The sequence below is a fragment of the Xiphophorus maculatus genome, chromosome 17 (assembly GCF_002775205.1).
Source record: "Xiphophorus maculatus strain JP 163 A chromosome 17, X_maculatus-5.0-male, whole genome shotgun sequence".
NCBI classification, from domain to species: domain Eukaryota; kingdom Metazoa; phylum Chordata; class Actinopteri; order Cyprinodontiformes; family Poeciliidae; genus Xiphophorus; species Xiphophorus maculatus.
The window spans coordinates 19,532,475-19,601,666 of record NC_036459.1 but is presented as its reverse complement, the minus strand read 5'-3'; the positions used below and the strand labels follow the sequence as shown (position 1 = coordinate 19,601,666).

The 69,192-nt window shown below is 39.6% G+C and overlaps 6 protein-coding genes across 13 annotated transcripts in view; 2 read left to right on the top strand and 4 right to left on the bottom strand.

Moving 5' to 3' along the window:
* Positions 1 to 10,347, bottom strand: part of LOC102217643 (caprin-2-like) — a 17,242-nt gene extending 6,895 nt beyond the window's left edge. For 2 of the 3 annotated variants that reach the window (XM_014475281.2, XM_023349754.1), the window contains exons 1-16: positions 10,260 to 10,347; positions 9,568 to 9,818; positions 9,423 to 9,485; positions 9,248 to 9,334; positions 6,549 to 6,787; positions 5,888 to 5,970; positions 3,626 to 3,736; positions 3,051 to 3,085; positions 2,734 to 2,964; positions 2,566 to 2,607; positions 2,355 to 2,483; positions 1,493 to 1,577; positions 841 to 890; positions 599 to 706; positions 427 to 516; positions 207 to 338 (exon numbers count right to left, since the gene is read on the bottom strand). In XM_014475281.2, coding sequence (XP_014330767.1) covers positions 207 to 338; positions 427 to 516; positions 599 to 706; positions 841 to 890; positions 1,493 to 1,577; positions 2,355 to 2,483; positions 2,566 to 2,607; positions 2,734 to 2,964; positions 3,051 to 3,085; positions 3,626 to 3,736; positions 5,888 to 5,970; positions 6,549 to 6,787; positions 9,248 to 9,334; positions 9,423 to 9,485; positions 9,568 to 9,807 — 1,725 coding nt within the window. In that variant the 5' untranslated portion in view covers positions 9,808 to 9,818; positions 10,260 to 10,347. The remainder of the gene's footprint in view (positions 1 to 206; positions 339 to 426; positions 517 to 598; positions 707 to 840; positions 891 to 1,492; positions 1,578 to 2,354; positions 2,484 to 2,565; positions 2,608 to 2,733; positions 2,965 to 3,050; positions 3,086 to 3,625; positions 3,737 to 5,887; positions 5,971 to 6,548; positions 6,788 to 9,247; positions 9,335 to 9,422; positions 9,486 to 9,567; positions 9,819 to 10,259) is intronic. The other variant, XM_023349755.1, reaches the window with a different exon arrangement.
* Positions 10,348 to 15,461: 5,114 nt separating this feature from the next.
* Positions 15,462 to 19,018, top strand: LOC111611793. The gene is made up of 9 exons (XM_023349892.1): positions 15,462 to 15,702; positions 15,832 to 15,885; positions 16,136 to 16,186; positions 16,375 to 16,419; positions 16,507 to 16,535; positions 17,378 to 17,392; positions 17,492 to 17,902; positions 18,031 to 18,237; positions 18,653 to 19,018. Exons 1-9 carry the CDS (start codon positions 15,615 to 15,617, stop codon positions 18,917 to 18,919), a joined length of 1,167 nt encoding a protein of 388 aa, XP_023205660.1. The 5' UTR covers positions 15,462 to 15,614; the 3' UTR covers positions 18,920 to 19,018.
* Positions 19,019 to 20,220: 1,202 nt separating this feature from the next.
* Positions 20,221 to 21,911, bottom strand: LOC111611845 (O-acetyl-ADP-ribose deacetylase 1-like). The gene is made up of 4 exons (XM_023350431.1): positions 21,479 to 21,911; positions 21,287 to 21,345; positions 21,086 to 21,198; positions 20,221 to 20,979 (listed from the first exon to the last, which is right to left on the bottom strand). Exons 1-4 carry the CDS (start codon positions 21,669 to 21,671, stop codon positions 20,841 to 20,843), a joined length of 504 nt encoding a protein of 167 aa, XP_023206199.1. The 5' UTR covers positions 21,672 to 21,911; the 3' UTR covers positions 20,221 to 20,840.
* Positions 21,912 to 33,386: 11,475 nt separating this feature from the next.
* Positions 33,387 to 39,092, top strand: LOC111611803. 2 transcript variants are annotated; one of them, XM_023349918.1, is made up of 5 exons: positions 33,387 to 34,203; positions 34,649 to 35,668; positions 35,788 to 35,943; positions 36,593 to 36,685; positions 37,381 to 39,092. In XM_023349918.1, exons 2-5 carry the CDS (start codon positions 35,324 to 35,326, stop codon positions 37,543 to 37,545), a joined length of 759 nt encoding a protein of 252 aa, XP_023205686.1. In that variant the 5' UTR covers positions 33,387 to 34,203; positions 34,649 to 35,323; the 3' UTR covers positions 37,546 to 39,092. The 2 variants fall into 2 exon arrangements, with proteins under 2 accessions (XP_023205686.1, XP_023205685.1); XM_023349917.1 differs by having other exon boundaries at positions 33,387 to 34,420.
* A 3,116-nt stretch (positions 39,093 to 42,208) lies between these two features.
* On the bottom strand, positions 42,209 to 49,915 carry LOC111611870. Of its 2 annotated transcripts, XM_023350598.1 has the most exons (4): positions 48,673 to 49,915; positions 46,823 to 46,922; positions 45,663 to 46,589; positions 42,209 to 44,656 (listed from the first exon to the last, which is right to left on the bottom strand). In XM_023350598.1, the coding sequence occupies exons 3-4, from the start codon at positions 46,015 to 46,017 to the stop codon at positions 42,492 to 42,494; spliced, it is 2,520 nt and encodes an 839-aa protein (XP_023206366.1). In that variant the 5' UTR covers positions 46,018 to 46,589; positions 46,823 to 46,922; positions 48,673 to 49,915; the 3' UTR covers positions 42,209 to 42,491. The 2 variants fall into 2 exon arrangements, with proteins under 2 accessions (XP_023206366.1, XP_023206367.1); XM_023350599.1 differs by lacking the exon at positions 46,823 to 46,922.
* Positions 49,916 to 52,218: 2,303 nt separating this feature from the next.
* On the bottom strand, positions 52,219 to 69,128 carry ttll12 (tubulin tyrosine ligase like 12). 4 transcript variants are annotated; one of them, XM_005814499.2, is made up of 14 exons: positions 68,911 to 69,128; positions 68,646 to 68,800; positions 67,065 to 67,263; positions 66,802 to 66,961; positions 63,390 to 63,523; positions 61,624 to 61,700; positions 61,381 to 61,497; positions 59,528 to 59,722; positions 59,261 to 59,372; positions 57,794 to 57,945; positions 57,620 to 57,701; positions 57,133 to 57,201; positions 54,534 to 54,672; positions 52,219 to 52,491 (listed from the first exon to the last, which is right to left on the bottom strand). In XM_005814499.2, exons 1-14 carry the CDS (start codon positions 69,049 to 69,051, stop codon positions 52,340 to 52,342), a joined length of 1,884 nt encoding a protein of 627 aa, XP_005814556.1. In that variant the 5' UTR covers positions 69,052 to 69,128; the 3' UTR covers positions 52,219 to 52,339. The 4 variants fall into 4 exon arrangements, with proteins under 4 accessions (XP_005814556.1, XP_023206369.1, XP_023206368.1 ...); XM_023350601.1 differs by lacking the exon at positions 68,911 to 69,128 and adding an exon at positions 67,830 to 67,895 and having other exon boundaries at positions 67,065 to 67,285; positions 68,646 to 68,735; XM_023350600.1 differs by lacking the exons at positions 68,646 to 68,800; positions 68,911 to 69,128 and adding exons at positions 67,373 to 67,447; positions 67,830 to 67,895 and having other exon boundaries at positions 67,065 to 67,285.
* Positions 69,129 to 69,192: the final 64 nt, after the last annotated feature.

The following is a 69,192-nucleotide window of genomic DNA, read 5'->3' as shown; positions in this document are numbered from 1 at the left end:
ACCTGTCCAGGGTGTACCCCGCCTCTCGCCCGGGAACGTAGCTGGAGATAGGCACCAGCAACCCTCCCGACCCCATTAGGGACAAAGGGTGAACAGAAAATGGATGGATGGATGGTCCCAGAGTGGGGAAATTTGGGTACAGCAGAATCAGGGTATGTACGTTTATATATGACAGAGGTTAGTGGATTAAGTTGTGAAAAACTTACAGAGTGAAACTGAGATGTAGTGAGAGCTCGCCTCATGGGAGGTGTAGAGAAAGAGTCTGCCTGAGGTGGAGTGGAGGTGTTGGATCTCAGTCCGTTACAGGGAGACTGCTTCCCTGACTCGGTTCCTGGAGTCTGAGAAAGATTAAACGTGTTGGTCATTTATTAATAAATAATGCTTTAGAGTAATTTTCTGTCAACTTGACCAAGAAGTCTACTTTACACAGTTCTCTTCCTGGTCTGCAATGGTAGCCTCCCCGTGGAAAAGTGGTGGTGAGGAATACCCTTTTCTGTCAACCAGCTTTATTGACACCTACAACCAGATGACAACATAAGCAGAGTAAAAGAAGAAAATTCTGAGCCAGTTTGGTGTAAATAGCAGTATTGGAACTTACTTGGGAGTGGTTGTTTGAGGATGGCTCCAGGCCTCCAGTCTCCACGTTTGAATCAACAACTGTCACACTGGCTTTGCGATCCATCAGCCTGGGAGGTAATGGGGTAGACTGAATGTGGAAAAACAAGAAATTCAAATTATTCTATAACAAATGGATAATTACAGAAAAACAGGGCACAAACTAGAGTGCCCTATTAGAGTGACCAACACTGTAATAGTACAAATAAGAAAATACAATCTTACATGCATTGTTTTGGCCAGGATATCAGAAGGGCTTCTCAGGCATCCCTGGGCTGGTTGTTGAAAAAAAATGGAAGAACAGAATAGGTTAAAATAATAAAAAGATGTCCTCATCTCAGCCCTAGCAATCAACCCTATAGTTCCTCATCTTCAGAGGTTCTGGTCCTGCTCACTTTGAATTGCCGGTTTAAGAAAAAGAAAATACAGTGTCAAATAAGACCAATCCATCCTGATAGTGACCCACCAGATATTCAAAACAGTTGTAAAAACCACTTGCTGCTAGCCGTTTACTCAGACAAAACTTAAGATCATAAGGACTGTGGGAGGATAATAACCCAGCAGCAGGACTGTTGACTCCAGTGGAGTCAACTACCACAATACTACCATGTTTCTTCTCAAACTACCAGACAAAGACTCCATGAGAATGATACGAGGGCCTGACATCCACCCTAACAGTTCCCCTACATCATTATAAGTCTAAATATACCATTTATGCCCATGAAGAATGTATGCAAGTTTCTGACCACAACAAAATCTAAGCACAGCACATTGCTACTATGGCATTTTTAGTCATTAACCATTAATAAATGTAATTAAATCAGAGTGAAAAATGACAAAAATGACCACAAAACTGACTGGCTGTGTTTTCTGTTACCTAGAGGAGAGAGTGCTCCAGATGAGCACCTATTTAGCCTGGGAGTACAGTTGGTCTCAGAGGTCTCACCATCTAGGAGGGAGTCCTGTAAACAACAGCTGGTTTATTTACCAGTGAATGATGAGACACCAGACCAAACAAGTCAGATGACCTGAAGGCAGTTAAAGCAATCTGGGCTTCTATCACACCTCAGCAGGACCACAGGATGATGGTCTCATTGTCATGGCACATTGATGAACATGAACATTATTTTCAGAAGCTTAACATTCTTGTTTAAATTATCCTTTTTATAACCAGTATATAAAATTTGCATTTTCTAAGACACTGCATTTTGGATGCTCATTTTCAACCGAGGGTAAGAATCTATATAAAAACAGAAAGATTCACCTTTATGAAATTAATGACCAAACTTTTTCAGATTTGTTTTTTTTAGGATGTTCCAGTATATCCATCTCTTTAACAGGTGCTATGATGAAGAGGCATTCACTTCAGTTCATTTATCACTCAACCTGGTGATGCTAATATGTAGTTTTAAACTCCAATAGGTTACCAAAACTCAATCCTATAGTGATCAGTTTGATATACTCAGGTTCCAACAAAATCTTCCCTCTCTTCTGGGTAATTTTGGTAATTTCAAATATTACCAGTAAAACAATTACTGGTATTATTGTCAAACTAGAGTACTGATGCTCTTTATGTTTACATGTTCAGAGACCAGTACACTGTGTGCATGATTATAGCTTTTAAACAAGTTCCAGCAGCCTGAAACCGTTATGTCAAGATGAACATCTGCTCACCTTCATTGGGAAATAGGAAAATGAGTTATCCCTACTTACTAGATTTACACACAGTTAAAGACCACCTGCATAAAACTGAAGGAGCCATGGATCTTAGTCATGAGGTCCTCAAGGTGCTGCTTCCGCAGTACGGGGTCTTTGGGTAAGGCAGAGGGGGAGCTGAAAACTTCCACAAGTAAATTCATTTGGTTGGGCTGTAGGGAACCAGAAATACAGTCTCACAGCAGAGAAGCATGGAGAAACAGTTCTTCAGTCAGCTAGATGTTACACACTCACCAACTTGGCATTTTGCTGTCCTTTGGTTTTCTTCTCTTTTCTCTGGAGATAATTTTATAAAGTCACATAATCATTAGCAAACAACATTTTAGGTGAACTGTAGGTGTAGAATTTGAAAGAGTCATTTATTGTGCAAGTTGAATCCATTCTGGACATGTTCAAGCTCACCTGTTTGCTTTCAGTAGAGTGTTTTTTAGAGGGGACTTGGACAACCTTGGGTATGAAAGTGGCAGCCCCTTTCCATGGTTTGTTAACTGCAATTTGAGATGACAGAGGTCCATCTGGGAATTCTGAATCCCAGCTATCTGGAGGCTCCTGCTCTCTCACAGCCTGAAAGTCCTCCTTCCAGTTCTGACTGTTCAAAGTTTCCAAATCAGTCAGGTAGAGCCTGTTGAAAAGCTGAGGTAAACCCAATAGGTAAGCAGGTTTTGGAGCATAACTGCAGCCACAGAAAACTACATAGGTGAAAAGATTGAATGTTTTACCTCCTTTGAATTTTCTTTAGGCATCGATTTTAAGGCTGACAGCAGGGCACAAAAGAAAAAAAATGAAATGCCAAGAAGCAGAAAAAAAACAGAAACGTGAAAGTGCAGTATCTAAAGCAGTAGGGCCGGCATCCTGCATGTTCTAGTTCTCTAGCTGGTTTAACACACCTGGATCAAATGATGGCTCATTAGAAGTCCTGAGAAGAACATTGACATACTGAGAAAGTTGTTACTACCACCAGGGAGAGAACTAGAACATGCAGGATGCCGGCCCTCCAGACTCCTTGGTTCTGATGAACCAGCCATCAAACTAACACACCACAACTACTTTATTTTCTGGAATGGTCTTCCAGATCCTATCAGATTAAAAGTAAACCATTTTTAATCCTACAAAGCACTTTTTGTTGTAGAAATTTGCATATAAAGCAGCCAATAAAGTTTGGCAGCCTGGCAAAACAGTAAACCATCCAGCTCCATTTAGCTTTTCTTATGAAATCTAAACATACCTGCATATGGGCCTGAGTTTCTAAACATTTTGAAGTCCACTTAATGGTTTTATGCAACCATGATCTTACCACTCGGGTTGGCTGAGGTCAGAGACAACTCTGAAGCCTTGGGTGGAGGTGGGAGACAACTGAAGAAATTGTACTTTAACAGTCTGATGAGCTCATCTTTCAACAGCTTATCTGAAGTAACAACAGACAGGTTACCAAAGGCATACAAACATTTTCAAAAAGTTATTATTTCAAAACATTTAAAAGCTTCTAGTACAGTGAGCCAATGATTGATATATATATTACAGCATGGTAACTTTGGTTGAGAGTGCCACCTGTCACTCTCCACAGGGCAACAATGTTTGAAAACTACAGTTGATATGCAACGTATAACAAACTTTTACATGATTCATCCATAATGTGCACCTGCCTAATCCTTGTAGGGCAGTAGTGAGTGGACTAGTGCACATCTCCAGCTGATGCAGCTGGTGCAAGATGCAGAATAGTATTCTGGACACATCACCAGTCCACACCAGTGGACAACAACCAAACAACACTCCAGGTATTTTTTTTAATACAACAGTTCTATTACTCTAATATATTACTTTCCACCAGAAATCCTGCCATGTCTGGTGGCCAGTGCAGTTCATCAGCAGCCCACAGTGTTTTGGTTAAGTAAAGAATGTTAGGGTACAAATTCAGAGGTGCACGAGTAGGCGTCATCATTTTTAAATAATATCATGTGAAGCCAATAGACAGGTATAAACACAGTTGGTGAGCATGCCCTCACGCCTAGTTCAATGCCTTAGTTATAAACCGATCTTAATCAGTCTTTACCATCACTGTTCCTGATGTACAAAAAACCATATTTGGAAAAAAAAATCTAAGCCTGGTGGGGGGAAGTGAGGAGAAAGCTTGGTGGCCCACCAGGCTTATAATACACAGAGAGATACCCTGGATTAACATCATGACATGATGAAATGCTCAAAATCATTTACATCTCTCACTGCCTCTTTGGAAAATGCAAACTTCATGGAGTAGATCATGTTCTCTAAGAAGTTTTTCTTAAATCAGCCCACACCTTTTAGAATCTATTAAAAGTATTTTAACTTTTTTCCTAAAGGTTAAGTTTCAAAAATTGTGTTCTTTTCTGATTAAGGAGACACCAGTCAGCTCATTCCTCTCCAGACATTTATTAGATACATCTACACAGGATTAGATGGTGGGTCTTTAGACAGGTGTCAAACTCCAGTCCTCAAGGGCTGGTGTCCTGCAGTTTTTAGATGTGCCACAGGTACAAAACACTGGCTTAAAACAGACGGCTTAATTACCTCTTCCTTGTGTAGATAAGTTCTCCAGAGCCTTGCTAATGACCTACTTATTCTATTCAGGTGTGGTGCAGCAGAGGCACATCTAAAAGTTGCAGGACACCGACCCTTAAGGACTGGAGTTTGACACCCCTGGGACCCAATAGTAGAATCAAACTTCAATAAGATCACTGAGATTGTACTTTTATGTTTTGTGTCATGCAAGCTTTGCTTTAATTCCGTTTCTGTTTTTGTATTTAATCATAAGAAATCATAGTCAGACAGAGACAGTGTCATGAAACAGGAACAGCAGGCTTCCTGAAAAAGGGGGAAATAAGTTTCCAGCCTGCAGAAAGTTTTAAAGAATGAATCTAAACATTTTGCGTAATTGAAGAAGACCCAATGCAAAATACTTGCATTAATATTGTTTTAATGCTAAATTAGAGAAGGTGAATTAAACCTGGTCAAATTCCAAGAGCCCGTTGTGAAAAAGAGGAGAGCGTCTGTTAACAAGTGTGGTCAGTGAGAGTTTATTTAAACTCTGGTTGCTAATAAGTTAGTTTATGAAAAAAGAGAGATGGGACACTCGGTCGAAGGTCGTTAATCCCAGCTGACTCTCCACTCATAAATCCAGCTAAGAAGCTTCTCCCCAAATTCTGCTATGGGCTATAGCTGGATCAGGTATTAACTCTCCTACCAAGAAAAGTACCTGCAACAACAACAGGGATGTTTGTGCAGAGCAAACCTTCTCCACCAGTTGCAGCTGCACCACAGGTGAACACAACTCTGCATCATAGAAAGCTGAACACGTCAACTCCTGACCCATAAAATTTTGCAGACATGAAGTCATCATCCTTCCACAGCCCCTCCTTCTGAATTATAGAAATGATCTTCTTCAACATGGCATTATGAGTTCAAACATCAAGTATGCCATTTAAAGTCTGGTTATTCTATGAAAGCAAAACAAGTGCACCTTAAAACAAATCTCAAAAGCCTTTTCCCAGACATGACAATTATCTGTCATAGTATAACTCACATGTGGATCCAGCCACAGGTTTGTCCCTCCCATCCAGAAGGTCTATGTAGACGAGGGCAGCTTGGTCCATCTGCTCCGCCAAGCTGCAGCACAAAGCAAAGAGGAGCTATAAGATGTCAACAGGTGGCATTTCAGATAGTTTACACTTTTCTGCAAAACTAGCCTGTGGGGGAAGCTACTCTGTACTTGAAATTGTTTGAAACATGAAAGCATCCCCCAACCCCCAACAGAAAATGTTTTTCTTTCCAGCTGCAAGAACCAAGCAGCTTGAAGATTTTGTGGGGAAAATGTCCACATTCACAACTACTAAAAACAATTTTGTGACAAATACAAAGAGCTGTATTGAGAAGTCAATACTCCGTGCTGTGTAACGTAAACAGCACCCAGTTATCTAGAATACAACTGGAATAATTACTTCTGGACTCTTGGCTGTCAGGCTGAAATGAGTTATTTTGGTCAACAACAACAATAATGTTCTGTGTTGTTTTGCCGTCATGAGGGGTCAACCACAGGCCAACAAACTTTTCAACCAATAGAGTTGAAAAGTACCTGCAACAACACTAAGTTAAGAACATTATTTAATCATTTCTGCAGTATAGCTGTGGTTGCTCAAAATAGTGAGTATAGAAAATGAAAAGTCATGTGTAGAGTGGCACCTCACCTCATTCTGCCATCCCTTTTGATCCCCATCATAGCAGCAAGCTGGTTCAGGCTGTGCAGCTGGTGAGCTGGGATGTAGGGTGCATGATTGCGTCCTGCCATGATGTCTTTCCTTATGTGCTCCTGCTGTAGGCCACCAAGAAGGTGTTGAAACTGAAGCACCAGGGCCAGACGCCTCCTCTCAGTCTCCATATTTGCAATTTGTTCCTTTTTAACCACCTTCCTCTGTGCCTTCAGCAACTGCAGGCAAGATGTTCACTCATTGTCCAGGAACAACAGAGGAAAATAGCTTTTGGCTAATTCTGGTGCATTTACAGAAATGTTAATGTGCATGGTCAGTACCAAAGAAATTTAACTCTACAGAGGTATTCTTAATGTCAATACTATTCATTATATTCATCTCATTTCTCCCCAAAACTCAATAATGGTTAGTTGTTTTTTTTTACTGGGGGTGGGGACCATATTATGCATTCAGGCACATTGTGCTATAAAATCATACCATCAAGTAACTATATTACCTTCAGTAATAAAAATGCTGTATAGATCAGAAACATCTTAAAAGAAACTTGCTTTCACACCTGTATCCAATGTTTGATTTTGACCTCTGTTTCTTTAATAACCTCATAGAGACACTCCCTATTCAGTACATCATAACATTGTAGTTGTTATGACAATTCTGTTGCAACAGTGTTGTAGTTCATATTATAAGCTCAGCAGACATGCAGTTCCACCAGGTGTTTGCTAAGTGCAGCCCCCACAGGGCAGAGCTTGGCTGGGACTGCCACTCTAAGGTGGAGCTTTGGAACCAGCGGGGTTGTTCGCCCTGGACGCCAAAACAAGATAGGATTTCCTTTGCAACCATGTAAGCAATTAACTTAAAGTGTAACTAACCTGCCTCTCGCCTATTGACAGGTTGAGAGACCAATGGAGAATTTAAACTGTATAAACATATCTGTAATTTAAAGTATTCCAGTATCATTTAAAACTCAAACTTGTTTCTCTAAAGACTGACAGATTTGTTTGAGACTTAATTTTTTACAAGTGTTGTAATATTCACCTCTGTTCATGTGTTTGTCTTCAGACCTGCCTTGACAGGTGCAGCTAACAAGAAGAACATTCATTATACTTTATTGGCGCTGACTTTTATTGTCTGCCTGTAAATGTAACAACCTGTAAATATTGTTTTCTTGCAGTTTGAGTCCTAATCCTTTGTCATTGACAGCACCCCTCCCAACCCCAAAGGGATAACGGTGTAAGAAAATGGATGAATGGATGGATGTAACTAACCCACCTCTGAAAGCATAATCTAGCAAATTTTGAAAAATGTCAGCAAAGTAGGCAGGGCCAAGGCCGAATGTGGGGATGAGGTAGGAGTTAGTGAGACTGATCAGGACGAAAGAAGCACTTAGTCACCTTGTCCACTTTGTTGCTATATTTATCAATTTTTCAGACTCCTAGTGACATTTTGAAAACAACAGCTATAGATAAATCTAGAAACTCTGTTGTTGGTGACAATGCTCTGCAGCTCAGCTTCAACCTGCTCAGGAGAGCTAGCAGCGAGAACGGCCATTAGCCTCCATTAGCTTCTCCTCCTTCCTCAGTCTGACAGTCATCAGTTCAATGCCAAACCTTCACCAACAGTCAGAGCGGAGCAGATCCACTCCACTCCGTGTCCACATTGCAAATAAATCACGTACTTGTAAAGCTGAGTAAAGCTATCGACCAATGCTCGCTATTCGCCATGGCAACACTCGCTACAGCTCCTGACTCACCACAAGGCAGGCAACAGAGAGAGAGAGAGAGAGAGAGGTTGGGAGGGAGGGAGTGCTGTGATTGTACCGTACCGCTCCAACCACAGGAATATTCAACTGCCTAAGAACCGTTTGACCGAAGAGACCAGCAGTAAAACATTTTTAAGGTAAATAATGTCAAACTAAAATAATTGCACAAAAATGGCAAAATTTGCACCGAAACAAAAACAAAACCTTACACAAGCTATTTAGTTTATCAGCAAAAAAAGTTGATTTGGAGGCAAGTTTCACTTTAAAGCTGAAACATGTCATTTTTATAAAAATGTTTTTACATATTTGTTAAAACTGTCACCATGTCGTGACAGTTTGTTATGAGACAGATTATTTAAAAAGATTGTTCTTCTCCACCTCCCCAAGTCAATATTGCCATCTGAAGAAATGCAAGATTTCAACCAGAAACAACCAATCAGAACCAGGAGGAGGGTCTTAGCACTGTCAATCAACCTTGTGAAACAACTTACTGTTACAGGAAAACCACATATCCACCGTTATTGGTGGCTATGCTAACTAGCCTGAGCATTTACAATAAGACCTGCTGATGGGGGGAAAGCTGCAGCGGCAGCAGAAAACAAGGGGAGCGGTTTGGATGAGCAGTACCACACAAGACTTACTGACAGGGCTTAGTCCCACCTCCTGGCTCTGATTGGTTGTTTCTAGTTAGCCCTGAGAGGAGTCAGAGGAGCTCAATTTTCTCACAATTGATGTGTTTCAGACCATAGTGCCACAACAGTGGCAATAGCAACAAATGTCAAAAAATATTTTTTAATAAAAATGACATGCATATATTGCAATTTATGGTCGAATGTCGAAGTGTTCATTTATCAAGTTCATGAAATACAAAAGAAGTTCCCTACAGCCCTGGAACTGAGCAAACATAAAGAACACTTGCATTCTGGGTAAGACCATCCAAGGTTTTGTGCAGCTCCCGTGCAAACTCCAGGTTATGGAGCACCTCGTCATACTTCTCTACAGCAACCTACAGCACAAAACATATTTGTCTGAAGACATAGAAATAAGAACTTGCAATTTTTCAAGTACCTAATTGCTTAGCAACTTGGTCTCACCATCTGATCTTTGTTGAGCACCTCCCCCTGTCTCAGCCTCTTCTGGTAGTCCTTCAGCTTCAGCTGAGGATAAATAAGATGCATGATGAACAGTGCAGGAGACATGTTTCCTGCAGTGTTTGCTGGTACACAGCAAACACTTTACCTTCTTTTTCTCCAAGTTACGGACTTTGTGCTTCAGGCAGATGAGGCCATCTTCTATATATGTTTCATAGCCATGGTAGGCTGTGGACACCTCCAGACTGACCTGAGGGCTGTTCAGCCCCTCTGGCAGGTCCTCCACCTTCGGGCTACTAATAGTATCCAGCTGCTCCCCATGCCTGTCCTCCCCATCAGCTGAGTCCTGGGTCACAGGCAGGGTATGAGACGGAGACAGCTGCACCATGATGAGAATTCCTGGAAGAGGAGGAACAGGGTAACAGGAGGAGGAATGAGGAGCTACTGGTCTCAACCCGGGCAGGTTGAGCGCAGTCTGGGCGGCTGCCAGCGCAGTGACGGTGCATTTACAGGCGGTACAGAACCGCAGACAATAGGAGCTCAGAACCTAACAAAACACACAGAAATGCGGTAAAAACTGTCTTTTTATCCAGCTGACTCTCCTGGCGGCTGGCTCAGATTCATACCGTCAGAAAGGGGAAATTAGGTAATCGGTGAAGCAATTAAATCTCCGTTTGGGGCCAATTATGCTTGGTTGCTGTCAGCTTTCATGTGAACTTCTTGAAATATTCCACACATCAAGCGCGAGGTAAACTTTCTCCACATGCTTTGATCATAGCCCGTCACAGTTTCCGGAGGAAGCTAGGCTAATTAAGAACACAACAAAACAAACAACCGCACCTCACGCCTGTCCGCTCCGTCAGAGACGACGTTTCAACTGCACTTCCACCGGGATGTTTGGGAACACGGAGGTCATGCCGTGTCAGCCCATACCTTTATATACTCTGCTAGAGGCGGCAGCATCCACCCGGAACACATCCGGTTCAAGCACCTGATTCTCTGGAAACTTCAAATTGATTGTCCCCTTAAATGTAACACGTTCATAATGGAAAGCATATAAAAAGCCCTGCTTTTGGAAAGCAAAACTCATAATCTGAAAAGTGAAATAGAAAGCACTTTATTCCAATTCCAATTAAATGCACAAATTCCCACTACAATCGAATTAAAAACAGTGCAAATAAGAACTCTAAGCTATAAAGAGCACAAAAAGAGGATCAAAGATGGAAATTTAAAAGAGGAAGTATGTATCTCCAGGTTTACACTGAACAACAAAAACAGTTAATCTCCCACAAGCAAGTATTTTACATTGTCGTACAAGAGACAATAATATATGCTTTGAACACTTTGTCATATTTCAATCATAAAATGATTTTTCCCCCTGATAGACTAAGTATTTCATAACTGTGAAATTGAAGAGAAATCATAAATTATTTTCAAAATCTTTTTCAGAAACAGATCTAAAGAAAGTCAATGTAAGGGTGCCTTTGAGTGAATTAGAGTACAGGTAGTAAAAGTAACAATTACTGCTAACATTAAATATATGCTCAACGCTCTTGTAGTGAATATATATTTATAAGCCACTCTTTTACCCAGCCCTCTCTCTCCTGGGCAGAAGGTGGCTCTTCATCTCAAGCTCAGATCCTATACCAGAGTCCTGGGAGATTGAGGGATTTTTGCAGTATCCTAGCTATTCCTAGGACTGAAATCTTTTTTGAAATATTGCAATATTTCATCTTTGATGATAGCACTGATGCTCACCAGATCACTGCTCCTTCTGTGCGTTTAGTGTTTAGCCTGTGGATGGTGGACTTGGAGTGGAATCCAACATGTGTGGTGAGGAGCTTTCATGTTTTAACCTTAGTGGTCTGAATTTCCTCCCTTGGGCAACTTTGAACTCCATTAGAGTTGCTGATTACTGGCAAAGCATAGCTGTTGATTGCCTGGACACTGAGCTGACTTCTCAGAACTTGCTTTACTCATTATAGGTATTTAGCCGTTGCTGCCAAATACCTACTTGAATACTTGAGTAACCTTTTTACCAAATATTTAAAACTTTTTCTTTACTCTTACTTCAGTAAATTCTTGGATGGATACTGCTTACTTTTACCTGATTAAAATATGTTGAAGTAGTGCCTTTCTTAGCTTATCACATTTTTTTTTGCTCCTTCACTCACCTCTGCTGGGTAAATCATGCTTCATAGTTATGGCCATCTTAATTTTTCCTTGAGGTCAATTTTCAGTTAGTTGTGTTCCCATTCCTGAATTTTTATTTCCTTTATATTTTTTTTACTTATCATAATCTACTGTTTTTGATTCAGTAATGGTCTTGCCATAATTTGTTCAGTCCCCTCTATAAATGATTGTGCAAAAGGCCTTGGCAATATAGCTTAATTGTCTATGCATTAACTTTCTTAGTTTATTCTTGCATTTTGTTCACTGTGCATTTCTACTTACTTTTTTAGCCTAGTCCTGTAGTATTATCCTTTCTTGGTGTCCTGTTCAGTTTCTCTCACTTTGGCTGCCTCATGTTTTTATTGTATTCTTGGACACTTTGTGTGCAGGTAATAACCTGCAATACCTCATCATCCTCATGTGTTTCAACTGATCTGCCACTTAAGCTGTTGTTCCATTCTGTGTCCTGTTTTCTTGTTCCTGAGTTTAGTCCCTCTGTGTGCAAGAAGAGAGCATTGGTTCCAGGTTGAGTGTGAGCACGCATTCTCCCCTCCCCCATCAACATGCTCCAAGTAGATAGAGCACATTGATGGGGAAACACAGACAGATACGCAAAAGGTTCAGTTACGCCCTGAATGTGGGAACATAGTCTCAGTAAGTTGTGGGGTACCAAACCTCTTGCTCAGTTTTGCCATCCCAGCTTCTCCATCTTTGAGGTGATTCCTCTGGAACCTGTTGGAGGAAAAATATCCCAACTTCACAAGATGTGGCACAGAGCTCTGTGAGAGAGACTCTATAGGCACCCTTCTGTCAAAATTTAATCGGAGTTTGATGGATGAGTAATTAAAGACCCTAATTAATTGATTGCTATTAATCCCCCCCCCCCCCCCCCCCCCACCCACCCCCCCCCATCCCCCACCCATCCCCCACTCCATCTGTTACGCCATCTGTTATTCCCGCTATGTGTTTTAAAAATAGTACAAGTATGAAAAAACATTGAGTTTTAAGAATAATACAATTAAAGTATGAAAAAACAATAAGTGTTAGATAATCTAGAATAATATACAATATAGTATATTTAAATAGAATGTTGTAGTTACCTCCGGTTTTTCTCACTAAGCCATTTGGTGTTTGTGCGTGTGTGTCCGGCTCTCTCGTGCTGGGGGATTCTCTTGACCTGAGGGTCATCACAGATGGCCTGCAAGGAAACTCTATATCTCCGGAAAACAGATTTTCAAACCGTCATCGATTATCAGCTCGGAATCTGCGCGGGAAAAGGGTTCCTGCCAGCTGTCCGGCTCTCTCGTGCTGACTATGAGTTTGTGACATAATACCGGACAGGCCTCACCTGTCATCTGTGTGAGGCGTTGTTGTAGTTACCTCTGGTTTTAAACAGAAGTGTGAGGTGGGTTAAAAGCCCCTCAGGATGATGACCTCTGATCACCATACTGGTTGACTATCAGCTATCAGCTCTCAGGATCTGCAGCACTCCATCTGTGTGCCAGTGGCACATGTGACCACTTGTGAGCAAATTAAAAAACACAGTACAATTAGAGCACAAAAAATAATAAGTGATCATCAGTATCAAGATTAATACATAGATTGTCACCTTTCCTAGATAAGTTTAGATTTATCCATGCCATCTGTGTATGTGTGTATGCGTGCAAGGTGTGTGTCGGCGTGTGGGGGTGTGTGCGTCCAGGCACAATAATAAACACATACCTCTAAAGAAAACCTACAGTTTAACTGTTTTACTATATTATTTAGGGTAGCACGACTAGTCGGTGCTGACTATGAGTTTGTGATTTCCTTCATCGCTTAAATTTTAAACTCTTATAGATTTTCTTTTTCTGTAACACTTGCTAGTGTGAAACGTTTCAGTAAATGTTCCTCATTTGTACACGTACTTCTGAAGAATATGTGACAGACAGTAAACAGGCCTACTCAAATTTAACTTATATCTTTCCGCAGTTAAAGAATTTGTCCAGACTTTTCCAGAATTTGGTCCGGCATCATTGTGAATGATTTTGTTCAATCTTTTTCTTGCTGTTGAATCAGCGCTGATCTTCCCACTGCTTCATGTTTTCTCCAAAATAGTAAATCTTGGTTTAAATACATTTAAACTCTTTTTTTTTTCTGTAACACTTGCTAGTGTGAAACATGTTAGTAAAAGTTCCTCATCTGTACACGTACTTCTGAACAATATCTGACAGGGACTAATCAGGCCACGGTGAGGTTCCCTTGGATTTCTATTGATTTATTCAATATAATATATTGATTTATTTATCAAACTGAATAGCCATTCCGTTTTTTTTTATATAGTATTTATTCTTTTGGTGTTTGTTGCACAAATTTAAATATATGCCGGCTATCAACCAACAATTCAATCAGTGAATTTGTGTTTTTTTCTTAAATACTCCGTCTCACCGAGACTTACTTACATCTTCTGACAACTAGCCCCACTTATAATAACATTGACTAAGTTTGCTATTGGTACACTTTACCTAAAATTAAAACTTAAACATACTCACTACACAACCACGCTCCAAGAGTTGCTCATAACATGGTGAATTGTTTTGTTACCTTAAAAATGATCTGCAGCTTTTGTTCCTTGATGCTGTCTGTTCACTAACAGACAGTTCAACACCTCTTGTAATTGATAAGCTTATAAATGATCAATGCGAAGCATCAGTATGCGCTAAAGAAGATCATATCAGTCAGATTAAGTAAAATATCATTATACTCAAAATTATATTTCTCTGAAAGGTCTTTTTTTCGGGGAGTTTAGAGTGTATGAAAGGAATCAGTGAAATATACTATGAAATATTTTATCTGCTGCATCCCGATAATAAAACTTCAATTGTGAATTGAATGATTACATTGCATCTAGATACAAAAGAATCAACCGTTAATTAGTAATCATACTGACTAACAAGATCTGAACAAACAACAAACTTGACAACCTCAAGGGATTCTCACATTGGAGAATAAACCGTCTGACTTTCTTTAGCCACTAAATTTAACCTTACCAAAGTTTTGCCTTGGAGCAAACAGGTACTGAGTTTGAAGCGGATCAGACGCCTTCAGCCATTTGCTAAAGCTAGACTCCGGCCTTCCTCACTGTAAAATAAAACATTAGACTTAAACAAAAAGTTCAAGCGAACATCACTTAATTATCATCGACTTGTTGTATGTACTCATCTTAAACAAGTGGCAGGAACATTTGGATATAAGAAAAAAAGCTTTATAAGTTAATCTATTTAAGTTGAGTCCATGCAACAAGTAAAATAAAATAAAAAGTGAATTATTTGAAAGTAATGAGGATTTTGGGTGGTAAAAGTTGAACATTTTAACATGTCCAGACACCATTTCTGCTCAAGCAAACCAAAAGGTTTTGAACAGAACAACCCTGTCAAATAATGAGACCGTGAATCTTTAATCTATGTACCAAATATATTGCTGCTGCTGCTGTAAGCATAAAATAAAAGAAGTTTTACGGAGAATAATATTTTGGATGAGTTTAAGAATATTGTTTGCCAAAATCACACGGTGTAACTACACTTGTCTTTTATATGTAGCAGTAATTGAATCTTTTTCAGGCAATTGGTTTGTATAAATTAAAGTAAATATGACCTATTTTCCTGCTCCACATACTTAGCTAACAATGTGCCAGTTAGCTTCCCAGTCTGAACCTCTGGGCAATGTCTTGATTCAGTCAAATTGTCTATCTTGTATCTCCTGAACTCTGATATTTTGCTTGCCGGTCTTCATCGTGCTCTGAATGCAGTATCGGGTTTCTCTTACTTTAACCCGCCCAACTTGCACCTGATTGGCATGTTAGCCTTCTGATTCCCTCCCAGCGAGGCGGTGCTTCACAAAGCAAACTGTTTGTCAAACTGTTGATCTGCCTCATGGCTGTTTTAGAAGATATGGTGACTGAGTTTAGACAGTACTACCCGGCTCATCTCTTTTCCACAGTTTTTTTCCCACTTAGTTCCACTACTGCTGTGGATTTTATAGTCAATGTTTAAAGCCAGCACAGAGTCTGAAGCGATGGAGGAAATTTACGTCAATATGGAACCTGATGGACAAACCGCATCTAATCACACAGGTAAGAACAAAGTTACAGAGAAATCTAGCATGTAATGAATTCAATTTTGCTAAGGTTGAGGTTTTTGTTAAGGTTTGAGCAGCTTCTTTTTTTTCCTGCAGAACTTTGACTGTCTAAACTGTTTTACAGGAAAGAGGAGGAAACCTGGACCTGAGTCAGAGGAGCAGCAGGAGTCTCCATCCGGTTGGTGAAAAACCTGAACTGTCCCTTTAAATGGGTTTAAAATTGCTCCTTTAAGAACAATGAACATTTCCTGTTGATCTTAGACCCCCCGCTGCTGGGTAGAAAGTGAAGTTTAATCACTGTGATTCATTTCTCAAAATGTGCTTTGCTGCTGGTGAAAAACCTGCAGCTAGATTCATCTCAGTTCTGGGTCGGCTTACGGATCAGAACCGGATTAACTCATGTTGATCCGCCTCTCTGTGTTTAACAGAGTTAAAGAAGAAGACTGAGAGTGATGATGATGATGATGATGTTAAAACTGGTGAGTTTTTACTCCCGTGTCTTCAAACTGGGTTTTTCTGACATGTTATGTAAATAGACTTGTGATAATGAGTAAATAACTTCTACACACTATCAGAATCACTCAACACGGTTGTATTGTTTTATGAGGTCTCTCCTGATATCATTAATCTGACCTGTTGATGATCCGCTGCTCTTCATGTTTAACAGGGTTTGAATCTGATTCAGATTCTTCAGGTGATGAAACTCGAGCTGGTGAGTTTAATGAATCAACTTCACAGACAGAATCAAGTCAAAGTCTGATTATTCAGAAACTCCCTGACTCTTCTTCTTCTTCTACAGACGATCCAGGAAGTTCTCAGTCTGAGAAGGTAACTATCACAGTAACCAACAGTAGAGGTTGCGCCAACTAGTCTTTGCTCTGCAATGACTTTTTATAGAGCTTGTTGACTAGTTACAATCATATGACTAAACTGATTTTCCCAAGAAAATGTAAGATGAACTTGGTGAGTTTGTCAGCTTGAATTGTATAAAAATGTATATAATTTACCAAAGGGGTTCTGTAATAGGAGGTTTGCATGGCATGTAAAAAATAAAATAAAAAAATTCAGACAATATCCGAGTGTCAGACATGTTTTCACAACTTGTAGACTTCTCAATGCAGACTGTCACTTCCAGCTCTGACAGTAAACGTGTAGATATTGTAACGTAACCTGAGTTACAGGACTACCATAGGCTAGCATTCAGCGTTAGCTTTTGCTAATTGACAAATCATGTTCGTGCCAAACACCTAAACAAAACACTCGACATCATTATGTTCTTACATGGCCATCATCTGCGGATTAGAGATGAACAGTGGGAGCAGAACCTCCTTTTAGTCCCAGTCTTTACATAAATCCTGACATGTTCTGCTGGTAGGTTTCAGAGGAATCCTTCCTAAACTGACCTATGCAAACTGCAATTTTCTTAGGCAACGTCGCAGGGACATTGCCAAAGCAAAAATAAAAAGCATCCATGCAGCTCTGTTCTCCATCACCTGGCGAAAATGTATGTTTTTTTTGAGCTACGGAGGGCATTTGATGTACTGTGTTCCAGAGCACTGTATGACTTTGTAAAGTGACATTGCATCTATATTTTAGATATAAATTTACTGCAGAAAATGAAAGCCAAGTAGAAAATATGTCTAACCAATAATTGTCTGTTCTTTTTTCAGAAGGTTCCTGATTGGGTGAGTTGGACACTTAGGTTTTATTAGAAATATTCCATTTTGTTCCCGTGTTGGAATTTGCTTTGTGACTTTCTATCATTTCTCTGAACCTGTTTCCAGAGACAGAGCATCAAGCTGCTGAAGGAAAGTGGAGACACCAATGGAAAACCTGTAGCTGGAAAGGTTATGCAGAAATGTGCTCTGTGTACGTATGAAACCAAAAAGAAGCAGGAGAAGAAGTTCTTCCATCTGGCAGTCGCTGACGAGACCGACTGCATTAAAGTCATGGTATATGGAGAAGAACTATTTAATGAAGTTGAAAAGGGACGACTTTACCTTTTCATTAATGTGGAAGTGGATGTAGTGTATGGTGAGATGGTGATGAAGGTGACCAACCAGAGCAGAATCTCAAAGACCAACGGCATTAAAGTTCCCAAGACTCTGGAGCTGCAGAGTCCATTGTTTCCCATCGAGAAGATCCAATCCTTTAAGGAGAAAACAGCAGCGAGTGTTAAAGGAACTGTGATTGAGGTAAGTGATTACTGCTGATAGCAGATTCACAGCAAGAGATTTGTGGCTCTCTGTGTTTTATTATGCCGCACTGAAAACATTCGATCGTTTCAAGGATTGGTTTATAATCACTTTTTTTTGGTCCTCAGATTAAATGCCAGAAACTTGGTACCAAAGCAAATGCACACGAGTTCCAACTTGAAGATGAAACCGGTTCCATATGGATCAAGCTGTGGTGCAAAGAACAGCTGAGAGGAATGTCAGTGGGAGATGTGGTCAGAGTGACCAACCTGCGGACAAACCTTTACAATAAAACGGTGTCTCTGAGCTCCACCGACTTCACCAGAATTCATAAGGTACCGGTTATTATTCAGACTGCAGGAAATCCAGAGTGCAGAACGTTGCGTCTCTGTGTGACAGAGAACGTATAAATGTGAAGCGGAATTAAAATTATGCATCTTTATTTACTTTTTCCACATTCAAGATGAACGACTAATGAATGAATGAATATACTTTAAACAACATAAGACCTGGGTAGATGGGTGCCTGAAGCGACTACCCTTTTGTTACATGAGAATAACAACATTATGAGGGGGGAAAATCTCACACGGATTCATTGGAACTGAATAAAAACGATGCTTTGCATGTTACAGAATATTATAAAGATCATTCGGGAATCTAAACATGTCAACTAATTTTATTCAGATAATTCAAGTGTTTGGTTACATGTGTATTAATTCATTATGATCCTGTTTCCCTGTTTGTGTCCAGATGAAAGTTGCTGCTGTCCAGAGTGTCACCATGCAGATTGTAGGGATCATAGAAGCGGGAAAGGAGCAGTCTGAGCTGGACGTGCTGATCAATGACAAGTCCAGATCCTTCCTCATCCATTCTTCTCTCCTGGCTAAGGTTTTTGGTGTCAGTCTGGATGACGACTTCAAGGACAGACTTGTGAAGAAAATCCCGTTTTCAGCCAAAGGAGAAATAAAACAAAACAAAATCCAGACTCTTAAAGCTGCAAGAGCCACCAAAACTTAACAGAACCAGAGCTTTTAAAGCTGAACGTGCTGTGGCCATTTATGATAAAACAATTGAGTCAGAAGTGCAAGCAAATAAACCACCTGTTACCACCCACAACCTGGAAATTTTGGTTTTTGGAACAAAGAAGGCCGCGACAGAATGAGTCTTTTAAGTTAAAATCCTAAATGAGCTATTGGTGGAGAAACAACTTACCGTTAGGGATGCTCCGATCAAGTTTTCTGCTGCCGATTCCGATACCGATCACCAATGAGACCAATCTTTACCGATCACCTGGATTGACTGTTAATTTTTTGTTTTAGATGTAAATGCTACCATCTGACAAAATTAAGAAATTATCTGGCAATAAATTTACCTAACTTAGGCATAAAAAAAAATGCTAAATTCATGCAGGCACAATACAGCAGCTATTCAATCAAAAGGGCAACTGAAAAAACCTCCAGTCAGTAAAATAATATTTAACAGTAAGGCTCTCAGTTCCATAAATTATTAGTCAAATAAATCTGCCTATATCAAATAATGACAAGTAATAAAGGATGCATTCATTCAAAGTCAAACGCAGGCTGCATCAAAATAAACAATCTTTCGTGAGTGCTGATTAATGCTGGCTCTGATTGGTTATTTGTTCTGCAGAACACAGGAGGAGATTTATTATTTTTTTCAGAGATTATCTGTCTTTTGTTAGGACAGTGAAAGTTTTAATACATATCTAAAATATTTTCTTTTTTTTTTTTAAGTTACGTGCCGCAGCTTTAAGCAGATTTCATTCATTCCAGAGTTCAATCAGCGAGATTATTCATTTTGTGGTGATCCTAGTCTAAGAAAGAAAGAAACAAAGAAAGAAAGCAGCAAATGTACATGTTGGTTCCCCTGAAAATACGGATAAATTCAGTCATTGTAGGGTTAAAGTAATTTGAAGAGGGAGAAGCGTATAAACAAGTCAATGACGAGTCAATGACATGATGCATTCTGCATTTTTTAACTCGGTTAACTTAACGTTTTGTTTTTTTTACTGACTTTAATACATTTAAATCGCTACGTTGTTTGATAAGTAGAATGGAAATGACTTTTTTTGTAAACGGTCTTGTAAATTAGCGTTTTATAAATCAACTGAATTGAATTAAGAAATTTGACCATCGGATTGGACTGAAGAGAAATGATGAGCAATGTTTTATGGGTTTTATAAAGCAAAGATTGGTATTTTTGTAACATCAAAAGTTCATTTTGAGGCAAAACTAAGAAATTTATAAAAATTTCAAATGGCATTTTCCTACATACCGTTGCCTGGTGATTTAACAGGTAAAGGTTGTCAAAAACTATGATCTTAAATTTTATTTACAAAGCAATTTTCAAAGATATAAGTCTTAATATTCTGTACAACATCATTCACAGGTTACAAATACTAAAAAAGTCAAGCATCAGAATCACTAAAAACTCATGACAAAAAAAACTTGTGACAACAATCTTGCTCCTGAATTTGGGTCAGAAAAATAAAGCTAGAGAAGCAAACTCTTTCACAATTTAGATTTACAGATTCACAGGAAAAGCTACGTTTTCAACAACTATATAGATTTAGAAAAACAAAAAAACAAATTTTAGGCATAACTATTGTATTTTACCTGCCTCAGGGGCTTTGTTGGATCACTTTATGTAGCATGATTTAGTAGTAGCATCATGTAATATGATATTCACAGAGTGCAACATCAGTGTTTGGAATAAGTTTCGTATCTTTAATGGCAGGAAACATCATTTTTTACATCAGTGGGATGTTAAAAGTCTTGTATCTAAACATCTTATGGGTTGGTTTTTATTGTTTCCTTATTTATTGTTTCCTTAAAACTGTTTAAGGAGTGTTGATTTCATCCAAAATTTTAAGAGATTATAAAGGATTTAAAGCTAAAAAACCCACAATGAAAATGTGCTACACGGCATGCATTTGAAGCTTTGACCCAACACAGGGCAGGCTGTATACTGCGATGGAGATATTTGTCTCTTTAAAGATCTGTTCCAGGATCTTTGACACCTTTGACCACTGCAGCTGGTCCAGGCCACAGCCAATTCTGAGGGAGGAGATACGAGACAAGCAAATTGATTAATTATTCCCAATAAAGAAGAAGATTTAAGGGTATTTATTATAGTCATTTATTCACAGTAGTTCCTACAAACCGGGGTATTGATATCCTATTGACACCATTTTCTAAGCAGTGAGATTTCATGTCTTCCAGACTCTGTCTTAGGTTGACATACGTGGGTTTCTGGCTGGCTTTTGTCTTTGTGATCTGAGACACATAATAGGAAAGATACAGTTACCAGATTAAATAATGAAACAGGTTTTGGTCCTATGCAGTATAATTGTGGTATGTTTACCAGATAGTAGATGAAACGTTGATCATGTGTCAGGACAGCACACTGCCCCGGCAGCTTCTCTATTAGGACATAAAAAAAATACAAAACAGGATATGATTTAGCACTTGCTGTTGAAATCAGACATTTGAATGAACTGCAAAAACATAAAACATTTTTTCCAAAACAAAGATTTTAGTAACTAGTCTGACTCACTCTGCTTCTTTAACTCTGAGACTCGACCAAACTTCTTCTTGAACATCACCGCTATGCCTGCTCCCATGCGACAGTCTTCACTGATGCAGTGGGCCAAGGATTCATCGCGTGGACAGGAGAACAAATCTCCGGTGACATACTTTAATATCCAGTTGGTTGATTGATAGAGTTTCTCAGTTTTGCCCATGTTCATACTTTCTTAAGCGCAACTTGGAGAAAACTATAACCACAAAGTACCAAATCGGTAACGGCGCTTACTACAGCCCTGCTTATCCCCTCTACATATGGCCCCACACTAGGCTGTGTCTGTTTATGCCTTAAAGCACCACCCACTTTAGCTGAATTTTTTTCCAAATTTGTCCGGGGGTTGTTAGTCCCAGTAAACTACAAAAAGCTGGATTTTCTGTTTGCCTGAAAAATGAACTTTTGATGTTACAAAAATACCAATCTTTGCTTTGTAAAACCCAAACCCATAAAACATTGCTCATCATTTCTCTTCAGTCCAATCCGATGGTCAAATTTCTTAATTCAATTCAGTTGATTTATAAAACGCTAATTTACAAGACCGTTTACAAAAAAAGTCATTTCCATTCTACTTATCAAACAACGTAGCGATTTAAATGTATTAAAGTCAGTAAAAAAACAAAACGTTAAGTTAACCGAGTTAAAAAATGCAGAATGCATCATGTCATTGACTCGTCATTGACTTGTTTATACGCTTCTCCCTCTTCAAATTACTTTAACCCTACAGTGACTGAATTTATCCATATTTTCAGGGGAACCAACATGTACATTTGCTGCTTTCTTTCTTTGTTTCTTTCTTTCATAGACTAGGATCACCACAAAATGAATAACCTCGCTGATTGAGCTCTGAAATGAATAAAAAGTCATTCAGTTACTCATTCAGCTACTCAGAATCAGCACAACATTGACTCTTTCCATCTTTAAGATGACTAGAACAAACTCCTCACTGTTGAATCCGTGGTGTTGGCATCACTTTATTACAAATGATAGTAAATAATTGGAAATATAATTTTACCAAGATAGAACTTAATCCTCTATTACCGGACACAACTGGAACTCCATAAAGTTTCGTAGTAAAAGTCACATTAATACACAATCAGAACACATCAACCGATCCTCTGCAAAAATACAAAAAAAAAAAAAACAAACAAACAAAAAAAAAAACGTTTGTTTATCACGTCAGAATTTTAACAAGAAAGAAAAACACAGAGTACAAGCGATAAAATTGTTGTGTTATTAGATGCAGGTCACAACAGTTGGAAGTGAACATTTTATCTTTAGGATTTTATGTAACAACGTAAGCTACATTATTGTTGGTGAATAATATCACAGTGAACACAGATCCTAATCATCCATCACTAGTGGATCTGCTCTTCTCTTCTTCCGCAGCCCCTGGATGAACAGGAACAACTGATGTTTGTTCGTTCTGTAGGACACAATTTCCCTTTAAGGAGAAAAAAATCAAAGTTTAGTTTGTTTTACATCGTTGTTTTTCAGCACACGCAAATGATAGAGCGCTTAATAAATTAAAATAAAAGTTGTTCATTTACATTATATTCATTTAGACCAAAAAGGAAAGTTATTAGTTATACTCTAGAATTCAGAGTAGAATTCAATTTTTAACGAGATCCAAATTTTTTAAAGTTTTGACCAACCTTAAAGTGTCTTCAGCTCGTGGAGCCGTTTCAGTGACGTTAGCGATCATGGAGGGAAACTTGCTGCTGCTGTTCTGCTCGGTCAGAATGTTGCTGATGTCAGAAAAATCTGCTGTCATGTGATGAGCTGCAGAAAAAAATTAACAAACATGTTTGCAAAAAGAAGTGGCAAGACCGTGTTTTCACTTAAGACTTATAAAATAGTTTCATGATTTTGGTTATGCCTGTAGAATTTAAACTGAGGTAACACTGAACAATGAATCGTTGGGTAAATAGTTTGAAAAAAGAGAAGATATTAAAGACACGCTAACCTAAATGGCTGCAAATGCAACCATTGCTGGAAATGAATCAAACTCATGTGTAATGTTTCACCTCTCTGCAGCACTTTGAGTCACTAAGCTTTATTCTTTTTAAACCTTTGCTATTTGATCAGTTTGATTTTAGAAGGGGAACAATGACTTTTTTTTTTTTATATAACAGAAACACAAAATCTAGTCTTTTTACATCTTTAAGATGACTAAAACAAGACTCACTGTGAACGCTGAGGGTGATGAGTTCAGCCAAAAGTAAAACATTCAGGATTCCCAAACAGACAGCCGCACGGAGGCAGAGCCTCTCTTTGGAGCTGCTCCAACCTTAACAAAAACCTCAACCTTAGCAAAATTGAATTCAATACATGCTAGATTTCTCTGTAACTTTGTTCTTACCTGTGTGATTAGATGCGGTTTTTCCAACAGGTTCCATATTGACGTAAATTTCCTCCATCGCTTTAGACTCTGTGCTGGCTTTAAACATTGACTATAAAATCCACAGCAGTAGTGGAACTAAGTGGGAAAAAAACTGTGGAAAAGAGATGAGATGTCTGGTGTTCAACAAAACAAAAGGTAAACGTATTTTACCAAATAAAGAAATTCATGAACGCAGATTCAATATTATTTTCTTAAATATCTTACACAATGTAAAATTCTTCAAGGTTTCAATAGTTTCATAAGTTCATATTTGCTGATTCGGTTCTGTATCGATGAATATTTATTTATCCTTTTTCTTCGTTTTCCTTCAGCTTGGTTAATCCTACTCATAATAAACACTTTACACTTTTCCATGGGTGAAAAAATAATTGACTCTTTCCATCTTTAAGATGACACAAAATTAAAAATAGTTTTAAATCACGGATATAAGGATGAAAAAATACATCTGGTGTTGCGATGTTCTTGCTTCATCTTGCTCCTGCGGATGGCTGTGTCCAAAAATATTTTACAGGTCTCATTACAGGTCTCATTCCATCCTGATAACTAGTCACAGCCTTGCTCTCGGTAAAAACAACTATCATCTTTGTATTTTGCTTTCTAAATCCTCTTTTAACCCTGTTTCTTGTCCAGTAGCAGAAACACTTACATTAAGAAACCACAGGTGTTGAACTGAAATCCTCCTTTAGTCCAGAAAATATAAAATACCTGAATTGCATTATTACAAAACTTCTATAACCGTTGGATCGAATAATTATGGAATTGTACGTATTTATTCATATTTTAAAGATATGTACTTTTAGGACAGCCATCTAGTAAAAACAAGCTGCATGAGCCGGCTAGTACTCTCTAAAACTCAGTCACCATATCTTCTAAAACAGCCATGAGGCAGATCAACAGTTTGACAAACAGTTTGCTTTGTGAAGCACCGCCTCGCTGGGAGGGAATCAAAAGGCTAACATGCCAATCAGGTGCAAGTTGGGCGGGTTAAAGTAAGAGAAACCCGATACTGCATTCAAAGCACGCTGAAGACCAGCGAGCAAAATATCAGAGTTCAGGAGATACAGGATAGACAATTTGACTGAATCAAGACATTGCCCAGAAGTTCAGACTGGGAAGCTAACTGGCAAATTGCTAACTAAGTATGTGGAGCAGGAAAATAGACCGTATTTACTTTAATTTATGCAACCAATTGCCTGAAAAAGATTCAATTACTGGTACATATAAAAGAAAGTGTAGCTACACCGTGTGATTTTGGCAAACAATATTCTTAAACTCATCCAGAATATTATTCTCCGTAAAACTTCTTTTATTTTCTGCTTACAGCAGCAGCAGCAATATATTTTCTACATAGATTAAAGATTCACGGTCTCATCATTTGACATGGTTGTTCTGTTTAAAACCTTTTGGTTTGCTTGAGCAGAAATGGTGTAGTGTCTGGACATGTTAAAATGTTCAACTTTTACCACCCAAAATCCTCACTACTTTCAAATAGCTCACTTTTTATTTGATTTTAGTTGTTACATGGACTCAACTTAAATAGATTAACTTATAAAGCTTTTTTTCTTATATCCAAATGTTCCTGCCACTTGTTTAAGATGAGTACATACAACAAGTCGACGATAATTAAGTGATGTTCGCTTGAACTTTTTGTTTAAGTCTAATGTTTTATTTTACAGTGAGGAAGGCCGGAGTCTAGCTTTAGCAAATGGCTGAAGGCGTCTGATCCGCTTCAAACTCAGTACCTGTTTGCTCCGAGGCAAAACTTTGGTAAGGTTAAATTTAGTGGCTAAAGAAAGTCAGACGGTTTATTCTCCAATGTGAGAAATCCCTTGAGGTTGTCAAGTTTCTTGTTTGATCAGATCTTGTTAGTCAGTATGATTACTAATTAACGGTTGATTCTTTTGTATCTAGATGCAAGGTAATCATTCGATTCACAATTGAAGTTTTATTATCGGGATGCAGCAGATAAAATATTTCATAGTATATTTCACTGATTCCTTTCATACAGTCTAAGTTCCCTGAGAAAAAAATAGACCTTTCAGAGAAATATATTTTTGATTGCTTTGAGTATAATGATATTTTACTTAATCTGACTGATATGATCTTCTTTAGCGCATACTGATGCTTCACATTGATCATTTATAAGCTTATCGATCACAAGAGGTTTACTGTCTGTTAGTGAACAGACAGCATCAAGGAACAAAAGCTGCAGATCATTTTTAAGGTAACAAAACAATTCACCATGTTATGAGCAACTCTTGGAGCATGGTTGTGTAGTGAGTATGTTTAAGTTTTAATTTTAGGTAAAGTGTACCAATAGCAAACTTAGTCAATGTTATTATAAGTTGGGCTAGTTGTCAGAAGATGTAAGTAAGTCTCGGTGAGAGGGAGTATTTAAGAAAAAAACACAAATTCACTGATTTAATTGTTGGTTGATAGCCGGCATATATTTAAATTTGTGCAACAAACACCAAAAGAATAAATACTATATGATAAATATTTACACATTCAATAAATCAATCGAAATCCAAGGGAACCTCACCGTGGCCTGTTTAGTCCCTGTCAGATATTGTTCAGAAGTACGTGTACAGATGAGGAACTTTTACTAACATGTATTACACTAGCAAGTGTTACAGAAAAAAAATCTGAGTTTCAAATGTATTTAAATCAAGATTTACTCTTTTGGAGAAAACATGAAGCAGTGGGAAGATCAGCGCTGATTCAACAGCAAGAAAAAGATTGAACAAAATCATTCACAATGATGCCGGACCAAATTCTGGAAAAGTCTGGACAAATTCTTTAACTGCGGAAAGATATAAGTTAAATTTGAGTAGGCCTGTTTACTGTCTGTCACATATTCTTCAGAAGTACGGGTACAAATGAGGAACATTTACTGAAACGTTTCACACTAGCAAGTGTTACAGAAAAAGAAAATCTATAAGAGTTTAAAATTTAAGCGATGAAGGAAATCACAAACTCATAGTCAGCACCGACTAGTCGTGCTACCCTAAATAATATAGTAAAACAGTTAAACTGTAGGTTTTCTTTAGAGGTATGTGTTTATTATTGTGCCTGGACGCACACACCCCCACACGCCGACACACATACACAGATGGCATGGATAAATCTAAACTTATCTAGGAAAGGTGACAATCTATGTATTAATCTTGATACTGATGATCACTTATTATTTTTTGTGCTCTAATTGTACTGTGTTTTTCATTTGCTCACAAGTGGTCACATGTGCCACTGGCACACAGATGGAGTGCTGCAGATCCTGAGAGCTGATAGCTGATAGTCAACCAGTATGGTGATCAGAGGTCATCATCCTGAGGGGCTTTTAACCCACCTCACACTTCTGTTTAAAACCAGAGGTAACTACAACAACGTCTCACACAGATGACAGGTGAGGCCTGTCCGGTATTATGTCACAAACTCATAGTCAGCACGAGAGAGCCGGACAGCTGGCAGGAACCCTTTTCCCGCGCAGATTCCGAGCTGATAATCGATGACGGTTTGAAAATCTGTTTTCCGGAGATATAGAGTTTCCTTGCAGGCCATCTGTGATGACCCTCAGGTCAAGAGAATCCCCCAGCACGAGAGAGCCGGACACACACGCACAAACACCAAATGGCTTAGTGAGAAAAACCGGAGGTAACTACAACACCCCAAATCTATTTAAATATACTATATTGTATATTATTCTAGATTATCTAACACTTACTGTTTTTTCATACTTTAATTATATTATTCTTAAAACTCAATGTTTTTTCATACTTGTACTATTTTTAAAACACATAGCGGGAATAACAGATGGCGTAACAGATGGAGTGGGGGATGGGTGGGGGATGGGGGGGTGGGGGGTGGGGGGTGGGGGGGTGGGGGGGGGGGGGATTAATAGCAATCAATTAATTAGGGTCTTTAATTACTCATCCATCAAACTCCGATTAAATTTTGACAGAAGGGTGCCTATAGAGTCTCTCTTCTGTGGTTCCTCCTATCAGTCTGAAATTTCTCATATTGAGGTCATCAAGCCAGAGTTCAGATCTGCTATAACTGACTGACACCTGCTGGCCTCAGGTTTGCAACCAGCTTCTGACTGAGAAACCAATAACCTCCTACCAGTGTCAGAATCTCACTGAGGAAGAAACTACATTAGGTTTTCTATTACCTTAATATTTCTGCTATAACTGATGTATATTTGCATATAAAATAAGTCAATAAAGTTCAATTTACAATTTTTATGTGTTTGTGTCATGAGGTAGATCTCAGCCAGCTGGTAAGAGAAAAAGTAGATCTTGGTCTCAAGACGTTTGGGCACCTGAGTGTTAATGAAAAGTAAGTATATTTCAGAAACTCAGCTCTCAGATAAACCCTTTATAGAGTAATTATTACACAGACAATTTAAAGCTTTTATTTAAGTTAATGTTGATTTCTTAGTTAATGAAAATATGGCATTGAGGATTAGAATATTACATCAGGGGTGAAAAATATGTTTATCACCTGCTTAAATTTTATTTTCAAAAGGTACTTTTAATCTAAAAAGCCTCTTTGGAACTCATTCTAATTTATTAAATATGACTACTATGAAACCTTTGTTGTTGTTTTCAAAAGTACAGCTTGTCGCAGCACATTAATTAATGTTTCTATCATGTATGTTTTCAGATGTTAAGCTGTCACAGCAGACCATCCTGCAGGCCTCTTGTTTCAGTGTCTTCCTTCAGACTCCCAGTGGGTTCACAACTTCAGGATGACCAGAGACCTTCACCTTTCTAGAGCAGGAACACCCAGCCAAATGCAGTGGTGACACATTCATTTAACAAAATCTGGCTGTTCTTATAGCATTGATATTCAAGAACAATCTGTATATTACTGTTTTGAATAAACAAAATATGTTTGATTGTTATGAAATCTGTGTTCCTTCTACTCTGTGTAGTTCTAATTTAATCAAATCTCATGTTTTCATATCCCAGAGACAATAAAATTGATTGTTTGTTTGGGGCTTAAAATAAACTCAACATAATCTTAATAGAACAAAGCTACAAAAATAGGATACAGATTGAAAGTTTTGGAGCCATTTTATTTTTTGGTTTCATATCACACTGAAGATTCTTCAACTAAACAGTGAGTGGAGTACCTTGTATGTACTACAAGGTAGAAATGAACAAACATGACATATTAGGTTCTTCTTAATAGTAACCCTAACAATTATTTTTAAACTGTTTGGTTTATTGAATAATGAATGTGTTCACTTACAGATGCTTTCATTTGGAAATCTGTAATCTGAAAGTGTCAGTGAAATACTTTAAACCACTCAGTCCTCAGGTCTGTCTGTTCTGCATGTTTCAGGTGTTTCCTTCTGTCATACACCTGGCCTCAATAAATGTCTGATTAATGGATGAGCTAATGCTATCATTTGTATCAGGTGTTCTGGAACAGTCACTTTAAAATGTGCAGGGCAGTGCTAATGTTCTTTATAACAGTATAATATAAACAAAAGTTTTCATCTCATGTTATTTTCACTGTGTCTGAAGTTTATCACATTTGTGGTTGTTCTTTGTTTCAATTAAATTGAAGTCAGCACAGGTTTTTATCAGGGCCACAACACCATGTAAACTACAACGTATGTGTGTGTGGGGAGCGGGGGGTGCATGTGTTGGGTTTAAGAAAAGAGGTTGCTCTGTTTGAGCACTGTAATGTTAAAAGCAGAATCAGCCAGAACCCAAAACGCAGCCACAACAAGAGGATGTTTCACCAAAGGTTTTATTACAAAAGTAATTGGTGTGGAAGGGTGTGGCCTCACTGGTGGAGTCAGGGATGGGGGATCCACAGAGGTCAGGAGTCCAGCCAGGGGCAGGTAGGGTAAATGGACAAGGGGAGATCTGGGGGGGCTCAGGGGACAAGCAGACAACAGGGACAAAATCCACCAACCAGAAGCTGAGTCTTGAAACGGTCCAGGGTCATGCACGGGAGGGTAGTGATGTTACGTGATGTGCCGAGGCTTCGAGGCGTGTGTCGAGTAAGGGAAGGGGCGTTTCCGTAAAGCGCGTATCGAAGCTTGCTTCATTTAGGGGAGGAGCCGAAAACGATGACGTCCGAAGCCTCGCTGCCCGGCTGTACCACGTGACTGCTTCGGGAAGTGGCTCAGAGTTTGGCACGGGGTTTGACAGCTTTAGAAACCCCACAGGCTCCATTCAAAATGTGGGTTGTTGTAGGCGAGTTGCCGTCAGTTGAGAGAGTGGATAGAGTTTTGATAGTTTGGATAGCAGAGTTTGGATAGTGGTTATTTAGTTTGAGACAGTTAGTTTGGTGTTTGGAGAGTTTAGGAGATAGATAGATAGATAGGAGATTTAGGAGCGCGAGGACAGGATAGGAGTAGGATGGAGCTGGCGAGAAAGAGGAGGACTTCCCCTATGTGGGAACATTTCGATTTGATAAGCCCTAACAAGGTAAGGTGAACTGAACATTTGCAGATGCATTAGGTTTGCTTATGAGGAACTGTATTTTTCACTGTTTCTTATTTTCTGTAAAGGTGAGGTGTTTATTGTGCTCCAAGGAGTTGGGGTACAATAATAACACCTCATCCATGTAGTGTCAAAAAAGAGAAATCGTTTGAAACCAAAAATTGTGGAGAAATTGTTGTTTCTTAATAAAAATGCATGAAATCATCCAAGTTACACTAGCATTAGCCTATTCACTACCCCCTCCCTAGTTCCACAGGCACTTTCACTGTCCTCTGCCTGATTAAGCCCATGCCATTTTTCTAGAGTCACAGAAAAACATTATTACACAACATGCCATATCACATGACACTACTATTTTGGGAATAATTACACACAGAGAATACATTCAAACAATATTTTATTATACACATATGTGTATACATAATTTATGTAGACAAATGATTTCGTCCTACACCTTTTGTGAAGTCATTCTCAAGAGCCATAATAGACAAAAATTCAATGCATCACACATGTTGAGATACAGCTGGCTGTGATTATACACCTGGCCAGTAGGTGGTTTCGTGTGCATATGAAGCTTCAAGAAATGAACCCTTTCTCGTACCAGTTGGCTCAAGTTGGCTCTATCTATCTATCTATCTATCTATCTATCTATCTATCTATCTATCTATCTATCTATCTATCTATCTATCTATCTATCTATCTATCTATCTATCTATCTATCTATCTATCTATCTATCTATCTATCTATCTATCTATCTATCTATCTATCTATCTATCTATCTATCTATCTATCTATCTATCTATCTATTGTTAAGGAAAAATGATTATTTTTAGTGCTTAATACAGTTAATCTTACGACATGTGTAAAAGTTATATTCAATACTCTTATTTGGAACAGGTTTTGTCTGAGATGCGGGATGGGGCCGAATAGCAGGCATTCAGACAAGCAGGGGCCTCCCGCTGTCACACAGAGCCATAAAATTAGCATTCCGATGGGGCAGAAGTACGGGAGTTTGGGGGAAGAGACTTCAGAGGTATCTGCGAAATCTCATCTCAGGACCTTTCGGCGCCAGGGATCCGCCCGTACCAGACAGGGATTAGCACTAAGTGGTCCGCCCTTTTGCTTAGACAAAAACCAGACGGCCCTCCAATCTTTGCCGTAAATCAGGGAGGTTCTTAAGTTTCTCTGAGTCCCTACGGGAGTTTCTAAGTGGTCGAAGAACGGAACGCCTTAATTGAATATATTAAATTGAAGAAACACCCACTCAGTATAAAATTTCGTGTCAGCGCTAAAAATCCAGAGAGCGGCCACTATTTTTTGCCTTTTTGTTTGTCTTTGTTTTGTGTTTGTCTGTCTTCCCCTTGTCTGTCTTTATTTTTATGAGAAAAATGCATATCTCTGTTCCTCTGCAGCTTTGTTGTTGATTGCTTTGTATGAGATTAAACTCTGTGATCTGTGACGTCAACACGCTTTGTTGTTGTTTCACTTTAGCAGCACGCCGCCACTCGCTGAGGATCCCGGGAAAATTAAAGAGGAAAGAGCCAAACGTTTTGTCCAAAGTTAACATTAAATTATCCTCTTTTTTAACACTATCTATCTATCTATCTATCTATCTATCTATCTATCTATCTATCTATCTATCTATCTATCTATCTATCTATCTATCTATCTATCTATCTATCTATCTATCTATCTATCTATCTATCTATCTATCTATCTATCTATCTATCTATCTATCTATCTATCTATCTATCTACTAAACTCTCCAAACACTGAACTAACTGTCTCAAACTAAATAACCATTATCCAAACTCTGCTATCCAAACTATCAAAACTCTATCCACTCTCTCAACTGACCGCAACTCGCCTACAACAACCCACATTTTGAATGGAGCCTGTGGGGTTTCTAATAGTGATGTGTCGGTCGCGAACGATCCGGCTCTAAGAGCCGGCTCTTTGAAGTGAACGATTGGAACTGGCTCCACAATGGGAGCCGTTTTAGGATCCTATTTGGGAGCCGGGTTTTTTTCTACAGTATATCGCTGTCTCTCCGCCTCCCTGTCGTTGTGCTTCTGCTCTGCAAGTGCCAGAGCCGATAGTTTATCCCCACATCGTTTTTTTTTTTGTCCTGCGGTGCCTCGCTGTCTCTCCGCCCCTTCTCCCTCTCCTTGCACGTTTTGCTCTTCTGCCAGTGCTAGTGCGAAGAGTTTTTTTTCCCTTGGTCGGTCCACCGCCCTCATGTCAAGAGTGTGCTCCACACATCTGACCAATCACACATAGTTTCAATTAATAATGTGGCGGGAAAACACTGAAAAAAAAAGTTTATCTCCACTTTTTTTGTGGAAACGGCAGGCAATTGGCCAAGCTGTATAGCGTTCGTAGGCAGGTGTTTATGTACAGACACTCACTCAGCGGTCAAGAAGCACAGAAAGAAGGGGAGTCAGTGTGAGAACTGAATAGGTGAAAATTAATGAGTGACAGAAAATGGAGCAAGATTTGGACTCATTTTAATGCTACATCAAGCTCCAGGGCAGAGTGCAGACTGAGCAAAGTCAGCATTTCCTATCGTGCAGGCTCGACAAACAACCTGCACAGGCACATGCGGACATCACACGCATCGGTATTGCTATAGCATTGTTATGCGGCATTTTTACTCATCATAAGTGCTTAACAATGTCAATAATGAAACAAAATATTATAAAATTAGGTTTAAGCTATTAATTAATTAATAATGTCAAAAATATATATGGGGAGCCGTTTGGGAGCCGAAAGAGCCGGCTCTCCACAGTAAGAAGAGCCATTAGAGCCGCATCTCGAAAAGGAGCCGAAAATCCCATCACTAGTTTCTAAAGCTGTCAAACCCCGCGCCAATATCTGAGCCACTTCCCGAAGCAGTCACGTGGTACAGCCAGGCAGCGAGGCTTCGGACGTCATCGTTTTCGGCTCCTCCCCTAAATGAAGCAAGCCTCGATACGCGCTTTACGGAAACGCCCCCTCCATTACTCGACACACGCCTCGAAGCCTCGGCACATCACGTAACATCACTAGTCATCAGTTACTTGCTCTTAGCACATTTGCTAGTTGTAATTAGCCTCGCTGTTCGGCAGGATTCAAATCTCAACATGTTTTAGCATAACTACTCTGAGTTAGACTGAATGTTTATTTTGTGTGTGTACTTTTACGCTAAAAAACGTAACTTGAAAGTACAGAGGTGGGGGTGTTCTATGCAAAACTAATTTAATGTGATGCAACTCCACTGTGCTATTCACTGTGAGCTGCAGCCGGTGAAGCCATTTTTTCCAGTTTTCTCATGCTGCTTACTGGCGACATAATATAAAACGCATAATATCCTGACAGCGCTAAGAATCCATCAGGTGTCATTTCTCTTAAAAAAGCAAAAAAAGCCATTTGTGTCTGTAGGAACATTGCGCCGGTGTTCTAGCTAGCGGTTGATCGCCATGCACTGGGCCGGGCTGAGACGCCCTCGGGCTGGGCTGAGGATTTCACAGCTTCACTTTCGGAGCTCTGCTGTCACTGCATTTAGTAGCCTGCCCCACAGACTCCGCCCCGGCTAGATCGCTTCTTGCCCTGTATTATTTCTCTGCAATTTGCAATCTACCACAGCGCACGGACAGTTCACAATGTGCAAGTTTGATCTCCTTATGGTCGTCCGCGCCCTTGATTTCACCGGCTGCAGAAATCGAAATGACAACCGGCATGAACGCGAGGAGAAGAAAGAGGAAAAATTAAGATCAAATGAAAATTTCAGGCATAATTTAACAGGAGTGGATCATCACTGACAAGTTTTTCCACGCCTCCACTGTTCTGTGCTGTGAGTGTGCGTGTGTGGCTGCGCGCCTATTTTGTTCGCTGTGCAGAGAATGTCAGCTGTTATGTTTTTCTTTACAGCTGTATCCACCAGAACCATCACTATAACCACAGTTTGCTAGCGGGTGTAACCCCGCTGGGGTGGGGGGGCTGTCATTAGCACTAGCGGTCGTTCTGCATCGGGCCTACATACATTATATACTGTATATCCACGTTTAAGGGTGAGGTAATACAAGATTGTACAAAAAATTAAATGCATGGTACAAAAGATTTTTGTGTTTGTATGGCTGAACTTAAAATACGGTAATATTTTAATAACTACCTTAATATTTTTTTGGCCCTCTACAAGCAAATGTCCAAACATTTGACTAATAATGTATATAAAATATTTTGTAATGACTTTAAATAGCGACCAGCATTGCTTAACTCTGCATGTGCCCTTTTCTCAGATTGTCATGGCAAGTTCAAAACCTGCAAGACTGAAAGTGATTCTAGGAGAGAGCAACACTGAAAAACTGACTCTTCCAAATGGCATACCAGACTCTCTGGATGAGCTTCTCAGCAAGGTGACGGATACCTTTGGTTTAAAGACCAATGTCAGATTGCAATATATGGACAAAGACTTTGGTAATGACTTTTTCAACCTCAGCTCAACTTCTGACCTTGAGGACTTGGGAACAGTCAAGGTGATTCAAGAAAAAGCCATTCAAACTTTTGTTGATGTCATTGAAACAGCTCCATCTTCTTCTACAGTTCACTCTGACGACAGCAGTTCTTTAGCCTCAAATGACACTATAATCCTCTCCTCCCCTGAATCCTTGTCATCACGAACACAACAATGGCCAGCCAACTTTCCCATTCCCATGTTTTCATATGACACTGAACGTCAGCTAGAGAAGGGGAATTCTGAGTATCAAGCAAACAACAAAATGTTGACAGTCACCTCCCGAATGAAGACTGACATCCTAAATAGATTAGTAGAAGAGATCTACAGATACAGAGCCTACCCAGAGGATGCACAGTTCTGTGTAGTTGCAGAGGCCTTGGTTAAAAATCATCCGTGTTTAAAAGAGCCCGGTTCATTCAATGGTTGCTACAGTTGAAAGCAAAGGCTGAAGTACAAAATGGGAAACTACAGGACTCTACTCAAATCACAAGGATGTCCAGAGTTCTCTGTAAACTCAATTAAATCCAAAGCTACTATTTCTGTTTTTCCCACTGCAAAAATAAAGAAGCCAAGACGAGCTGAAGCCAACTTTTATCCATCCTTTCCATTGGGAGAAACACAAGAAAGCATGGAAAAAGAGAGAATTGAACTCTTGACAGCAATCAAAAGGAGGAACAATGACAGGGTCATTGCGGACAAAATGGCTCGTACCTTTGCCTACAGGCGTCAGGAGGTGGTGAATGAAGAACCTGGTATAGAGGATTTCAGGGACAGATGGCCTGCTCTGTTCCAACAGAAAGAGGTAGTAATGCAGATTGAAATTAAATGTCAAGGGTTTTGAACTTAGACTTTGGGAATGATTGAGTATTTACTTTAAGTAATTTTTTTTGAACATAGTAAGTTTTATTTTGTGTTTCACAGACTAATGCGGAGTTCCAGAGGCTCATGGCTCTTCCCCTTGAGCAGACTTTCTTGGCCCAGTTGGACAGGCACTCAAGTCAGCTGATTAAAGTCATCCAGGCCAAAGGAGGAGCAACACGTGCAAAAATGGCTGGCATCATGAGAACTTATGATGAGGTATGGATATCATCAATAGGGACACTGAGTGAACTAAGCTATGGCCATTTACTTTTTTCCATTTAAAACAAAGAACTTAAAGTGATTAGTTACTTTCAGACTTTGTTTTAATTATAATACTTGATACACTTTCTGTCCAAAGCTGATATCATTTGAAGAAAAGCAAGTTTGCCTGTCATGTATTTCTGCTGCATTTAGTTGTTATAGTAAGTCTGTATTGTGGTTTATTCATGAATTCAATCAAATACACCTTTCTATCCAACTTGCCAGAAACCGGTGCAATTTAGCCAAATTTTTGAGCTTCTGTTGCTTTTAAATTTTAACATTTTTAAATGTTAAACTTGTATCAATTCTATGCTGTAAGAGATCTCTTTAATGGAAAAGATATTCACTAGCTCTGGTAGAGTGTGCTAAGAAAAAGCCTTAACCTTAACAATACAGTCTAGTTTCACAAATTGAGATGTGGAGGATAAAATGTGGCAGAGGTGGAATATGAATAATTTTGAAGTGCAGCATTAAAACCCAGTGGACATGTGGGCTGTACATTATGGCATCTGATAGGCCTTTGCTGTTGTGAACAGCCCAAATATATTAGTTATATCATGAATCTCTTCAGATATGAAATATTGAAATGATAACTTTTCTCCAGGTTGAAGACATTGGGATTCGAAGGGAATGTGTTCTGAAAGGGCTCATCACCTTTCTTGGAGAGGTTGCAAAAGACCTTATTAAGGAATACTGTGTAAGTTTTTAAAGGTTTAAAGTTGCATCTCATCCCATTCAAGCAAATGAACAAATTCAATGTCAGTTGTTTTTACCTTCTTAAATGATTTATGGACTGGCTTTTCTAAATGTGAACATCTGTTTGAAAAAGTGGGGCAGATTTGGTGTCAGAAATTTAACATGGCTGTGTCCTGCTTAAATCCAGAAATGTTGTGCTTTGCTGTTCAGCAGAGCACATCAACTTCATTTCTTGTTTACCAATATGCCAAACAAGTTAATAAGAATATGCTTTAGAGTCATGGTATTTTGATACCAGCTCCAAAATATCTGACAAGCAACACAAATATGCATTTTGTATTGAGTTCCACTCTAAGATGACCATTGGCTGGATCAGTATTCTGCTTTGATATAAAATCTAAGAAATTGGTTTTTAAGCTAAAGCCTGTAATATGATGGAACATATATAAAGCTATATACATGCATTATCGTTTCAAAAACATTAAAAATCACCCTTTGAGTTATTCAATTTGTAATGCAACTTCGAACTTGGAAAATTTATCAAGGACATTTCAAATGCCGTAAACCACTCTTCAATTCACAAGCTGTACATCTTATACTTGGTGTTTGCATTTACAAGGCTTTTATTTTCCAAATTCTGTAGTGAGAGATTAGTTACAGTGTTCAAGTTTTAACATATTGTTTAACTCACTACAGGGCAGCAGCGGAGATGATGCCCAGATGGAACTCAAACAACTCACCATGGCCATGTTTGTGATTCGGAAGGAGGGAGAGGGATGGAAAGAACCCGCAGAAGACATTGGCATCGTCATTGAGGGAGTGGAGGTGTCGCATGACCTGACTTCAGTTGCCTCAGCTTGAGCAGCACAAGATGTCTCCCAAAGTTCAAAATTTGTTTGGAAGACTTCAGACCTCACAGTAAAGACACTGGCATGTTGTGCAACAGGACAGATTATCTTCTGTCTTCTTTGTTTGAACAGAAGAGCGCCATGTTTTGGAAGCTTAACACCTCAAGGAACTGCACTTTGTTAACTTCTTTTGGGACATTGTTCATATTAAAGCCACAAGTAATACAGAGTTTACTGGATAACAATTGTGACTGGTATTTCTGGAGGATGTTTATTGTCAAGTCAAGTGTCAAGTTAAAACAGCAAATGGTGTAGTTGTGTGAGTGCAATACCATCTCCACCCAGCTGGCACGTGGCTCACAGAAAATCAAGCACACCCGTCTCTCTCACTCAGGCCTTCAGGAGTTTATAAGGCAACCCAGCACACCTGTGTTTGGGATAATCTCTACAAACAAAGACCTCATCTTTAAGCTCCTGCAGAAACACCACTGGTTTTCAACCTGCTTGGGTGTCATGTATTGGAAAGTACAGTGATTTAAAGAAAAAAGAGAAATAAAATAAAAGGATGACACTGAGAAGAGTTGGTCCTGGATTTCTTTGATGGGAGCAAGCCCTTGTCAAGTTTGGGCAGAAGCTAAGGTGATTTGTAGAGGCCAAAAAACTTGACAATGAGGTTGTGATGAACATTATCATTTTGGGAGTAGGTCTGTTTTTGTTTTTTACATTTCGTAAAGTTACATGGTTCATCTCTTTGGTTTTGTGTGGGAAAAATACAGGTTAAGGGGGGGAAATTACAGTAGGAAAGTAGTAGGCTACTGCAGTTTGTGGACACTTTCACAGAATTTTCTGTTTGCATTTTTTTATTTGAATCAACAGATTTGTGCAGTGTTTTTTGAAGGAGGTTGAATGGATCTACAGTTCTTTTCTGGTGTCAGTTAAATTAACGGACTTGGTTTAAACTAGGCAGCTTTTACACCACATCTTTGAAAACTTTTTGCCTAAATATTTTTTGGGTATTGCTCTTGTTTTCAGTGTAAAAATAGTCACTAGTGTCATTATATTTTATGTCAAAAACATGTTCTCAGCAAATGTTATGGTTTAAGAGTGTGGATTTTCTTTTTTAGGAGGACTTGTGTTAAATCTAAAAAACGCATTTTTTCCCTGAGAAATACTTCTGGATTCTACAACCTCACACAGGGCTGTTCAAGTCTTGTCCGGGAGAGCTACCATTGTGCAACTTTCAGATGGACCCTATTTCAATACCACCTGAAGCTAATTTCTGAATTCACACACCAGCAGACATTCAGCTCAGCAGAGGCATTGTAATGAGCAGTTCATTTGATTCAGATGTATTGGAGATGGGATGCATCTGAAAGTTGCAGGATGATTGCTCTCCAGAACTGGACTTGGGCACCTCTGATCTAGCAGGTCGCTGACCAAAAAGGTTGAAGTATTCAAAAATACAACCCCAATTAAGCAGAAAAGTAATATCCCTTATGAAGTTTCAAAAGATCTGTTTAATGCATAATATTTTGTGAAAAACCTGTAAGTTTGTGATGCTTTCACAATAAAATTTAAAATGTTCCATTTGTGTAGATTTATTTTAACCAAGTGGAATTTCTGAGTAGCATAAAGGTATTTTACTCCTATTTGAAAAACTAAAATAACATGTAAAAATCCACTTTTAAAATAATTTAAATGCAAGCTATATTTTAAGTAAAATGTGAGTGATAATTTAATTTGGGGTAGTGTAGTTTTTTAAGTTGGAACAACTTAAAATTTTGAGTTGACATTCTATAAAATTAAGTAAGATGGATTTAAATATTTTATTTGGAATAAAGTAAATGAATTGAGTAAGACTGACTTAAATTTGTCAAGTTAACCAAACTTAATAAATTAGGTTGGATAAAATTAATTGAATTACTTGTTACCAATTGAAGCAATTCAATTAAGTTGGATCAACTATTTTCTTTTGTCAGTGTATTTGAACAAAATTGTCATTTTGTCTTTAAAATACAAACATTTCCACTGAACTTTATATATTTTGGGCCCTCTAATTGTGTAATGTTTTAGATAATAATAATAGAAAATAATTGATAACTTGATAACTCGGTACTTGAGTACACTTTTTTTTTAAATCAAATGCTACTGTAAAAAGTGTACTTTTTACAGAAGCAGAAGTGTACTAGGAGACTGTTTATGTGTGACTGGGGACAGTCACGTAAAAACAGGGTTATGTAAGCTGCATAACTCTGTGCGTGTAAGCAGATAAAGAGAGGAAAACAGAATCCATAACAGCATAAAACTAAATAATACCTTGCTTTGTACAACAGATATGGACAGCCATTAAAAATATACCGTCATAGTTTTCTTCATTTTAATGTTCGGTACAACTATTTTCCATGTCTTCGTGACTGTGTGGGCGACCATAAAATGCATTAAAGTTGCGAGCAACCTCGTACGGCCCTCCGGGGCCGCTCCGGGCTATTGGCTACCGTGGGGGTCCCAGCAGAAGCTCTCGCGCAGTTTCCAGCACTGCTGCCCGCTAGCCACCGCAGAAGCTGTCACGCAGTTTCCGCGCCTGTCCACCAGGCGATACACATTGATGCGTTCGCCAGTGCTCCTCGGCGACTCACAAAAAATCTGGTCGATGTAGCGAGGAGATATAGTTGACGGATTAACCTAGGGGGAGCAGCGGAGTCAAATTACATTTCAATGCTCTGTGGCTCTTCAGAGGTGAACAAAGGTCTTACATATCGAGTTTGGTGCCAATCGGATAATCCATGTGTGATTTAAAGACAATCGTATGAATATGGCGAAGGACTGATATTCGCCATTTGGCAACGCCCACACGGTTCAGCCAGCAGTGAGCATTGACAGAGTTCATCATATTATCATTTATATCAGTTTGCACATGATTAAACCCATATAAATAACAGAGCAAAAGTAAGACATACAGCAGGAAAAACAGGTGACTTCCTGTTGGAAGTGGGCGGGGCTAAAGTGATGACATAAAATGACCATCACAATGTGATCAGGACTTGTTTGTAGTGAGACATATGAAGTCTTATGCAGCTGTGACCTTCAATGTGGGAGTTATTGTACCTTGATGTTTCATAGCGAATAGTCAAAGTTTGACACTTAGCCACGCCCACATGCTTTGATGTAGTAGAAATCCTATGATAACTTTTGACCTTTGATCAATCAAGAGTGTGCTAAGTGATTGTGAAGTCTGTATGTGAAAAACTGTAGGAGGAGTTTGATCAGATACGTCTATAAAAAAGAGAAAATGACGGCTTTGATCCAAAATGGCCAACTTCCTGTTGGGTTTAGACCATGGCTCCAAGACTTTTTTGTACGTCCTGGCAAGATACACATGTGTACCAAGTTTGGTAATTCTAGGTTAAAGCATGGCTTGGGGCTGATCATTTAAAATATTCTAGGGGGCGCTATAGAGAAATTAGGCCATGCCCACCAAAGATGGTTATGGTAACTGTCGGTGGGTGGATAAGGATCCATCCTAGTGAGTTTGGAGCAGCTCGGCCTGAAACTGTGGAATTCAGAGCCAGACGTATGGCAACGGCGTTACAGGTCACTTTGCCACGCCGTCACACCCACCTACTCCATTGAAGTAGGTCGGGGTTGGAATCCACAACACACCAACATGTGTTCTGTCTCTGGACACAGTTTCATGTTGATTAGGTCAAAGGGGTAAGATAGCGACCGTTCACAGTAAAATATGACACTTCCTGTTCTCAGGGGGCGTGGCCTAAGTGATGTCATCATTTGACCATAGGGTATTGTAGGACACCCAATGATGATCAATCACTGAAAGTTTAGTGTCTCTGTGAGTTTTTGTGTAGGAGATAATTTATTTTATTAATTTATTTTTTCCTGGCAAGTAGGTGAACTTTGACCCCTGGTAACTCCCCTTCAGCATGCTCAAACACTCACCATTTGGATAACTAAAAATCGGCCATGCCTTATGAACAGACTGACCAAGTTTGAAGCCGATCAATCAAAATCCCTAGGAGGAGTTCGATCAAATAAGACTGTAAACGTCAAAAATGGGGTCAAACTCGGAACTTCTATCCAAAATGGCCAACTTCCTGTAATACTTGTTGTGGTGTATTTACCCCTGTGATTTCCTGAGTTGGTACAGTCCTTGTATTCTGTGACGTGCAAGATCTCTCTCTGCAGTTACCAGGAGGATAGCATGACAATAAAGAGATATGAATGTAGCTTGAGCCTCCTCTGTTCATTAAGACATTACAACTGGCGACAAGGATACTTTTCGGAAGAGAGAAGACGTCAAGTATGAACGGGATAACTTGGAAACGAGCCAATCACAAGTTGATTTTCTCCATACCAGTTCTAATGTATCAAAAACAAAAGTAGCAAGTGCAAATATTGTCCAATACACAGATACACTGCTTAGTAGGACCTAATTTCTCAGTAAAAACCTTTACTCTCCTCCAGGTTTCACTTCCTTTGCTGTATTTAAATGTGGAAGAAACATGAAACACTTACTCAGTAATGCATCATAAAGAAATAAAACCTTCATGCCAGCTTACCCTGTGGTGAAATACAAACACAGCAGTGATACAGCTCCGAAGGCATATGAAGTTTATGTTTGAAGTCAAAGCTGCACTCGAGGAAAAGAACAAAACTCAGTGTAGGTGAGAAGTCAGGATTTTAGTCAAATGTTCAGTACAACATGAGGTTGATAAAACATTCACATGTGACATCTCAAATTTACATTTGTCCCAAAAAACAATGAGATACAATACTGGAAGTAAGACAATAAGATATATTTATAACATCCAGAATGTGATACTTTATACATATTTTACTGTTTAATAGAATTATGAATAAAATATAAATGACCTAATAGAATTTTTCTCAGTGATCATCATATCCTGGGAAAAACCACTGCCATCTGAGCTACTGGTGAACCATCTAGCGAGGACGTTGGAAGGAATTTGCCCTCTTGTGTTTTTTCTCCCTGCGCAGAGGGACATGCTGATCTTTCCAGGTTCTAAACACTTTTCCCCTTGCATGGCTGGTGACTGGCATTGACTGAACAGGAGCTGAAGATGATGGAAACCTTGCAGGAGTGAAGGGATGATCCATTGCTGAAGGGTTGTCAGAGGAGGGAGACTGTGAAGTATGCATGATGCGTCTACGAGAGTTCTTGTGGGCTTCTACATGAGTTCTAGTGGGGATGGAGGCAGGTTTGTCAGGTTGCTCTCTAATCCTATCCCTCTCTGTAAATGAAGACTTTGCCATTGGCATGGATTGACGCAGACCTTGCCTGGGGTCTCTGGGTACCCTGACAAGTGTAGCCGGCTCACCAGATTTAGATTCTATAACAATCATGCGATCAATTATACTGACATTTTTAGTGATGTCTGCCTCTGATAACCGTCTGGGGTGGCTAGAGGCTGTTCTCTGTTTTTTCCTTTCAGGAACCAAAACATTTACACCTGCATTTGAGAAGTCGTCACTGTCCTCTGCTTCCGCTGAGATAACCTCTCTTGTCAGATCTTCATTGCCAGACTGTTGCCAACTCACTCTTGACCTGCTGCTCTTTTGGTTCTTGTCCAATGTTGCTACTTCAGGAGTTGCTGTGTTCCTCTCTTGTCTAGAAGAACCTCTGCCACAGTCTACTGAAGTTGCAGTCGAAGCCATTTTTGCGATGTTGTATTTTTCCCTATCTTCTTCATCCGAGTCAGACAAAATAATCACAACACTTTCATCATTTTGTTTGGAATTCTCTGAAGTTTGAGATCGTTTCTTCATTTCTGACTCACAGTGGTTATCTTCCGCATCCAAAGTCAGGTTGTCAATTATACCATCATCTGGAGGCATTTGCACATCCTCCCTGTTGTCAGGGATGCAGTGGCCAGTCTTTCTTTGGGCAGATGATATGCTCTTATATAGCTCCTTAGACACAGTCATATAGTTGCACTCAGGACCAGATGAATAAGAACAACTGTCCTCAGTGGCACAACTGTCCTCACCTTGTCCTGATGTTGACTCAGGGCTGCCACAGGGGAGTGCGACAAAGGAAACCTGACCACATCTAATGGCTTGTTCTTGATCGTCTGGCGTGTCAAAGATGGCCATCTGGGAAAATGCAGATGCTGGTACTGGCTTTGGAGCACAACTTTTTCTTGCACTTACGCCATGCTGGTGAATTTGGTTTTCATGATAACTGTCATGTTGCATCATTTTTCCTGAAGCAGGCTCCTCTTCCACCGGTTCAGGGTTAAGGTCTGACATCATTACAGGTACCACTTCAAACTCAACCTCACTCTCCTCATCAGACTCATCACTAAATTCCTCATAGAAGTGGCTTGTCTGCCCTCCATGATCTCTATCAATACACAAGTGATGTTCTGACTCATCAGCATTTTCAACAGAATGCAGAGAATGGACATCTGTTATTTCATCGAGTGTGGGTGTATTGGGGGAATCGTAAATCTGCACATTTCCTAATGTTTTACTGCAGGCCTCAGATACAACAGGTGGGGTAGAGCCCATGTTCCCAGCTCGTTTTCCACTGCCCTGATTCTCATCTTCACTTATGTCTTCATATTGCTCTACCCTCAGAAATCTGGCAGTCAACCCTAAGGGCTCTTCCACATCTGAAATATTATCATACTGGGGATCAGTTAGAATTGGAAAATTTGGTGTTCCATCTGTGTTGCTTTGTGCTGGATGGTTAGGTTTGGTTTGTTGGAGCCTTTTGTCCAATACATTGGTTGAGTTCTGTTGGCGTGAACCCAATGAGCTTGCTCCATCAGTTTGAGTTTTACCAGCTTTCCTGGACTCTTCTTTGGTTGTACTTGACCTCGAGGCAGCTACTACTCTCCACTCTTTGATTTCATACCCCTTTTGCTGCTGACAAACTTCACTTTTTCCGTCTTTGTCATCTAAAGTCTTGCTGCCATGTAACCGAAACATGGAGTCTTTATCTGATGAATTGCCAGCCACTGTTTGATCGGACTCCTTTGTCAGTTCATCACTGCTAAAGTCATGAATGGTAGTGTTAATGACAGAACTCTGTTCATCCTTCTTCTCATGGGTGCTGGAGACTTCTGACAGGATCTGTGAATGTTCTGTAGGAGTTCAAAGATAAAAAAAAAGTTACCTACACACTATGCAATAATTGTCAGTTGACTCTTGAATAAACTGTACATTTTCCAGAACAATGAATAAACATTTGTGCAGTTATGTCATTTTCCGTTAACATCCATCATTACTCCATAAACATATCTGGAAAGTAGGGGTGCACCAATTCATCGGCATTGATTTCCTTAATTTTGGGAGAACGGTGATCGGCCGATTCTTCATGTGAAGCCGATCTTATCCCTGATCTCATCTACCCTAAAGGTCTAAAAATCAACTGCTGTTGTCTTTTGCTCTGCTGTGAAAGGTTTGACTGGCAGACCTGCTCACCAGGTCATGTCTGCACATTTGCAGTTAACAATACTCACCCCACCATTACCAATTGACTTTTTCGACACTTTGTGACAATTCAGACAAAACACACAGTTTATTTTACACCCATCAAAAATATTGTGATTTTTTTTCTGTTTTATCTGCTCAAGTTTATGTAATGTTTTGGGAAAAAGAATTTTTTTTTTTTGAAAAATTGTACAGCTTCATAACATTTTGGGTCAAATGTTTTCTATTGTTATTAGCTTAGAAAATCATTGTTAGTAGAGTGCACCAATTGCAGTGTTTTGGGCAATCAATATCAAAAAGCCTAATCTTCCAATTCTGATTTTGGCTGATACAGATTTGTTTTGTCTGAAAAGTTGCTGAAACTTGTTAACTGTGCAGTGCCGACGTGGCCTGGTGGGCAAGTCATCAGTCTGCCACCTCTCACAGCAGGGCAATAGGGGCTCACTGGCTGATTTTCAGGCCTTTTCAGAAGTAGACAAGATTGGTTGTACATGAAAATATTGGCTGGTATCCTAAAATTAAGAAAATTGGGATTGATTTATTGATGCACCCTTACTTTAGTCTATTCCCAGGAAAAATGCCATCTTTCTTCCATAGACACCTCTGGAGGTTAAAGGTCACATGTATGATTGTCATCTGGTTCACCAGCCTGCTCACCTTTCTTCTCAGAACTTGATTTTGTAGTTGTCCTTAAACCATCTTCTTCAGGTGACTGACCAACTGTGACAGAACCCAGCTGAGAAAAAGTCAGGTTAGAATTTTGCTTGTGCTCATCGTCTTTATCAGAGGTGAAGGCCTGGGGGGAGGTGACTACCAAGGTGGGAGGTGATGTGCTGGTTTCAGAGTCGTGTTGCTCAGAGGTTCTGCTGGTGAACACACATTGTTCTCTTGCATACCTAAATTCTGAAACCATGGAAGCAATCCATTCACATATTTGGTCATTTGTCAGTATATTGTCTGTTAAGACACTGACAGTGGATGGTTGACAATGAAGAGGTGAATGTAAGAACATTTTCTGATGGAAGCTTTGAGAATCTTCCAGAACTTTTCTTAGAAAAAATAAAACAATGGTGTGAAATTATTACTGGTCTGAATGGGGAGACTCCATCACTAAATTGTTCAAGGGATCCTTTGTTGAGCCTCCAAGTACTTCTTCCTTAGGGACACTAAAACACACCAAAGACTGAAGGCCCATTCAGTTGAGCATTCGTTAGTTTGTCCCTTCTTATCCACCATACATGTAGGGTCTGTTTTCTCTGGCAGGCATCCAAATTGCAAAGTTGTGAAATGGAAATTCTGGCTCTGATCCTTATTTCAAAAAGTAAGGCTCTTCACGGTTTGAATCAAGGAATGTAGTGCTTGCTTTGGTCTTTAGTGAAATTGGTAGGTCTTTGGTTCCTGAGATTATCTGTTATGATTGTGCCCAGTCCAGTTGATTCCAAGTAGAACAACAAGTCACTGTAATCTTCAGTATATATTGACAAAATGTCATTCCTTGGTTATAGCGGCATGTAATTTCACAGAAGATCATGAATCATCTTTTGGCCGAAGGAACACCCACATTTCTGGAAGCACTTGACTTCTCTGGAGAAATAAAAAGACACAGCCAATTAAAGATTAAATGTAGAAACACAGTCCTAAATGCACAGATCTATACATTCCTAGCTTCTTGCCTGGGTTTAAAAGAGTTTTTGCCATCTACTCCAACAGTGGCTCACTGAAGCTAAACTAAGTAGTTGTCCCATCTCCAATGATTCAGCTAGTGATAATCAGTGTGACAGTAACAGTACTGAACTACAGAAGGACAGTGCACCCACCTATTAGAATTCAAGGGGAGGACGTGGAGTGCGCAGGCAACATCAAATTTCTGGGAATCCACATCACCTCGGACCTGACCTGGTCACTGAACACCTCTTTCTGACAAGGAAGGGTAAACAAAGACTTTTTTCCTCAGGAAATTGAAAAGGGGTGGACTTCCTGCTCAGTTGCTTAAGAACTTCTACAGAGCATTGAGAGCATCCTCTGCCTCAGTATGACTGTGGTTTGGCAACTGCACAATCCAGGACAAAAAGGACTTAGCCTTGGTGGTGAAAACTGCCCAGTGGATCGTGGGGAGTCAGTTGCCGAATCTGGACCTAATGTATATTGGCAGACTGCATAGAAAGTCCAGTTGTATTGCTGCTGATCCCACCCACCCAGGACAAACTGTTTGTACCTCAACAACCACGTAGCTAAAGAACAGCTTCCTCTGGTCCACCCAAGAGCTGTGATTAATCTGCCCACTTTCCATCTTCTTTGCCCCCCTGCAGACACACCACACCCTTATGCTACACCCTAAGGACTGATTAAGACTTTGTCTTTTTAATTGCTGAGGGTACCACTCCAATTTCATTATATTCTAGAAACATGACAAAAGTCTCATGTCTTATGTTGCTGAGCTATGAGGAATTTCTATCTAAATGTAATATTCCCATTTCATCAGCAGAATATGCAAAAGTTTTTAGTGCCATTTCTACAGCAATTTGCATGCTATTCAGACAGATGCTAAGTCTTGGTTATCAATTTTCCATTCCATCTTTCATACATTTTCCTGTTGGAAAAATATATCTCCACCCTCTTTTTTATAACAATAAGAAACTGATGCCTTTTCCAGGAGGTGAATTATATTCCCGCTGTTGTACCACATTAGAATCATTTTCGAGTTAATATGTCTTGGAATTTTACCTTGTTGCTCCCAAAATCACTTTCTTCTCACTAACAAAGTAAAAGAAGAGTCCTTTAAACCCATACCCAGAATCTACCTAAAAGAAGTTCAATTCTAGCATTACCACTAGCTATACCTGTTGTAACCTTTGCCCAGAGTCTATCACTGATTTGTTCTGAATGTGTCCTCATTCTGAAATATTTTGGTAATATTTGGTAACCATTTTGACTCAAAAATATCAATAGGTTTTAAGTTTTATTGGGAAAATGTTTCAAGAAAGTGGCAAAAAGGAATCAGATGATTGTTTATCAATGTGTTAATCGTTAAAAATAGATTTCATATTAATTTATGCAAATTAAAAGAGAATTTTTGAAGACAAAACCAAATTTTTCAATTTTTTGACTGAGCTTAAGTAATGGTTGCTTACAATTAAACCTTCAATTAATCAAAAACGACAAAATGGGCCTGTTTCCAACTTGGCATTGTGACGATCAGTCTTAAATTGCTTTCACATGAGGGTCCTTTGAACATATGTTACACTTAACATAATTGTTTTATTTGTGGAAGAGTATTGCGACTGTCATTTTGCTCTCATTTTGTTTTAATTGAGATTGGCCGGGGGCAAAATTGTTCGCCCCCCACTCCCGGCCAATTTTGTGATATGGGGCACCATGTTGGTTTTGGAAGCTTTCTAGCAGATGAACCATCAGAGTAAACACTATAAACAGGCAGGAGCCCGCTAGCTCCCCTAACGTAAGAAACTTTTGCAGATGGAAATTCTAATATCTAACGCTGGTGAAGAAAACATTAACATTAATGCTGTGACGCAAACCGTTTCCGAATTAGTTCTGTTAAGTAAACCGGGGTTTAATCATTTTCAGGTCCGTACAGCAGAATGACTTCATTTCCGTGTACAGCTCTAAATGCCTCGGTGGTCTGAACAAACAAGACACAAGCACTTACTCGTTCTGCTGGTTCCTACTGAAGGCGTACAGTTGCTCACAACTTGAAAGTTACTTCCTGTTTTTTTCCGCTAATGAACTTCGAGCAAGGTTTTCCAAAATGCACGCCGGGCAAATCCACAAACACAAGTTAGACTGAGGTCACGCGACTTCCACACACGAGCTCTCCTAACGTCCCCCAACTCTGACATAGTATTTACTCTGAAATCATAGTGGGAGGGGCAAACTTTAACCGTTGGACCGATGGGTTTATATAACCCCAGCGTCAACTCTGATTGGCGGTGTCATGGGAAGGCGTGGCTATCAATGTAGCAACGAGTATTTTACGGTCTAGTTATTTTCTAAGATGTATACATGAAATTTCATTAATGCCTCAAAAGTACGTGTAGACAACTAATTATAAGTCAATAAGCTCTCTCTTCATATATTTAAACAGCAGAGATCCCATTGTTTGGAATTCTGGTAGTTTGTTAAATTTATCTCATGTCTAATGAATCTTACAGGTTATATTGCTTATTTGTGAAGGGTTGCTGGTGGAGGTTGTGGCCATTTATAATTAGAGAACCTCAAGGGAATCCATGTTGAGAAAATGCAAACTCCTAGCAAATTCAGCACCCTCATCCCAACATACACACGCATGCACACCCCATACACAAAAGTGTTCAGATTGCTTGAAATTTTCAATTTTGTCATGATGCAAGTACAACTGCTACAAATTTTGACTTTATTATAATGTATATAACATATAACAGAGGTTACAATTATGAAGTAGAAATTATGCTTTATTTTGCATTTGTATTCAAATGTTTTGATTCTTCTTTGGAAAGTTGCACACGTTTAGTTTAGTGATACGGGCAGCATCTGTGGACTGTGGATTTTTTTAAAGCCTTGTAACAGTTTCTCAGTAAGATTAGGCAAGGAATTAGACTGATCCACACAGGAATACAGGACTATCCTTAAATGTAACCCATTTTTGATCTAACCCAATAGGTCAGACTTCCTATTTGAACCATGACACCAAAATGATTTACAGCATGGCTGTGTGTTTAGGTTGGTTGACCTGCTGAAAGGCGAACCTCCATCCGAGACTCAGGTCTTCTGCAGCCTCAAACAGGTTTTCTCCAGGATTGTCCTCCATTACATTCAACCAACTTCAATCAACTCTGATCAGTTTAGCTCAGGGGTCTCAAACTCAATTTACCCGGGGGCCGCTGGAGGTAGAGTCTGGGTGAGGCTGGGCCGCATTCACACACACGGTCTCCTCAGCCGAACCTTTCTGATTGCCTATTACCATATTTGGCCGTAGTCAAGTGCTGTAACAGCCGTAATTGTGTAGTGTCTCTTTAAGATTTTCTAGTATTGCTAATGATGTCAGAAGTATGCGCCACGGCTTCTCTGTAGAGAGCGTGGGAGAAACGTGCTAGACGGACATGTTAGCTCCCTAACTTTTTAGTAATGTTACGGGTTGCTTGGACGCTGCTCAATTTTCATGTCTGATAATATAGCAGCCGTTCAACCGGGCTTTGTAAGGTTGGTGAAGAGCGTATTTATTAAAGGACAATACTGTGGAATTCCCAGTACCAGTGTGGTTGTGAGTTTTTGACCGTCCTGACGAATCTGCCACCTCCTCTTCTCCCTTAAACACAACCCAAGCGTTACAGCGCCTAAGCTTAATTACTACACTGATCAGCAACTTCCGGTCTAGACCGGATGCTGAAGCACGTGAAGCGGGAGTGGCCGCGGAAATTGCGCATGTACCGCATGCAAATAATGACAAATAGAAAATGCAAATAGGCCCGGCCGATGTCCTGCCCCCGAGAGCAATATACTCCACCGTGATTGGTAAGTTCGTTCAGCTCCGCACGCAACACTGAAAAGTGCCAATTAAATCAAACTCGCGGGCCGCACTAACATTAAACTTTCATACTAAGGCGGGGGCCACAAACTATCGTCCCGCGGGCCGCAGTTGGCCCGCGGGCCGCGAGTTTGAGACCCCTGGTTTAGCTGTTCTTGATGAAGAAAACCATTAATCATTTGCAGGTCAATATTACCTTAATTTTATAGTGTTTTTTTTTTTTTAAAGGAACTTTAAAACTGCAGTATGGTCAGAAATTTGGGTGTACCTAACTTTTGTGCTAGTGAATCTAAGAAGAAAATGTTAGATGCACCAGTGCAAAAAGTTAGTCTAGAGCCCCACCATACCACATCATGATGCTGCCACTACCATGTGAATGGTGTATTAGGTTCTCAGTATGACATTCTTATGCATTTTTTTTTTGCCACGTTTTGCAGGGTCAGCAGAGGGCTATTCTGTGTGTGAGGAAACAACCCAGGAATGACTAAAGACTGCAGTTCTAAACTGGAGCTCAACCATCCGTTGAGGCCTGGGGGCCCAATGTTCAAGGCAAAGTCTCACTGGCCAGCAAGGATATCAATCATCAATTGGTTAAAAGGGACTGCCTCCTGCCTTCCATACACTTTGTTGGGTCTCATTCTCCATCAGGCCTGTATTGGGGTTCAAATTCCATGCAGTCTCTCAAATTCAGTTTCAGAGTTAGAGAGACGTGTTCTTAGATTGAGATGATTTTTTATTATAATCATTTGATTTAGCATCATCCCCGGATTGCTGCAGCCAAATTATTCTGTAAGTTAACTGCATTAGTAAAGGATTACTAATAAATTGAGCATGAAAAAGTTTAGAAGAGGTCTGGACATTGGACTTATTGAGTCACTTTAATAATGTGTTCCTTGATGGTGGTAAAATACACTATAATACCAAAAGTATTCACTCACCTGCCTTGACTCACATATAAGCTTAAGTAGCATCCCATTCCTAATCCATAGGGTTCTGTATGACATTGGTCCATCCTTTGCAGCTAAAACAGCTTCTACTCTTCTGAGATGGCTGTCCACAAGCTTTAGGAATGTGTTCATGGGGATTTTTGACCATTCTTCCAGAAGTGCATTTGTGAGGTCACATACTGATGTTGGACAAGAAGGCCTGGCTCTCAGTCTCTGCTCTAATTCATCCCAAAGGTGTTTTATTGGGTTGCACCAATCAGGTGGATGAACTTGACTGGCCATCCACACCAGAATCTGCCATCAGATTGCCAGATGGAGAAGCGCGATTCGTCACTCCAGAGAATGCGCCCCCACTGTATGGCGGCGTGTTTTACACCACTGCATCCAATGCTTGGCATTGTACTTGGTGATGTATGGCTCGGATGCAATTGGACACCATGGAAACCTATTCCATGAAGCTCTCTGCACACTGTTCTTGAGCTAATCTGAAGGGCATATGAAGTACTGGAGCAATTTACTGCAGAAAGTTGGCGACCTCTTCACTCTGTCAGTTTACGTGGCCTAATATTTCGTGGCTGAGATGCTGTTGTTCCCAAACACCTCAATTTTCTTATAATACAGCTGTATTAATTGCTTATATATTTATTTTCCTGTTTTTATTAAATTCAGTCGGTAGATGTGTGCCATTTGTCATCTACCAGGGTCAGATTTCCTATTTTAAAACAAAAAACATGGACACTCCTACTTTCTGAGCAGGTCGTTTACCTTATAATTGATTGGACAAAATATGTTGCAGTGAAACACATCAGTCAGTTTAATACTGAAAAAGCTGATAAAAGCCTAAACCATCTGTAGTGAAGCTTTGTTCACACTATCTGAGTGACTGGACAGTTCTCAGGCTGATCCAGGAACAGAGTCTGGAACACGTGGTTGTAGAAGTCATGATGGTAGAGGCAGGCCCGGGCACAGTCAGGGCTAAAGTTCAACTCCAGGATCTGAGGCTGCATGAACCGCTCACCTGAACCAAGAAGAACATTTATACCGTTATTAAAATAGTACATAAAAATGAAGAATGTAAAAGCAACACAAAACATATCAATGGTAAACAAGGTGCGTTAGTAAATCAAATAACCTTCTGATATTTTAACCAGCTGTACAGGAGGGATCATCAAACAGTGGGACCCCAAATGATTTTTCCCAGCAATAACATTTAAGAGTTTTGGAGCAGTGATTATGATCAAAATAGATGTGCAACAATGTTATAAATCCATACAAGTCAAGAATTATTGTAATACAGAAAGTCCAATCTAGGGCCGAAACGATTCCTCGAGTGATTCAAGTACCTCGATTATTAAAATTCCTTGAGGAAAATGTATCTGTTAATTTATGCCTTATTATTTAGCACACCGTGTTCCAGCCGGGTCAATATTAGTGTTGCACAGCGCTCTCACTTCTGCCTGAGTTGTTGATGAAAGCTAAGTGTTAGCAGCATTTTCAAGTTCGCCCTGGGAGGATTTTATTGATTCATGATAATGTCCAGGGTTTTATTGTTTTTTGGGGGGCCAATAAGCATCCTTAAAATAACTGGCGCGATGCTTGGAGTACGGTAGCTTTTCTCCTCCCGGAGCTGCTGCTTGGTGGCGGTTCAGAGGGAACGGCAGGGAAGAGCGCTGCAGGTGTATTTATACAGGTGAGCGGATAGACTGAACACTGCGGGTGGCTGTTGTGTAGTTGATGCTTATAATGTAACTATAGCTTTACGGATGAACCGGTCCCGGTCTCAACAAAAGGGTGGCGGAACGCATTATAGTGATACAGAGCTGGTAGATGAGTTTCTGTGACAAACTAAGGAGCCAAATTCCATTGCTAACATGAACAGAAAAGCTATAAATGTTTGGGGAAAGGTGAGAGTTCATCTATTAAATTGACTGGAGATGAATACATAAACGAAAAGTTGTTGTTTTTTTTTAAAAAAATATAAGCGTATTTGTGAGCCTGCTTCTTTATTATTAAACTGAATATAATTTCAGATTTTTGTATAACTTTTCTTCAGGTTAACTTAGAAAGTGAGCTATTATTGTTACAGGTTAATTTCTTAAACTTGTTAGGGAAGTTCAAATATGAACAATTGGGCTGATGTTGGTATTTGATAGTAACACTGCTGTTATGTTAGATTTACCAGTATTTTATTTAATCATTTTTTAAATCCGATTAATCGTAAGAATAATCGAAAGATTACTCGATTACTAAAATATTCGTTTACAACAGCCCATTGTGCCGAGCAGCAGGATCAAGCACAAACCTTTTACAGCAGAAGCTTCCCATTATAGTCTTAATCATAACTGTTATTTTATATTGTACAATGCAAACACTAACTTTAACGGTCCACTATCATGCTCCCTGGAACAAGCTGGGATATGTTTGTGGCCTATACAAAACATGTCCATTACATTTAATACACAAAATCATTCTCAAATACTGAGATTTCACCTGATCAGTTCTCAATGTAGATCATCACTTTGACAGTAAATGCACAGATATTGTGGGTAACAGAGTGAGACATGGGACTAGCAGAGACTATCGTTCAGTATTAGCTTGTGCTAATGTCAAACCATGTTCGTGCTGAATAACAATTCAAAGCACACAATATTTTATTATACTTACATTTGCAGATTTGTGACTAACAGTAGGATTATAACCTTCCTTCAGTGCATGTATTTAGGCAAGTCCTGCTCTGTTGGTGTGATTAAAGACCTCCTTCCTAAACTGATCAGCTCAAACTACAACTTTATTTGGCAAGACTGGAGGGACATTGCAAGCAAAAATAAAATGAAGCTCTGTTCTCTGTGACTGGGAGAATATGACCAACAATGTAGAAGTCTTTGAAACAGGCTGTTTTGCACAAACCAGCACAAAATTTACATATCCCCCCCAAAACAGCTGGGTGTATTTTTGTCTTGTTGTTGTTCTTGGACTGTTTCTAGAAGTAGGAGATATTTAAATGGAAATACAGAAACATGCAAAAAGTGATAGTGATGATAGTGGAGCTTTAAAGCTTACCATTTTGCCCTTGACACCACTTCAACATGAGATCCACAGCATAGATGGCCCGGGATGACTGATATGGACAGATTCCATACGGTGCTGGCCGAGATGAAGCGGCTTGGAAGAATTCCTTGAAAGCCTTAAATAAGCCTGCCTGAAAGAGAAGCAAATGGAAACAGGAATGTCTTCATTAGAACAGTCACGAGCAAGCCCTGATGTATTTGTTTGATTATAAGGGAAATACTGTAGCTATGATGTCTGCTTGTTCTAAGATGCTGAATTGTTTGCACTTTGCAACACGGATCTTTAGATCTTCAACAATCTTGACATGTGTTATTAACCACAAGACAAGTGACAGGCCAGTAAAAATCACATTTATGTCCATGTATGTTGGTTTGAAGCAGGTGATAAACTGACCGTAGTGTTCCTTTCCGACTCCTACACCAACATCATGTCAGCAAAACAAGAACTACAAAGATAATTGGCAACTCTGAGCAACTAAATTCCCAGGGTACTACTGGAGAAAAAAGTATGTCCCCTTTATGTTGAAGCCCATTTCCAAACAATCCAAGTTCCAACAGATTCAGATTTACACCAGTTGCAGTTATTTGAGTAAATTCAAACAAATCTTTTTCATTGGTATGACGCAACAAAAAAACTAGGGATGCACTGATATGAAAATTTGGGCTGACATCAATATCCAATGTAATATTTCTGTTTGGCAAATACCTGATATCTACCAATATCATAATTATTTCACTACACTTTCGAAACCTTAAAAAAAATACCACACCACTGATTTCACCAATGCTTCACCAATTCAGTTAAACTCGCCACAATCCTTTGCTGCATCACCAACACTGTTACATAACCAAAGAAACATGACATGACCAGACACCCCAGTCTAACTCAAATGACTAATATCATCCAATACCAATGTTGGACCTGATATATTGTGCATCCTAAAAAAAATAATCTAATAAATAGAAGGCTTTGCACTTAATTGACTGTGATTGATTGGTTAATGACTGAATTGACAAATATTATTATGACGAAGTGCAGAAGAGTGGGGTGACCTATTGAGAAATTGGCCATTTAATCACATTCCCGAAGAGTCAGTCAGACACAAAGAGGAGAATGAAAGCAAAATGAAAAATCATACCTGACACATCAAAGAAAATGGAGATAGAATATATAAAAAGAAAAAGATCAAATGGCTGAAAAGAAAAAGAATGAAAGGCAAAAGAAAATGACCCTCAAATAATCCAGTTAAACTACGTTAAAGACAGCAGTTGTGTACTGTACTATACAATAGCTCAGAAAAAAGCACCATGGGCAATCATCGCGGAAGCAGAAGAAGATCAGGAGAACACATGAAAATGAAAGAAAAGAAAAGGAATGAAAATAAGAAGAGTGGGGTTTTGGTCCAAACCAAAAAATAAATTGCTTGTTTCCTGTAGCAAAAAAGAGATCACTGATCGAGACTTCAGATGTCCAGAATCACAATGATAATGATGATGATATGGTGACATGAATCTGTAGCTGGGGATTTTGTCATTTTGAACTTTGCAGGCAAAACCAAATCCTACAACTATGCTGGATTGTTTGAAAAGACAGATGGTGCCAAATCAGTGCAGGTTTCTCAGGCGAAGTCTGCAGATGCAAGCTCACCTTCACTTTTAAACAAAATGATGTCAACCCTTGAGAAGATGTGCATCAGAAATTACCCACCCCACAAAAACATGTTATATGTGTATGTGTGTATGTATATATAAATCTAACTGATTAATATTGTAAATAATGCAAATATCACCATATTTACGGTTATATTGTATACATTTCCTACATTGTTCGCACTGTTGGAGGTGACTTTTAATCGCATTGTACATGTGTACTGTGACAAATTGAATTGAAGTATAGCTACTACCAGTCCTTTACTTTGAAGTCATTTTTAGTAAAAACTTCCACAACTTACATCACTCTTGAACTTCTACTTCAGTTTAGTGGAAACCACAATGTCAGATTCAAATCAAGATGCAGTAACATTCAAAATGTCACATGGCAGGAAAACTAGCAGCTTTACATGTAATGCTTTCTGAATTATGCAGTTGTGTTGAGGAAATACCTAAAAGTGTAAACATTTTCTACAGAAACCTGTTTGTGTCATTTAGTTCTTTATTCAGAAGTCTTCAGACTCTCTGTTTCACTCTGTACAGTCAGTGCGGTTAAGACTAAACATGATCTTTATACCCTCTACATGCAGAAGGAAAACTGAATGATGTTTTCAAGCTAACATCAAGTGAAAGAAATATGATATGCTTGTAAAATGTTCCCCCCCAAAACAGTATAATTTTATCTAACAATAAAAATTGAAAAAAGTCACCCAAGTGGTTTCAGGATTTTCCCAACAAAAGAATAGGCCTATATTCCCAATATTTCATAATTTAGATTCATAGACGAGTATTGTGAGTTACATTTACTTGAGGTGAAGCTGTATGTGTCCTAAGAAGTACTCATGCTAAGTATTTGCTGCATTAATTAAACCAAATTAATTGAAGCTAAATATTTTATCACCAAAAAGGGGAAATGAGTTGGTCCATGTATTCAGGCTTACTTCCACGTCTTTCCATGGATACTGAGGGTACTGTTGCTCAAACATGGGGATGAACTCATCATAGTGAACCTGCAATGATTCCAAAAGAGAGGACAGAAATTCATTCAGACCTGCATCTCAATAAACCAAAAAGATCAGTGAAAAAAATCATTTCTTTCATTAAATTAATTCAAAAAGTGAAACTTGTGTGTTTCTATTAATGATTAGCTAATAAAAACCTAAAATCTGTTTTTGATCAATAAAACACAGACAGCTTCCACAGAGAGAGTGAGCCACTGTAAGTAGATGCTGAATGAAATGTGGAATGAATCTATATAGAGTAATATTAGCTTCACTTTTTGAATCCAGTTGCTGAAAGTATGATATTCAAATCTACTGAGGTGTGAAACAAAAGAGCTGCTGGAGTGTTCAAATGAAATTCCATCGTCATAAAATTAGAAATAACCAACAGTCAACATTTTGCAGAAGGATTCCAAAAGTAAAGTACCTGTTTAAGCTGCACTCCTTCTGCATAGTTCATAACAGTGAAGTGTTTCTGGTAGTCATCGAAATGATCCAAAGAGAAGGGCCTAAACAACAGAACAAAGGTTCATTCTGCTGCCAAATGAGTAGGGAAAGGGATCCATTCCGTTTCTCCATCCTGATGGAAAACATTCCTCACTTGTTGGCGAAGCGCAGCCAGAAGACATCATAGACAAAGAGACGCAGTGGCTGCACCGAGCGCAGCATCAGCATGTAGCGAATGTCAAACTTTACCATTCCTACTTCTTCTCTGCTGAATAGCACCGGATCATGCAGGTACTTACACACCACCTGAGGAGAACACACACATACACACACGCAGACACCCTGAGGCCAGTAGGGGAGTGGGCCTCTGTGTAACATCATATTGATGCCCCAGGAAACAAAACATCATAGAAACTCTGTTCAGATTCATAAGTAATGGATGGAGTAAAATAATCTTCAGTAAAATTTGTTTTAAAGTGAAACAACAAAATTGTGGCAGGCTTTTAGCAATTAATAGCATGATGAATTAAAATGAGATCGATGCAGTTTTGTTTACAGAGACATCATGATCCAATTTATGTATGGGTTGGCTTGTCTGTGTTTTTATTTCCATTGTATCTGTTTTCAGTTGTCATGTTTTGTTCTATATAATCAAAATATCTCCTGGTCTCGCCAGGAGTCTAACCAGTCTGTGACCAGGGGCCTCACATATCAGAATGTGCAGCTTTCACACTAAAAGTTGGTGTAGGGACAAATTTAGAAAAGTGAGGCACACAAAAAAATTCTGACATATAAAACAATGCACAACACACATGCCTAGGCACCTTTCCTTAATACATCCTAATTTGCAGGAAATGGAGCACGTAGTTCGACTCATAATAATTATATATTTTATATAAAAAGGTGCATTTCAGGGTACATGAGTTCACCTTATAAAAATAAAAACTCCAATTCCCTCTGATTCCTTCCATTGGCAATCTTCTCCATCAGAGCGAAAGCCTTCCACAATTACGCAGCACCTTTGCACAGCTATTTGTGTATGTGTGATTATCTACACCTTGTTCACCTTAAAATCATCCACCCCAACTGTTTGGAGTTAATTGCATTTTCCCTAACCCTAACCCGCATTTTCTTTTTCAGTGCATTTCAGGGTTAAATAACTCTGAATGCAGTCAGGTATCAGTGTATGTAGGTGAGTTTTGACCTTTAGTAGTTTGTTATTGCGCAGAGAAAAGCTTTGTATGGCTGCTGCATATTTTCAAGGCAGGTCAAAAGTTTGTGTATATTTATGCAAACTTTCACATCATGTTTATTTTTATATATGTCGACTTGTATTTAAAATATGGCGCCTCACATTTTTTTGGACACTTTATACATGAGGCTCCAGGATGCGTGGGGTCTGCAGAGATGTTAGCTGCCCAATGATGTCAAAGACTCATCTTTTTTATAGACTTCAATTAAAATTCTAGATCAGATATTAACCCCGTAGCTGTAATGATGACACCTGTATCTTCATTGACTAACATGTAAGCGTTTTGAGGGTTGACAGTTAAGGGGTTAAATTCAGACAGTCTGGTTTTCACGTTTGGGTTTCATCTCAGACTGACGAGTGTGCTGGTACCTTTGGTGTGCTCTCTCTCTGTCTGATGATACAGTTCAGATTACTGGTGATGTGTGTGTCCAGACCCCGGGCCAAGTTCCACGGCTTACAGATCCAGTAGTTGTCTTCTCCCCTGAAAACCAGTAAGAGGTATTTTAAGGTTCCCATCTGAGTCTGTATGACAACAAGGTTAAGCAGCAGGTTGTGACGATGCCACAAGATTTTCAAACGTCAAGCTGATTTAGAAAACAAAGCCGTGATACTGCTGAGTAAAAAACAGGATCCAACCTGAGTCGTCTCAGCTGATAATGTTTGATGAAGTGTGGAAGCTCCGTCTGGAGGTTGAAGGTCTCTGGAAGCCAGTCAGATGTGGGACCGCCTTTCAGCCTGCGGCCCATGGCAGCCAGGCAGTCCTTCACTGTCACTAAGCTCTCACAGGGGAACTGGTTCAGCATGACATGAGGCCGCTCTTCACTCAGCTTCCTACCACACACGCACACCCACACAAGTTCTGCTCAAACCCAAATCCAACTTATCCGTGATGTTAAGATAATTGTTTAAGTCCTTTGAAGTTATTATAATTTTAAATAAGGAAGAGAGAAGCAAATTGTTAGTAAGTTTTGCAGAGGGGGCGAGATTAAATAAATTCTTCTTCCCACTCCTTTTCAAATATGTAAGCTACACTAGTTTGGTTTGATTATTTTTTATTGTTCCATTTTGGCGTTGCTCTGTGTCATTTGGGTATCGAGTGTGGAGTTAATTGTGTTTATTTTTGTTCATTACATATTTGAAATAAAATCGAATTGAAAATGTTATTTTCTGCTGCTTCCTAAATCATGCTCGTCTGCTGATGAGTAATTATCCCAACAATGAGTCATGTCTGCCTCTGACTGTAACTGGATCTGCTTTTCATGGCACAAATTATGTAACTGGCTCAGAGCTCATGTGTTTAACTGGGTCTAGATCAATCCTGGCCCTCAATGGCCGCTGTCCTGCAACTCTTGTTGCATGTCTCCCTGGTCCCACACACTTCAATCAAATAACTGAATCACCTTCTCAGTGCAGTGAGGTTCTCCAGAGTCTTGCTAATGACCTCACTATTTGACTCAAGTGTGTTGAAGTAGAGACACACCTACAGGACACTGGCCCTCCAGGCCTGGGTTTACTACTACTGCCATAAACTCTTTACTTTGTCTTTGACACAGAAGGTACCCTGGATAGGAGCTCCGTTGTTTTGTGTGTTGGTCGTGATAGACTGCCGTTCACGCTCCATTATCGCTACAGGTATGCTCAGTAGGAGAGATTGCTGCAAAATGAGTGACTCAATGCAATTTTCTAGGTTTCCATAGACAAAAAACTTCACCAATTTGAATAATAAACTGAACTTGACTGCATGAATTGACTGTATGTCTGTACATAAAAAAGTTACATAGCATATGTATTTAATCAGGAAAATTAATTCATGCAACAAAAAGATTTTAGATACTGTGTATAAAAATCTCATTGAATGTGCACCTGCTAGGGACACCAGTGTCTGAAGGACAAAAATAGACAGTCCAGAATCACCAGTATAAGCTGAGGATGCTGGGAGGCTTATACCAAAGGCAAACAAAACTAAAGGCCAATGAATTGTGGGTGGCTCAATTCGCTTCGCTCTGGAAGTCAGTAAGAACAACTCATTTATACCAAAGGCAACAAGGTTCCTCACCAAGAGTCACATGTGACGTTGTGGCTGCTGGTTTGTGAGCTTGTTGCAATCTTTTTTATTATGTATTGTAAATATTTTAGTCACTATGTGAAGCCAAAGGCAGAGTTCCACATCTGTGAACAATATAGATTATTATTACTATGATAATTGAATGGGCTTTTTGACTTCTGACTACAATTTCTGTGATTAGGTTGCTAAATAAATAAACAGAACTGGAATGAAACAACAAAATGTTTTGCTGCTAGGTTCATCTAATTACCAAGCAGCAGCATCTGCCTTCAACAGTTTCTATAACTGATAATAACACATATTCTAATTTACTGAGATTACCTTTAAACTGCAATCCGATATTCCAAACATTTTCTGTTTGCTTAACTTGGGCCTGATGACTCTCTTCTCCTCCATAGCTCTGACCAGGATGTGTGGTGCTAACCTGTAGTCTTTGATGTGATCATAATTCCAAATGATGTCAGCCTCATCCTCTTCCTCCACCAGAATAAAGCGAGGATGCGTCAGGTTGTGTCTTACTTGAGACATTTGAGTGAAGACTCTGGAATCAAAGGCAGATCAACTTAAAAGATCTGCGGCTGAAGCCTTGGTATCACAGCAGACCTCCTGAAGTCCGATGGTTTCCAGCTTCCATCCTCCACCGGTGTGTTGCTGAGGTCAGACTTACTTGAGGATTTTGTCGTTGGGAACAGTAGAAGGTTGGATTTCAACAGGAAGCTGTTCCTTGTTCTCTCGTGCGATGGCCTGGAAATATGAACCCGGAGAACTTTACAGACTTGGAAATATGCCGTTTGATTAGAAGAAGCATCTCAGTCGATGAGAATTCAATTCAAACAGTAAAACTGATTCGTTGCTCAAAGAGTGATGCAGCTGAACTATTTATTTCTATTTATTCAGATGATTCTGGTTAACAGCTAATGAAAACTAAAAATTCAAATATTACATAAGATCAAAACATTTTTAATGCAGAATTGTTCTGGTGTGGACTGGAGTCAGATTCAAGTCACTCAAAGTTTGCACTTGACTTGACCTGGAACCCTTCAGGCTTACTGTCATGATGTCTGGGTGTTAAGAGTTTTTGTTATGGAGTTTTATTTTTCATAGTGTAGCTCCATACGTTTGTTATTCAAAGACTTTGCTTTACTCTTGTATGTAGGTTTGTGTTCAGTTTTGTGTCTAGATTATCAAGTTTTATTTGTGTTAGTTATTTTGTTTAAGTTGGTCCTTTGCTCATCTATTTCTCTAGTGATTCTTTTCCTGTCTTCATTTTCCTGGTTCTGTTTTCTCAGTATTTTTGCTTTTACTTTTTACTGCTAGTTCAAGTATTTTGGTTTCCCTGTCTGTTGTTCCGTACCTCAAAGCATCATGATACTGCCTTTGCTTTGTTTCTCATTCTACTCCACAGTTGTAATAGTTTTTACATTTTGTGCAGTTTATGCCTTTTCTTAGTTTTAATGTTCTTCACTTGTTCCTTTTATCTTGGTTCTGCTGCTGCCTCGTCTGTCTCTTCTCCAGCCTTATCATATTTCCCTGTCAAGTCTCATTTTTTGGTTTTCTTAGAGCTCTGTTCAGGTTGTTTATCCATTTAGCTGTTTGCAGTTATGTTTTTTACTTTTGATTTCTGTCTAGTCTGTTTGGTTTCAGTACTCTGCCTTAGCCTTTTTGCTCCTGTTAACCTCATGTTGTCATGTATGACATATGCATGAGTGATGAATAACTATAATGTATTGTTATTAAGTACCATTGTACCTAGGTATTTTGGCTTTCCAGCACTACTTTCTTTTCAAATATTTCAGATATGCTCTATAAAGAGATCTGTGAATAATCTGGAGTCACATTTCAAAGAAAACTCCACAAACAGATGAATCTGAATAGGCGGAGTGGAGTCAGAGGTACAACTAACTGTTTTCATTATGTTTGGGTCAGCAATGAATTTCTATAAGACAAATTCAAATATCTGGGTCTATTTGAGACAGCCATGGTAACACCCAGACAGAGGATGAGATGTAACATCATTTTAGGTTTCCATCTGAACTACATTGAAGTTGTGGCTGTTTGCCTCTAAGGCAAAAAGAATAAACTGTGTTTATTTGCGTCCATTAAACCACGGCCTCAAGTGTTGCTGTAAGTGACATCATCAGAGCACCAACCACGGCTCCACCACTCCTTCCTGCCCATCGTCACATCCATGATAATAAATACACATATGACATATTCGCTCTCTCACTTTTGTGGTAATTGTATGCTCCAGACCTGAACACTGACCAGTCAGACAGCAGTGGAAGAAATAAGCATGCACCTCGTTTTTCTGTTAGTTGGAGGAATATATTGTGTTGTTGTTCAACCGACGCTGAAAGAGCTCAGGGTCAAATGATCTGGAAGCCGTCATCAAAGTTTGTACTTTGATTAAGTGTCCAAAGTGATTGTCCTCACCTCATAGTAAGAATCTGCTGGTTCTGTGACGGCACTGCTCACTCCTTCCAGATCATCATGTATCCACGGTAACAACCGGCATCTCCGTAGCAACGGGTTGGTCTCCCCATATGCATAATCGCGGGTTACTTCATCTGTGCAAGTGGGAAAGTGGGGTGCTTGTAACAGAATCAAACAAACAGTAACTGACAGGAAAAGACATCAAAATATTAAACGGTTCCTCAAACCAGTGTTGTAGTACTTGAGACCGGTCTTGGTCTCGAGACCATTTTTGATGGTCTCAGTCTTGTCTCGGACTCGACCGCATTTGGTCTTGGTCTTGTCTCGGTCTCCGGCTGTTGAAATGGATTATTAATGATGACTATTATTTCATAAAGGGTTTGAATACTTTTATTATTTTACTCGTGTATATTACGTATATATATCCAATGCATTAAAGGTCACAGTTTGCTGTGACACTAACTGCAGTTTCTGTGTGACAAACTGTTTGCCTTTCGGAGGCTGCTGCAACAGGAAATGCCTGACCACAATTGAGCTCACTGGAAGGGCCAATGGTTACTCTGGGGCCCCTGACCTACACTGGTGCAAACTTGTAAGTTGAACCAAAGGACAATAGATGGGTTTTTCCACCTAATTGCCTTAGAGATTAAACTGTCGACTTTGCAGTAACGTATGTACGGAGGTCAGTTGAGATAAAGTTCCCTAATGCAGAGGTGTTTGTGGTTAAAGTGTCGACGCCTCAAGGCTGCAGGTGTTCCATCTGTGACCTATTTGTCAGAAACTGCCTGTACTTCTTTTTTTTTCTATTCTTGTATGTTCAAGGAACTCAGCCATAGGCTGTGTGGTCAAGTCTGTATAAAAGGAAGCCCCTGAGCGACAGAGAACTCAGAGACTCCTTTGACACTCGTGTGTGTTCACTCTTGACGCTCACTGTGTGTTAATGTGATTTTCTCCAATTGCAATTGCTGTAATAAACTTGTACTTTTGCTTTGATGTCTGCCTCCTAGATTGATGTTGTTTTAACAGGGCGCTGAGGACTCGGAATTTTATTTCAAGACCAGTCAAGACCGCAACTGTGAAAATATCACTAAACTTACAGCATACTGTCCAGTTTATTTGTTAACATGTTTGTTTTCACTGGATGCAAAACGCACCAGTTATGTGAAACTTCTGTTAAAATCATTTGAAGGCTCAGAATCAGTCCAATACCAATCCACATTCTCAGGGGAGAAAGACTCACTTGGTGTAAATTAAATTTTAGCTATTGGAGTAACGCTTAAGAGAAATTTATTTAATCAAAGAATGTCAGCTGCACTGATTGCAGTTTTCTGGCCGATCCCTGGTTACCAATCTTTAAAGAGCCTGACCTGCTAATTTTGATTTTGGTTTATATGAATTTTTTTTTGTCTGAAATGTTGCTAAATATAGCAAGAAAGTCACTAAGTTGGCAACAGTGGGGTGAATATTGTTAACCCTACTGTTAACCCCACTGCCCACCAGGTTCAGACCCTTACCCGGTGGACCGGTCTGTCAGTCAAACCTCTCATTGTAGAGTACAAGGGGACAGAGGCTGATTTTTAAACCTTTGCTGACGAAGATAAGATTATGGGATACGATGTAAGTAACACAAGTAAGTATCGGCCGATCACGATCCCCCAAAATTAAGGAAATCGGCGCCCAGAAATCAACTGGTCGATAAATCAGTTGGCCAATAAATGTATCCTATTATGTATATGTACATGTACAGTATATGTCTATAATGTAAACAGCACTGCCAGAGATGCAATAAGTTCATAGCAGGTGTGTGAATGACCTAAGGATCGGACTGCTGATTGCAGCCAGTCCACATTACTACCAGAACTAGAGGGCCCCAAAACCAAATTTCACTTAGGGCCCCATGGAGGCTTGGGCCGGCCCTGGACTGGAGACTCACTGACAGTGCTGATTTCTGACATGAATGATATGGGCAAATGCCCAGGGCATTATCTTTTTAGATAAGCAGAACAAAGAGTTTGTTCTTTTAATTTGTGCTTTTAATATTGGTAAAATTTATTTCAGCTCCAAGTATTTAATATCTAGGTGTTTTTATGGGAATGTGAATCTTTCAGATCAATTTGATTAGCAATTTTGATCATATTTCACATTTTATTGTGTCATGTAGTGCGGGGCACTGGTCTTGGTCTTGACTCGGTCTCGACTTCCCTCTGTCTTGGTCTTGACTTGGTCTCTGACCCTAAAAGTCTTGGTCTTGTCTCGGTCTCGATACACTCTGGTCTTGGTCTTGTCTTGGTCTCGGGTTAGGTGGTCTTGACTACAACACTGCCTCAAACATATAATTCCTCAGCATTTGTTTTTTATACTTCCAAACTTTCCGGTCATAAGTACCTAAACATCACGTTACAAGTCCTGGATCAGATCCTGTCTCTGTGAAAAGACAAGCTACAGAGAACCAAATTAAAATAAACTAACTTTGCAAATTCTTTTGGGAAAAACCCCAGTCAGGTTTGTTTTTTTTAATCGTTTCTCTACAAAAAAAAAAGATGTATCGAAGCAATGCCTGCCATCTTGAAAGTGAAGTTCAAAATGGCTGCACAAAAGGACCACAACATTGGGTATTTTACGCTTGCAAGTGTTTTTGTTTTTTGGTCAAGGGAGAAAGGACACGTGAACTTGAGTCGCAGGCTTAACTTAATTACTAACATAATTTAGTTATGTATGTGACTATGGTTCTTTAATCCCAGATTAAAGGGCGCTGCTGGAAGCACTGAGTCTCTGGCCGTCAGTAGGGATGAAGCAGAACTCACTGTCCAGATCAGAGTTGTGCAGAACTGCACAGGCTGAAAGGTTACGAAGCTTCTCCAGCTGATGCAACATAAACATATCTGCATGCTTCCATCCTGATGTCCAATGCTGTGTATGGAGAGGAAATGTACTTCTAGGTCTTGGAATCAAGCTATGAAAATGTTTTGTTAAGGAATATTCTTTCGATAATTAACAATAGTGAAACACTGTTTTGATCAGAGAAAGTCAGAATAAATGAACAGTGATTCTCAGAGGTCAAGGTCTCTCCTCTAGGGAGATTCTCTCAGTCTTTCCCTCTCTGGTTAACTGGTACCTCTGTCCCGAAATCAAACCTGGTTCAAAGGAGATTCAGTGGAAAGAAGAAAAACATCTCCTCTGAAAACCTCCCTTATCAGTTTCACAAGAAAAACACCTGCTCAGAAACCTTCATTATCAGTTCATTCTGCCCAGTAAACAAGTTAAAGTTTAATTTTCCAAGACAATGTCTAAAGACAAAGTCACTTTCATAGGCAGGAGAGCAGCAAAGTCTAGAAAGGGTACCAGGGTGTGTGTTTGGATCAGGCTTTGTGTTTGGATCAGGGTGTGTGTTTGGATCAGGTTGTGTCCTTACCACCTTCTTGCAGATCTTGCAGAGGCCAGAGCAGAGTGTAGGCCAGCTGACCCTGCATGTAGAAGAAGGGGGCCATGCAGCAGCTGGGATGGTCCAAGTGCTGCACCTGGGAGCCAAACTCATCCATGATGTACCACACAGGAACTTTTTCTTCTGCTGACTGCACACACACACCCACACACACCCCCACACAGCAGAGAAGGGGGCTGAAACACATGCTTGACAGAGAGGGAGATGTAGTGTGAAGCCGTTCTCAGACTTGCCCCCTGGGACAGCTGGTAGGTCTGGTTGTATTTCCACATGCGCTCCAATATCAACTCCACTACGTCTGGAGGAGGGTCCTCGCCGTGGAAGTCCACCCCCATGAGGGAGGCCATCCTGGGCAGCAGTCCCGGAATCTGCTCCAGTTGCTGCCGGGCGTGCTCCACCCGGTATGTCCAAGCATGGTCAACCAGAAAGATGCTGCAGGAGGAGCGCAGAAAGCCTGGTTGGAAATGGGATTTCCAACCATTTCAGCAGCATGTTGTGAAAAGCATCACTATGTGTCAGCAGTAGGCATCAGCAGCTCCACCTGTGAAAATGTTCAAGCTTGTAGATCTGGTGACATCTCTGCTCATCTTTCTCCCTCATGTATAGTCATGGGCCACTGCATTAGGCACACCTTGTTTCAGTTAATATGATAGCAATACACAGCTGACCATCATCATACCAGGTAACCATGTCCAGTTTTAATGTGTGTTAAATAGAGTTGAAATTATCCATCAGATTAATCAGTCATTGAAATAATCGTCAACTAATTTAGTAATTGATTAATCATTAGCTGGAGTATACAAACTCAAAAAAAGACGAGCAATTAACCCAAACCGTACAACATATATATCCATTTTGCATTTACAATTATGGTGAAAAATGTTATTACTAAGTAATATGTGATGACTATTAATCTGATGGTCATGTTTTATGTCTTTGTTCTAAATGAACCTGTCTGGCTTGGTCTAAAGCAAAGACAGAAAAAACACAGAACCCACCATCAGCCTGACATGGAGCTCTAACCGGACTGCTCATGAGTTTTCTGGTGTCTCTCTATCATGTATCTGGTATGAAATAAGACAGTGATTTTCACAGTCATTAAGTTTTCCCACAACAAATATTTTTTAAAAAGTTGCATTTTATTGCATTTCAGACAATAAAATGTTTATGTTGTTATTTTAAAAAAGACCTGAATCATTTCTAACATAACATAACATAACATAACATAACATGTTGTATATAAAAAAGCTTAAGTGGTTCAATGAAAAATCTACAGAATGTGTTGAGTTTTTATCTGATTAATCGTGTGTACCATGTATTTAATACCTTGTGGGGACCATTTTTCGTGACACATACTACGTGGATGGGGAGCCACTGTTCAAAGCCTGTACCCCACAAGGGGAAACGTTGTTTGTGGGTCAGCGGTTAGGTTTAAGACTAAGGTGTGAACTGAGTTTTGGTTAGGGTTATGTAATTTTTGTTTGTGCTGCTTTGGTATCTGATATATTAAAATTATTTTTTAGGTCATTCAGAGGTCATCCTCCCAATCTTCCCCCAAAACAAACCAAAGTGGGTTACTTTTTTCAGTGCTCCATTTGTGTAGGTTTGTGCCGTCATTAGTGCTGGTGGATGACCTAAAAAAATATTTTTAATATCTCAGAAACCAAAGCAGCACAAATAAAAGTTTTATCGCCACATAAGGAGCACAAACCACTGAGGCTATTTGCTGGAATGTTTCACGTGGTGGGGTGTCAGCTTCACTCAGCTGATAGTCATTCGTGTCCTGAATAAGCGACATGTTTTACGGTCTTCACCTGGTTGGATCGGAGACTTCCAGCCCACTTTCCCGAGTAACAACCACTTTACACCCAATCACCACTCCATAATTGCCTTTTTTCCTCTCTCCATTTTCACCATCTTCCTCCTGCTGGACCTGCATTATTCCAAACACCTCGCCGGCATCGTAGACCTGCGGAGAGGTAGAGAACACGGCGAACCCCGCGGGATTACAGCAGAACCCGCGTTAACGCGACACTTCATGCAGGCGAGCTCTGGGTGGTGAGAATGCTCAGTGCTCACCTCGTTGGTGATCTTGTGATAGAGGCTCCTCCAATAGACCTGAGGGACCCCTGAGGACTGTAGGGCCCCACCCTGCAGCGCCACGAAGGCCCCGAACCCCTCATCCGGGTCATCATTCAGTCCTTCTGGGTTTGTTAACATCTCCAGGACAACGTTCCAACTCACGTGCGAGCAGCTGCTGCAGACCAGGAAGAAAAGTTATTTTTCGTGTGTGCTTGGTAACCATCTTGAATACGCATGGTCGCCACCTAGTGGTCTGGAAAGTGAATGAGTAGTAGTTTC

What these genes read in the sequence shown, in the direction of transcription:
- LOC111611793 (XM_023349892.1), top strand. Translation starts at nt 15,615, where the DNA reads ATGTTTAAAGCCAGCACAGAGTCTGAAGCGATGGAGGAAATTTACGTC. An exon ending in AACCGCATCTAATCACACAG is followed by an intron (nt 15,703 to 15,831) that starts GTAAGAACAAAG and finishes ACTGTTTTACAG; the next exon opens with GAAAGAGGAGGAAACCTGGA. An exon ending in TGATGATGATGTTAAAACTG is followed by an intron (nt 16,187 to 16,374) that starts GTGAGTTTTTAC and finishes CATGTTTAACAG; the next exon opens with GGTTTGAATCTGATTCAGAT.
- LOC111611845 (XM_023350431.1), bottom strand. Translation starts at nt 21,671, where the DNA reads ATGAACATGGGCAAAACTGAGAAACTCTATCAATCAACCAACTGGATA. An exon ending in AACGTTTCATCTACTATCTG is followed by an intron (nt 21,199 to 21,286) that starts GTAAACATACCA and finishes TATGTGTCTCAG; the next exon opens with ATCACAAAGACAAAAGCCAG. An exon ending in AATAGGATATCAATACCCCG is followed by an intron (nt 20,980 to 21,085) that starts GTTTGTAGGAAC and finishes CTCCTCCCTCAG; the next exon opens with AATTGGCTGTGGCCTGGACC.
- LOC111611803 (XM_023349918.1), top strand. Translation starts at nt 35,324, where the DNA reads ATGGGAAACTACAGGACTCTACTCAAATCACAAGGATGTCCAGAGTTC. An exon ending in CTCTGTTCCAACAGAAAGAG is followed by an intron (nt 35,669 to 35,787) that starts GTAGTAATGCAG and finishes TGTGTTTCACAG; the next exon opens with ACTAATGCGGAGTTCCAGAG. An exon ending in TCATGAGAACTTATGATGAG is followed by an intron (nt 35,944 to 36,592) that starts GTATGGATATCA and finishes ACTTTTCTCCAG; the next exon opens with GTTGAAGACATTGGGATTCG.
- LOC111611870 (XM_023350598.1), bottom strand. Translation starts at nt 46,017, where the DNA reads ATGTTCTTACATTCACCTCTTCATTGTCAACCATCCACTGTCAGTGTC. An exon ending in ATCAAGTTCTGAGAAGAAAG is followed by an intron (nt 44,657 to 45,662) that starts GTGAGCAGGCTG and finishes GAACTCCTACAG; the next exon opens with AACATTCACAGATCCTGTCA.
- ttll12 (XM_005814499.2), bottom strand. Translation starts at nt 69,051, where the DNA reads ATGTTAACAAACCCAGAAGGACTGAATGATGACCCGGATGAGGGGTTC. An exon ending in AAGGAGTGCAGCTTAAACAG is followed by an intron (nt 57,202 to 57,619) that starts GTACTTTACTTT and finishes GAATCATTGCAG; the next exon opens with GTTCACTATGATGAGTTCAT. An exon ending in GTGGTGTCAAGGGCAAAATG is followed by an intron (nt 52,492 to 54,533) that starts GTAAGCTTTAAA and finishes TTCTTGGTTCAG; the next exon opens with GTGAGCGGTTCATGCAGCCT.